Source organism: Cryptomeria japonica, chromosome 6 (assembly GCF_030272615.1).
Source record: "Cryptomeria japonica chromosome 6, Sugi_1.0, whole genome shotgun sequence".
Lineage (NCBI taxonomy): Eukaryota > Viridiplantae > Streptophyta > Pinopsida > Cupressales > Cupressaceae > Cryptomeria > Cryptomeria japonica.
In genome coordinates, this window is record NC_081410.1 from 245,751,047 (window position 1) to 245,823,135 (window position 72,089).

Here is a 72,089-nt window from a genome sequence, read left to right on the forward strand (position 1 = left end):
CACCAGGACTAAGTACTTAATTGTGGTAACGCATTCTCTTATTGAGCTGATCAATTTATCTTGAAACCTCATTTTCTTTGGGACTTTAAAGAGAAAGTATCATCTGATTCTATCTTAGGCCTTGGAAATATCAAGTTTAAGGGTCATACCTAGAAGATGACTCCTATCCATTGAGTGTGTAATTTCATGTGTTGTGATTGTTACATCCAAGATTTGGCACCCTAGGATAAAATCTTTTTGGTTAACATTGATAAGAGATCCAAGCATGGGCTTAATTCTATTAACGAGAGTTTATAGAATATATTGTAGATTGTATTGCATAAACTAATAGGTCTAAAATTTGACAAGCTAGAAGGATCAAGAATCTTAGGAACCAGAGCGAAAAAAGAATTGTTAAGTTTCTTTATGATTTTACCAACACGAAATAAATCTCTAGTCACCATAGTGATGTCATAACCCACAATATCCCAAAATTCCTAAAAGAAGTCTAGGGGGAAGCCATCCAATCCTGAGGCTTTATAGACTCCCATGAAAAAGGTGGCAAGTCTAACTTCGTCATTAGTAATGGGGGATATGAGTTGGGCATTATGCTTCAAGCATATAGCTATAGATAAGTAGTTTAACAATTGTTCCTCCATGTTAGTGTTAGATAGTTCAAATAATCGGAAGACAACTGAAGGGGGGGGGGGTGAATCAGTTGTCACCAAATTACCGGAACCTTAAGCATTTAAAACTTTAATACCGAAACCCAAAAGATCAATACTAGAATGCATAAACCAAATATCAAAATAGCAAATAAACCAATTAAGCATAAACAATAATCAGAGAATAAATCCTATCCACATGACAAAAGGATTTATACATGGAAAACCCAGTAAAGGGAAAAACCACGGTGGGAAGCCTACCCACAGTCAGATAATACTTTTGCAGTAAGTATGTGAATTACAACTGAGGGGCCTACACTTGCAGGAAGGCCAACAACCTAGAGCTCACTGCTTATCACAAAAGGAGTCTCACTGACTACATAGAAATCCATACTACAATCTGGAAGAAGGAATGAACTTCAAAGATAGCATCTCCTATGCCTGAATACAGTTCTGGTTAAGCTCAATACTGGAGGACTAAATCCTCTTACATAAACCCAATTTGATCACCAATGACCGATCAAATCCTCTGCCTAAATGATTATTACATTATTCACTCCTTACATCCCATGATATATCTATGCCATGATCTACAATGAGATCTTACATCATATATATACAAACCCCTAACCATAAACAAGAAGGTCGGCCACCAGACAATAAAACAATTACATAATTACAAAACATTTTGGTCAAAGACCAAACAAATAATATCCAACCCATAAGACATCCTAGAAATACATCGAGAGGTCCAATCCACACGTTACATTAAGTCGGTTCATAGCCTAGACAATACCGAGACCCAATATAGGTCCATACATGCAAAAGCAATAATCCCAATCAACTAAGTCTCGAACATGATCACCATCAGCATCCTGAATCTTCACAAGAAGCCGCACCAACACCACTTATGCATATCATCAAAGATCTTCAACAAAGCTCTGTCGGTGAAACCCTCACCGAAACAACAAACCAAGTTTGCTAGTAAATAGGATAGCATCCGATCACGAGATCAAAACCAACTGACTGAATATGAACATGAACAATCCAATTCCATAACCCAAACATACCAAATCATGATGATCCAATCCAACTAGAAACCAAACAACCTACCAAGACCAGAAGGATACCGGTAAACAACCAAAACAGTTAGTGTTGACATCAATGACAAAACATCAATGCAACACAATCAATTTCTCCAAATGGCCAACAATCTCCCCCTTTGGCATTGATGGAAACACTAAATGTGAAAAACATACGAGTGCCAAGAAATGCCAAAATAAGTCTCCCCCAATGGAAGACAACCAACAATCTCCCATACCAAGATATAGCAATGAAGTTCTGAAACAAAGACCAAACTCCCCCTGTGAATGATATCTCTGTAAAACTCTGTTTATCACATATATCTCTCCCCCTTTGACATCAATGTCAGAAATCTAACATAAATATCAAAGCAAAAACATAAACCATTGAAACACAAGGCTAACTACTCCCCCTGAGCAGTAGCATCCCCACATCAATGCCGAAATGAATGATATATCTGATAATGCATACCACACTGATGTCAAATAATATCAATCAGTTCTATGTCAGAGGGGCAGAAACCCCTAATCTGTCTCTTAGGTACTCAAATAATTCCTTAGGCAGAGGTTTAGTGGAAATATTTGCAATCTACTCTTTAGTGTTCACATAAATCAGTCTAACTTCATTTCCTTCCACCTTCTCCTTCAAAAAGTTATACTTGATAGATATGTGCTTTGACTTAGAGTAAAATACCGGATTCTTTGATATGTCTATAGCAGTAGAGTTACCATAGTGAATAACTACCGATCCAATGCAATGCACTTTAATGTCCTTCAACATTTGCTTCATCCATAAAACCTGTGTACAATTAGTAGCAACAACAACATACTCAGCTTCAGCAGTAGATAAAGAAGTACATGATTGTTTCTTTTTGATCCATGAAACCAACTTCTTTCCAAGAAAGAAAGCTCCATCGGAAGTACTTTTCTGGTCATCAACATCTCCTGCCCAATCTGCATCTGTATATACACATAAAGTAAATTCATCATCCTTAGGGTACCGCAAACCATATTCAGATGTACCTTGTAAGTATCTAAAAATTCTTTTCACCGCACTCTCATGATTTTCTCTAGGATCACTCTGAAATCTAGATGCAATACAAACAGCATTCATTATGTCAGGCCTAGTCTGAGTCAAATATAGCAGACCTCCAATCATAGTTTTGTATCTTGTAGGATTTACCGGTGCTGAAACATCTTTCCTTGTCAATTTATCACTTGTAACCATAGTACTTATTGGTTTAGAATCTACCATACCAAATTTCTTCAACAATTCCCTAGCATACTTATTTTGACAGATGAAAATACCTTTACAGTCTGAGTAATCTGCAAACCTAAGAAAAATTTCATTTCCCCAATCATAGACATTTAAAATTCTTTCTCCATATTTTTAGAAAATTTCATGCACAACTTATCTTCACCTCCAAAAAATATGTCATCAACAAAAAATTCAATAATTAATATCTCATCATCAGTGACTTTATAATATAGATTACTGTCAGCATTACCTTTAGTGAATCTAAGCTTCAAAAGATATTTATCTAACCTTGCATACCAAGCTCTAGGTGTCTGTTTAAATCCATATAAAGCTTTCCTTTATCTGCAAACCATGTTTGTATCATCTGAAAGTGAAAAAACATCAGGTTGCTCAATATAGACTTCCTCATCAAAATCCCCATTCAAAACTGCACACTTGACATCCATCTGATAAACCTTGTAGTTCTTATGTGCAGCATAGGCAAGAAATAATCTTACAGCTTCAATCCTAGCTACAGGTGCAAAAGTTTCACCATAATCAATTCCTTCCTTTTGAGAATATCCTTTACAAACCAATCTAGATTTATTCCTTACAACTTGTCCATCTTCATTCAATTTATTCCTGAAAACCTATTTAGTTCCAATAACATTCTTACTTTTAGGTCGGGGAACTAAATTCCATGTGTTATTTTTCTCAATCTGATCTAATTCTTCTTCCATAGCTTTCATCCAACATTCATCTTTACATGCTTCAATTACTGATACCGGTTCAACTTGAGAAATTAAACATACCTCATTAGATGCCAATCTCCTTCTTGTCATCACTCCATTGTTCTTATCCCCAATGATCTAATCTTTTGATTGATTCAATCTCACATACCTAGGAGTCTTCTGACTCTCTGTTCCTCTTCCCGGTTCTTCAATTAATGTTGAATTTCCAGATACTGCCGGAGTAACTGGTTCAACATTTTGTTCTGGTAAAGGTGTAACCGGTTCATTTGTGATCATTTCCATTGTCATTTCTTGCTCATAAACTCTAATTTGACTTCTATTCAGCTCATCCACCTTGATATTAGCACTCTACACAATTCTCTGCAATCTCTTGTTATAACATCTATATGCTTTGTTTTCATTAGAATAACCAAGAAAAATTCTTTCATCACATCTAGGATCAAATTTGCCAATGATATCATCTCTCCTGATATAACATTTACTGCCAAAGATTCTGAAATACTTAACTGTAGGTGTATTGCCAAACCATAATTCATAAGGTGTCTTATCGGTTTCTCCTTTGATATGTACTATGTTGAATGTATAGACCGTTGTGCTCACTGCTTCTCTCTAGTAGATATAAGGTAGACTAGCTTCCATCAGCATTGTTCTAGCAGCATCCAAGATAGTTATGTTTTTCCTTTCCACAACTCCATTCTGCTGAGGTGTCGAGGGAGCAAAAAATTGCCTCCTTATACCATGCTTCTCACAAAAGTTAGTAAACTCACCGGATGTGAATTCTCCACCATGATCTAACCTTAAACATTTAATCTTCAATCATGTCTTTGTCTCAACTTTAGCTTTAAAGATTTTAAACTTTTCAAAAGCCTCAGATTTCTCCCTTAGAAAAGTAACCCACATCATTCTAGAATAATCATCAATGATTAGCATAAAATATCTCTCAACTTGAAAACTTTTAACTTTGCAGGGCCACACAAATCAGTATGAATAAAATCAAGAACATCATTAGATTTGTCTTGTATACTCTTAAAAGAGGTTCTAACCTGTTTTCCCATTTGACATTCTTTACATACCAGATTATAGGGCTTCACAATCTTAGGTATGTCTCTAACTGCCTTAGTTGAACTGATCTTTATAATGCAATCAAAATTCGCATGACATAGCCTTTTATGCCATAGCCAACTCTCATCAATTTGTGCAATCAAACATGTCTTCTCAACGGAATTCAAATGAAATATATTACCTTTTGTATTTGTACCGGTTGCAATCTCCAAACCAGATCTATTAATGATTTTGCATTTTCCATCCTTGAACTGCAATTGAAATCCCTTATCCACCAATTGTCCTACACTCAAAAGATTATGCCTTAAACCTTCAACATAATAAACATTATTAGTATTGTGCTTACCATCCAATGATATAGTTCCTTTTCCCTTGATCATACATGCTTTGTCATCTCCAAATCTAACCAGACCACCATCAAATTCTTGCAAAGATAGAAACTTCCCTTTATCTCCAGTCATATGATGTGAACACCCACTGTCAATTACCCATTCATCCTTATCTTCAATTTTAGCAGCAAGTGCCTTCTCTTCAGGTACATTCTCTTCCAGTATCGGAACATCTTCCTTGATAGCCAGGAACACTCATTCATTTCCATTGTCAGAACCACTAGCAGAGTCTTGTGTCGGTTCATCATCAGAATCAGTCACACCTTCCTCATCCTCTATGTAGCATGATTTGTCTCTATTTTTCCTGTACTTATACTTGTTCTGATATCCAGGGTTAGGCTTAAAAGATCTTCTAGCTCTCTCTTCAAATCTTGAAATCCTTTCAGGACATCTAGATGCAAAATGACCAATCTTATTACATGCAAAACATTTAAAAGATGTTTTTCCTTCATACTTACTTCCTACCGATCCTTTAGGTACTCTTCTAGCAAATAGGGCTTCAAGTTGCTCAAATTCTTCATCTTCTCTCTTCATATCATCCAATTCCTTTGCAAATAAAGCTTTCCAATCTTGTTTGCCGGTTGATGATGCAAATGCATGAAAAGCAAGTTCAGACTTCACAGCTCCAAAAGGTCCAAATTCTTCAAGCTCAAAAGCAGATAATTTCCCAACCAAAATATCTCTATTGACAGAAGTATTAGCCATTGTTCTCAATTCATTAATTGCAGTAGCCTTCATCTTGTAAGCCGGTGGTAAAGATCTCAGAACTTTAAAAACTATTTCATCTTCACTCAGAGTTTCACCACAACATTCAATTCTCATAACAATCTCATTTACCCTTTCCATGAATGCAGTAATCCTTTCATCTTCTTCCATCTTCAAGTTTTCATATCTCACCCGGTAACCATCAAGTTTATCAATCTTCACAGTAGGGTCACCTTCATTAAGAGTCTCCAACTTGTCCCATATAGCCTTTGCAGATGATTTGTCAATTAATCCTATTATTTGCTAATCAGAAAGTGCACACAAGAGGGCTTCTCTTACTCTACAATCATTCTCAAGATCCTTATCCAAGTTTGTTGGAGGAGGATTGTTAGATGCCAGATTATGAGGTGTAACACCATTCTCTGTGATCTCTCAAATCTTCTTACCAAGACATCTCAGATGAGTCTCCATCTGAGTTTTCCATACTCTATAATTTGTTCCATCAAGCCTAGGAATATCTCTCCGAAAGATAGCTCCAGATGAACTAGATGAACTTGAACTATTAGTCGCCATAGGATCTTCCTCAAGAGGTTAAGCTTCTACAGAGAGGACTAGATCTCTGATACCAATTGTTAGACAATTCAAATAACCATAAGACAACTGAGAGGGGGGTGAATCAGTTGTCACCAGATTACCGGAACCTTAAGCATTTAAAACTTTAATACCAGAACCCAAAAGATCAATACCAAAATGCATAAACCAAATACCGAAATAGCAGATAAACCAATTAAGCATAAACAATAATCAGAGAATAAAAAACCATCCACATGACACCAAGATTTATACGTGGAAAACCCAGTAAAGGGAAAAACCACGATGGGAAGCCTACCCACAGTCAGATAATACTTTTGCAGTAAGTCTATGAATTACAATTGAGGGGCCTGCACTTGCAGGAAGGCCAACATCATAGAGTGCATTGCTCAACACAAAAGGAGTCTCACTGACTACATAGAAATCCATACTACAATCCGGAAGAAGGAATGAACTGCAAAGATAACATCACCTATGCCTGAATACAGTTCCAGTTAAGCTCAATATCGGAGGACTAAATCCTCTTACATAAACCCAATTCGATCACCAATTATCGATCAAATCCTCTGCCTGAATGATTATTACATTATTCGCTTCTTACATCCCATGATATATCTATGCCATGATCTACAATGAGATCTTACATCATATATATACAAACCCTTGACCATAAACAATAAAGTCGGCCACCAAACAATAAAACAATTACATAACTACAAAACATGTCGGCCAGAGACCAAACAAATAATATCCAACCCATAAGACATCTCGGAAATACATCGAGAGGTCCAATCCACACATTACATTAAGTCGGTCCATAACCTAGACAATACCGAGACCCAATATAGGTCCATACACGCCAAAGCAATAATCTCAATCAACGAAGTCTCGAACATGATCACCATCAGCATCTTGAACCTTCACTAGAAACCGCACCAACACCACTTATGCATATCATCAAAGATCTTCAACAAAGCTTTGTCGATGAAACCCTCATCGGAACAACAAACCAAGCTTGCTAGTAAACATGATAGCATTCGATCACCAGATCAAAACCAACTAACTGAATATGAACATGAATAAGCCAATTCCATAACCCAAACATACCGGAGCATATCGGATCATTATGATCCAATCCAACCAAAAACCAAACAAGCTACAGGGAACAGAAGGATATCGATAAACAACCAAAACAGTTAGTGTTGACATCAATGACAACAAATCAATGCAACACATAATCAATTCCTCCAAATGGCCAACAGTTAGGGTCACAAGCTGTAACATTCTCCAAATAGGCCTAGTAAAAGTAATTAGAAGCCATAGTACCCAACTGGGCATCATTCGTAATCATTTGGCCATTTTCATCCGTAAGCAACAAGATGGTGTTCCTTTTTGTATGTTGGAGTGCAGATTGTTTGTTGTTTAAACAATGTCATATTCTTATTTAAAATATAATTTATATATAAACTAAATCATCTCAATACCTTCTAGTAACCATTAGTCTTGTTATTTCTACCCTTTAACAAATGACTCAAAAGTTGAACATAAAATATTGATTATTGTTATAAAACAACACATTTTGATTTAAAATACAATGCATATTCAACTTTAAATGATCATTAAAAAAAAATTTAAAAAGCATTCTTCTACATTTTATGATAAAATACAAAGCCTTTATTATGCTTTACCTTTATTTGTGATAAACAAACGTATAATATTAAGTACTTCAAATGCATATTCATTGCCACCCTAACAGTTGTACATGTAGACACCTAAAAATGTCTCGTCAATCATGTACTAATTAATCGTCCTATGAATTAAATAATTATTTAATTAAGCTAATTTAATCTTATTTCTTTTGAACTGATTCAATCATCACCTTCCACATTGCTAATTATTCAATTTCTATCTTCTTCATCAATTAATCATTTAAGTTTTCTTAAATATTAATTATTTAATTAATTGCGATTTATTCCTTAACTAAATAATCTTTGTTAGTTAATCAAACTAATTTCATCTAATTTCAAATTCCCAAATTTGAATTTCATCAAATTTCAACTAAATGTGCATCTCAATTTCATCATTCGAAAATCAAAATTAAAATTAATATGAAAATGGATTTCAATTTCAAAATCCTACAGCACATGTTGTAAATCATGACTAATCAATCAAATCAGTTAACTTAGTTAATTCTCCAATCTCTCCTTTTCACTCTCAATCACCTTTTTTCTAAAAGATCCATCAATTTAGTCATCTAGCCAATCAACCCAATCAAATATCCAATCAATTGAGTTAACAGATCAATCTATCATGTTAACGGATCAATCAAGAGAGTTCACTAATCAACCAAAATCAATTTAACTATCAGTCAGCACTTAAATTCTATTTCTCACCCCTTCTCACCCAAAAAACTATAAAAACAACCTCATTTCTTCATTTTCATCAATGTGATCTTTGAAATCATTGTGTTTAATCTATACAAGAATCCCAATACGATATCTAAAAGCCACACACAATATTGGAGAAAAACAATGGAAGCTGCATTTTGGATCAATTAAGGGAGTTTTTGATGTGGTCCTTTTATATTCACTTGATTTAATCTCATTTCATTGTTATTTAAGAGTTAGTTTAATTAGATTAGAGCATTCATGATTTACTCTTCTAAGTCTGATTAAATATGACCAATTTTACCCTGAAAACAGTACGCATGAGAATAGCATTTTTCCACATAACAAAACGATTTGTTTAGATGGACACCTTATTTAAAAAGGACATTTTATTTAGATTGTCATGATATTTTATATAAAGCAAAAAGTACTTATTTCACTTGTTAATGAAAAGCATTTATGCTTTTTCAATATAACATTTATAGAATATATGTTTATGTAAAGATCCAGCATGAGAAACATTTGTTCATTTGTTAATTTACATGTGAAATTGACAATATGTAATATAAATATGTTGTCTAACAAATCTTATAACCACGAACGCTATACCAGCAAAAGAACCCCACCCTGACCCCACTCGATATTGACCACTGTCCCCTTGAAGCATACAGTCGTCCTGTACAGGTAAGAGCATACCTTACAACGCATAACAACAGAGTAAAGCCAAACTAAAATTCACTTTTGCACGTCTTATTGCATAATGTCAATCCTCCAATTAAAAAAATGATACAAATATGTGGACTTTGTATCCGTTAACGTGGGGCAGATTTGTTTTTAGACAAAATCAACCAAACACAAATGCATTATATATATGCGTGAAATGACCAACCACTAACTAATTTTATACGATAAAATGATCGCGTAACCAATTTAAAATATCAACAAATACATCGTTTACAGAAATTTTATTTGATAACATAAGAGATTACGCTGCTAATATTAGCCAAGGAAGATTTATGGGCGGTCCTATGAACACATATAGGAAAAGGATCTGCTGTGATCTTCATATCTGCATCAACAAAATCCCAATCAAAATAGTTGACAACGTTTGAAGACAAGTATGGCCATGGCTGTAAATTTAGTTCCAAAGGATATGCGAGGCCCACTGCAAAGGGCACAAGATCAAATTTCTCCGGATCCTTGGAAATATTTGGGATTCTTGTGAGTTAAATGGGCCTTCCAAACAAGCTACCCCTCATTCATCACAAGATTCACAACCATAGCAAAATCAGAATCAGGAAGTTACATTAAATTTTTGGATGTATTCATCTACACTTGGCCAACTAGTCCTGCATACAACATTAGATATAGTCCTGCATCATAAACAGCATTAGATATAGAAATGGATGGAAATGGATGGTAATGGATCCTTTTATAGTTCATGATATTGAATGATCTGTTTTTGGATTGACAGATGGCTTATAGACTTATAGTATATGGGACTATCTGTACTCCATGCAAGAGTCACTTAACTGTGCTACAAATGAAGTGTACATACCCTACCCATACAAAATTCAAGTTTGTGACCTTTTCAAAGTACAAGTTCTCAACAATTAGTGAAATAGAATACCACATTGCCCTCGATCTAGGCATCAATTTTTACCCATATTGTTTCCAATTTTACAATAAGGTGAAGGGCTAAAACATATTGCCTTAAATAGTGATTTGTGCAAACTTTTAGGATTCAAAGACCCTGCTAAATTTTGGTTATTGGTAGCACAAATCTCCTTCGAGACTAGCAAGATACCCGTCACTCTTGTTCCATATAAGACAGAAATTATGACCTTTTCGTCCAAATAGAGTTTGAATAGTTGAAGAGCCTACACCGCCAATTATCTCAATTCCATCCTGATTTCATCAATTTGCTTGCTATTTGATTCAGTTACATATACCAAATTAGCTTGCATTTGCCTTTTCGATGTCTGCATCCTTTAAATTGCTTGATCTGGAGTCCCATGGCAAAGTTTAACCCATAAGAAAGAAGCCTCTTTAATTAGTTATTCCATATAATACCCCAGCATCGGATATCCAAGTTCCCCTTACACAGAATTCTACTTGTACAAAGAGATGGTAATTAGAAATGCAACGAATATGTAGACAAATAATCCCATTTAGACAATTTCATGTGGTGATATACCCTACTGCAATGCGAACTATGAAAATAACTGCCATGTACTTGATAGGGCATTAAGTGAAGTTTGACTACGAAAGGACCAAGTAAGATCCCATTCCAAAGAGATGCGTGATATACCCTACTGCAATGCTATGAAAATAAATGCCATGTACTTGATAAGGCATTAAGTGAAGTTTGACTACGAAAAGACTAAGTAAGATCCCATTCCAAAGAGATGCAGGTGCCATATGTAACTAAGTGGCAACGCAACAAAAATAAAATAAAAAAATGAAACTAAATTCGAAGACATGAATATCATTGCATTGATAGTAAAGCAACCACTCATAACCTACCAATATTAATCATTACTCCAAGCATTGCAACAATACAGTATAATATCACACATTAATAGTTAGTCTAAGTTCTGATAGTTCAAGTGAAAACAGATTGAGTTTGATAAAAAATATAGAAACCGTTTGACATCAACTACAAAAGTATTTCCAGTAAGAAAGATAATAATATAAGATCATCCTCACAGACGTACATAATAGACACCATACACTTTCTACAAGCAATATTAAGATGAAGTATACGACCATTAAATTTAAATGGGTCTTCTAACCTAATTAATTGCTACAATCTAACTAAATACAAAACCGAACGTTCTACCATTTAACCTTCCTTAACCATTGTGCTTCCAATGGCAGACATGGCCTTTACTATTCCTTGTTGGAGATTCAACTAAAAAGTAAAACATTCTAGTAAATTACATACAACAGCCCTTTTGAGTCCCCCTTATGATGGCAACAAGAATCCCCCAAAAATTCATCTGCTAGATTATGAAATCTTCTTATGGAATTCAATTCAATCCATGATTGCTATGCAGAATCCAGATTACTCTGCCAGGCCTTCAGAATTTTGGATTTTTGTGTCCAATACTTCCATAGAAGAGAAATCAGTTCTTTCCACAAAGTGCAATCTGAAGGTGATCCAAGGAAAGCCTCTTGGGTTTTGTTGGAAGGCATTAATAGGAACTTGTGCCCCACATTTTAAACCTCTCCCTACACCACCAAGATGAATGACAGTTCAATTCTAAGGACCAGTTGCTTACTTTTGCTTCTTTCAGATTGCCTCCACTACGAGCAAATTGAAATTCATCTTCAGTCACATTTTTATCATCAAAAAACTACACAACTTCAGGTAATGATGGTTTTGTCATCATTTGTTTCAGATCTACAAACTTTGAACACCAAAACCTTTTAATACGCATAACCATTTGCAAAACATATGCACAACCTGTAAATGCCAAAAACCTGTTAATAAGATTAACAATTTGCAAACCATGTGTACAACATATCAATGCCAAAAGCTGTTATAAAAGTACAACCCTGATAAATGATGCCTAAAACCCCAATAACCATTTACCTTATCTAAAAGGTCAGCCACTAGTCTTTCGAGCACTTCAATGTCTTCCTCCTTTGACTCTATTGGCTCTATGTTATCTTTGACGACTCCAACAGAAGCATACTTGTTTGAAAGCCATTTCAAGCTTGGATGTCTCAAGCTCATCTCTCAGAGTCTGCATAAAAGATGTACATATGCAAACAGCCCTCTGACAATGACTACGAGCTTCATGAGTCTTGGTCTGCATCTGTAGAGCCAAACAAATTTTGAAGCATCTCTTTATAATTTAAGACTGAACATTAAGGCACCAAATTGTAAGAAATAAATACATACACGCATACATATAATATTGATAAATATGAGTTTGACAACGTAGATCCCTATATCTAAAGTATACTATGATTTAATATGCAGGTACATTTTATTTTTACAAAAGGTGAATCCCTATTAAGTACTGCCCGTAGCAATAAAGCAACACTAAGGATACCACTCAGCCATATGATGACTTTGGGATTCATCCACTTGTTCTAATATAGACAAAGCTCTTAGGTAATCCTTTGCAGAAACTGAGAAATCCTCTACAAGCAAGCAAAGACATTTTAAAGCAAGTATATTAATTGTGCTACAACCTTGCAATCAAATGTTTCCCTTCTTGCACTCAAGAAAAAATTCGGATTGCTCACAATGAAATGCAATATTGGTCTATCCCCAAAGCTCTTATCGAGTACTGCTCTTGTCTAAAGCCTCCAAATAGTTAAAACATAGACAAAGATTAAAACAGCATTTTCATTATTGACCAGGCTCCATAGGAATCACAAGGCATGCATCAAGCTGTAAACACAATTTCCAAGAAAACAAAACTTTAATGAGAGAAAATTAATAAAGGCTTCTTAGTTCTTACACAATCCAACAACTAAAAAATGATATGCCATGATTCACAAATATTGCTTACCAAATCACCACTAAAAATAAATGTGGAATCCACCGACAATAAAGGAGAATATTTATGCTTTCAAACAAAACAAAGAAAAGAACAATCAATTTAAGGCATTCAGCTTAAAAATTGCAATTTGTAAAAAACACGAAGCCAGTAGTTACAAAAAAGCAAGACAAATTGATTGTTTAGAAAAAAGTAAGCTACAACCTGAAACACAAAGAGGTTGTATAGCTCAAGTGACAGAGGATGTTATCATGTTGAAGACGGTGATGAGGAGACCCCAGGTTTGAGTTGGAGCCGGTTCATATAAAATTTAAAAAAAACAAGACAAATGATTTGCAGCCTAGTGAATAAATAAAAATACATGCCTCGCCTATAGAGCACAAGACAAAGAATCGACAGCGTAGATGATATATCATTATTTTTCAAAGCAATGCAACCTTTGTCAAAAAGAGCGTCTAATTCATCTGGGGTTTTAGCAGAGGGTTTTGACCCCTTTGCAACATCTTCTTTTACAGATGTTGAGCCATCATGGGCATGCACAGTGCTCACCAATCCCTCCACCAGGGAACTAACAAACCACACACAAGCTGTGCTCTCTGAACCATTTTCAATGCCAACTGCAGCAGAACTTTCTGCTGGAGCCTTTCCCAACTCCAATTGCTGATTTTGAACATTTTCTTCAGCTAGAGTTGAACCCTCGACCTTTGAGGCCTCAGCAAGGGCTATGGAAGAATCCATTACAGAATCAAGTGTTGGAGAATGGAGAGTACCCCTAGGAAAGTTTCTTTTAATAAAGATAAAATGGAATGTTGTTGCATGGCAGGCAGATGGTAGAGGGAAGAAAAAGATTTGAGCTTGCGTATTCTGTGAATGCAGAGAATACCAATACTTATTAAGCACAAGCATTACATCAAAGCCCAAAGAGAGCAAATGTTAATCATTCTGTAATACAGCATACAATGATTAATGAACAGGTAGCAAGCCATAGTTTTTTTGTATGTGAAATAAAAATTGAAGTATTTTGTACTACAAAATTTGGCAGTCAACAATAAAATCTGATATAGAATGGCCTATTGGCTAAATAAAAAATTGATTTGTACGCATGGCTCCAATCAACTACTAGCAACTCCACAACATAAGATACCCTACTTCTTGTGATGTTTTTTCTTCATCTCCAAATTGCATAAAAAGTTTCATTGTGTTAATGAAATTTGGAGTATAACAAGAGGAAATGCATAAAAACATAAAGCACTCAATCTAAATTAGACCACACCTAGGATACAGTGAATGAAGGAACAAAAGAACAAGCAAAAGCAAGACTAGACACGAGCATTATACCTGCATGATGTTTGAGATATGCTCCTTCGTGTGGATGAAGGATGGATAGGTGTAGAATATATGTTGCTCATGAGAGGCCCCAATGTGGCAGCATGTACCCATATCTTTGAAGCACCACCACATATAGAAAATGTCCTTCAAATGGGGGTTTATATAGATTTTTTGCTCATGATATGAATGGTTGAGGTCATGTTTTAGATTGGATTGATGAGATTGATCTGCATGTGAGGAGGAATTAAAATGATGCAAGTGGATGGATAGGATTAGATCAAGTGGATGAAGAGCTAGGATGTTTTTAAATTTCATGGAGAAAGGAGATGCAAGGAAGTGGAGGCTTAAGGAGAATGTAAATGGATGGTCAAGATAGAACTTAAATAGAAGGTCAAGATGCACACATGTGGATGTTTGAGGAGAGTGTAAGTGGGTGATCAACAATAAACTTGAATGGGGAGTGGAGATGTAAAGGTTTGATTTTCTGGATTTCAGTGGATATGATTTATTTTATTTTAAAATGATATGATGAATGTGCACTAGCCTAATTAATTAGATAAACATTTATCTAATTAATTAGTGATGGAAGAAGGTTAAGGTAACTAATTAATAAGTGAAGGGGGGTTAATTTGATTGATTATACACTTGTATTTAATTAATTAGTGAAGATGTGATACAAGATTAAAGATGCATATTGATGGAAGTGTGACAATGTTAAGTTGAAATATGGAAACATTTGAATATCTATATTTGGCCCCTCTTTGAAGTGGTGCCACAACTAAAAGAAGTGATGTCATTTCAAAGAATATAAATATAAACACTCAAATGAAATATAATTGGTGATCTGTGATAGGATGCCCTAGTCATTCAAAAAAAATGATATTAGAAGGTGGGTTATGTTGATGTATAGCTAGTTCGGAGTCTTCTAGGGGCCGACCTAGCACGTTTGATGGCTAAGTGGCATGTCGGCCTTAGCCATAATGATGATATAATTTAATATGTAATCATGGGAGGCAGCATGTAACTTGTGTAACTTGTAAAGCAATTAGGTCTGGCCCTACATGGGCGAACCCCTTGCGCAATAATGTAACTTGTCAACATGTATTGGTCTGGCCCTAATTGAGCGTCATATGTAACTTGTAATTAGGGCCGACCTATATGTAACTTGTAATTAAAGGTCTGATCCTATTCTTGGCGCCAAAACTACAAGGCCGACTATGATCTATTGAAGGCATTAATTCATATATATTCAAGATGATTTGTGATCATTCTACAATCAGCGAATTACCTATCTCTGCAATCAGCGATTTACTTCTGCATGTCAATCATCCTGGACCTGGGAACTATCTCCTTATTGGCGAATTATCTAGGGCTGGCAGACTGATCGAAGTGCAACGAATTCATCAGACAAGGACAGCAAACTTGAATTCAGATTGGCGAACTTCATTTAGATCAGCAATCACCTTCATTCTGGGCTGCCGAATTAATTCACAGTGACAGTGATCTGCCCTTGAAGGATAATTGATCAGATTATTGTATGACAGATAAGTTTGCCCTAGTTTTGGTTATGCCCTAGCAAGGGAATATTGTAAGTCTGCTACTGCATTTTGATCTGATACAATCTGAGATATTTGTTGCTGGGGTTTTCACCTCCAAGAGGGAGGTTTTCCCATGGTACTGCTGTGTTATGTGTGTTGCATTTGTTATTTTCTGTTTACTGTTATCAGTCTGATCCTAAAGTTAACATGGTATCAGAGCTTAGTTTGAATTGATTGTGATCAGATTGATAGTAGTTTGCTTCACTTCTCCTACTTCACGCTACTTACCGCTTCATTCAAGATGGTGAACAGCCTCAGAATTGAAGACAGATTGGATGGGGCATCAAACTTTACATCAGGGAGATTCAGAATCATGCTCGCTTTGAATGAAAGTGAGCTGGCAGAATTTGTAAACAGAGAAGCTTCCAAGCGAAAGGAAGATGAAGAAAAGATTCAATGGAAAAAGAAAGACATCAAGGCACAAAAGATGTTAGTTGACTCCATGAAAGACCACATTGTTCCTATCATCTCCAAGTTGAACACAAATAGAGATGTTTAAAACTTTGGAGGCGATGTACGAAATCAAGAAGACCATTAAGAGCCAACATGGTCAAGTCCTTGCTACACGTATGGAAAGAGGCAAAAGAAGGAAGTGGGATAGAGATAGAGAATCAGATCCTGTCTCTGAATCAAAAAGGAAGAACTTATCTCACATTCAATGCTTTAGGTGTGATAAGTATGGTCACTATGCTCGAGAGTGCAAATTCAAGTCTACTCCTCTAGCTTCTTCTACAGAAGTTGGCATAAAGACACCTCAGGAGGAGCCAAGGTCAAATGTCAACTCAGAAGATTTCTTATTCTAAAAGGAGGAAATGTCATTTCAGCTTCAGAGGGAGCCTGATTTTTAGCTTCAGAGGGAGACTGTCATTTTTCAGCCTCGGAGGGAGCCTGATTTTTTTAGCTTCAAAGGGAGCCTAACATTTCAGCTTCAGAGGGAGCTACATCGTCATGAAGATTTGGTTAAAGCATTTTTCTCTATGATGGAGAAATTTGAGGTGCAATCCCTTGCTAATGAGTTATTCTCTGTGAGGGAGAAGTTCGAGGTGCAATCCCTTGTTAATGCATTCTTCTCTGCAAGAGAAGTTTGAGGTGAAAGCCCTTGTTCCGCCCTCTGCGAGTAGGCATGGTGGAACCACCCTCTGCAAGTAGGCATGGTGGTAATGCACTCTTATCTAGGAGAAATTTGAGGTGAAAGCCCTCGTTCCACCCTCTGCAAGTAGGTATGGTGGATCCACCCTCTGCGAGTAGGCATGGTGGATGTCATGGAAGAAATTCCATGATGTAGCACTTGTGTTTATCCACCCTCTGCGAGTAGCAGAGATTAGAAAATCGCCAAACTCGGCGAGTCCGAGTCCGAGACATGCTCGCCGAGTCTCTGGAACTCGGACTCGGGCTCGGCTGAGTTTGGTGAGCAAACTCGCCAGACTCGCCGAGTTGGCGAGTTTGGCATAAACTCGCCAAACTCGGCGAGTCCAGTGCTTGAAACTCGACTACTGGCTGGGTTAAGTAAAATGACAAAAAAAAACATTTTAAAAAGTTTTTTTTAAATGAATAGTCTCATCTTTGTTCACTACAACCTCTGCCTGAGAATGAGAAAAATTAGGGTTACAACATGTCATCCAATAGAAAAATAACACCCGACGCCTTTATTAAATAATAAGTTTTTTTGGCCTCGCGGGGCGCTGCCCCTCGACCTCACCCTGTAACGCGACAGGGAGCGCACAAGGGGCGCTACCCCTTGACCCCACCTTGGGGGCGCTGCCCCCAAACCCCCATCGAAAAATATGAGGGGAAACTGCGTCGATAGAAGTAGAGAAAATTTAACCTCCGATTTTGACACTGATTGGATCGACCAGATAGATATAGAGGTTGAGACTATAGCCATGGCAGAGGAGGAGCGGAGAGCACAAGCACAGACAGGAGATTCAGAGGCAAATAGTGACACAGATGTTCCTGATGTTGGTGAGCATGGCATGGTGTCACGAGGAGCGGCTATGGCTGTCGAATCATGCAGGACCTACCTTAGACACCTTCGCAGGGGGTCGGGGCCAGGGCCGGAGGGTGCAGGCTCCTCTGAGCCATAGGCTTGTAGTTGTATTTACCTTTGGTATTTGTATGAAACATTTGATGATGACATGGATTTTTTATTCCATGAGTTTTGTAATATTGTATACATTTGACAATATTTATATATCTATGTTTGTTATTTCCTTCAACTACAATTTGCGTTTATGCTTATGTGATTGATGTATACTTGTGTATGTAATCAAATGAGACGAGTTTGATGATGTTATTGTGTCTTTAAGGTGTATTCAATAAAGGGTGCCTGAAACAAGTTTTAAATCTTTAAAAATCTCTAAATTTCTTGAGTTTTTCACTTTCCCGAGTCCAGCCGAGTCTGACTCCGAGTCCCGAGTCCGAGTCTAATTCGGCCTTGTCGAGTCCGAGCCGAGTCCGAGTCCCGTTTCTTTGGCGAGTAGGTATGGTGGACCCACCCTCTGCAAGTAGGCATGGTGGATGTCATTCCATGACTAAGCACTTGTGTTTGTTCACCCTCTGGGAGCAGCTATGGTGAACGTCATGTTGAGATGACGTCATGTTTCCATCCATGGGAGTAGCCATGGTGGTTGAGTTCATGTGTAATTCCATTCATGGGAGTAGCCATGATGGACCCACCCTTTGGGAGTAGCCATGGTGGTTGTGTTCATTTGCATTTTTCATGGGAGTAGCCATGATGGTTGTCACTATGTGACTCGTTTATTGAGGACTCCTCCCTAGCTAAGAGGGAGTGTTGATGTATAGCTAGGTTGAAGTCTTCTAGGGGCCGACCTAGCACGTTTGATGGCTAAGTAGCCTATCGGCCTTAGCCATAATGATGATATAATTTAATATGTAATCATGGGCGGCAGCATGTAACTTGTGTAACTTGTAAAGCAATTAGGTCTGGCCCTAAATGGGCGAACCCCTTGCGCAATAATGCAACTTGTCAACATGTATTGGTCTAGCCTAATTGGGCGTCATATGTAACTTGTAATTAGGGCCGACCTATATGTAACTTGTAATTAAAGGTCTGATCCTATTCTTGGCGCCAAAACTACAAGGCCGACTATGATCTATTGAAGGCATTAATTCATATATATTCAAGATGATTTGTGATCATTCTACAATCAATAAAAACAATCAGCGAATTACCTATCTTCGCAATCAGCGATTTACTTCTGCATGTCAATCATCCTAGACCTGGGAACTATCTCCTTATTGGCGAATTATCTACGGCTGGCAGACTGATCAAAGTGCAGCGAATTCATCAGACAAGGACAGCGAACTTGTATTCAGATTGGCGAACTTCATTTAGATCAGCGATCACCTTCATTCTGGGCTGGCAAATTAATTCACAGTGACAGTGCTCTGCCCTTGAAGGATAATTGATCAGATTATTGTATGACAGATAAGTTTGCCCTAGTTTTGGTTATGCCCTAGCAAGGGAATATCGTAAGTCTGCTACTGTATTTTGATCTAATACAATCTGAGATATTTGTTGCTGGGTTTTTCACCTCCAAGAGGGAGGTTTTCCCAGGGTACTGCTGTGTTATGTGTGTTGCATTTGTTATTTTCTGTTTACTGTTATCAGTCTGATCCTAAAATTAACAGGTTAGGGATCCCCCTTCAAGAGAGTAGGTGGATTGATAAAACCCCGGTGGTTTCTTGAAAGGAGAACCAAGTTGCAACGGATGAGCAATGGAAGGAAGGAATTTGAATAGATAGGAGGGATGGTTAGAAGTAGGAAGCTAGGAATGCATGGAGATTAAGAAATGATTTTGATAAAGGGGATGGGATGCAAAGGGTTATGATATGCATGTATGATGACAAGGATAATGCAAATGATATGATGTGATGATCGGGTATGGTTGAGGGTAGGTATATGCTATAGATTATTTTTTTTTTAAGGGGTCCTTATTATAGTGAGCAACCAAAATTCGTTGGAGCACTAGACATTATGCACCCTTATCATGATAATGTTGTGCCAAGTGTGTGACGCATTGACACCAAAGCAAGCATATGATTAGATGCACCATGATAGGGAAGAACATGATGACCTTGGTAATGAGGTGACTTGGGGATCAACTAACAAAAGAAACAAAGAAGCATGCACAAATGATGAAAAGAGAAGACAAACAAGACTTTGTCCCTAATCAAATTGAAAGCCAATGATTAATTAATTCAATGGTGATGATGATATTTTGTTAGCATGGGAACATTATATCTTGAAAGCCAATGATTAATTAATTCAATGGTGATGATGATAGCATTGTTAATATAGGAAGAGTATATCTTGAGAACAATGCAAGGATTTGGAACAATATATCCTAATAACAATGTAGTGGTTAAATTGAACAAGATTTGGATTTCAACAAGACTGAGGATGAAACTTGTGGATGCTTTCAGATGTGTTGAGCTACTTGGCTAGATTTTGTTTGGAGCTTTCTATGTTGTTGTGCGGAGCTTCAGATTTTGGACTGGCCACGTGGATTGGATACTAGGTATGGGAACACAATCTTCAAGGCTTGGGTATCTAAAATTTAAGATTGTGAATTTGAGTCGAGATTGGGTTTGTTGCATGATGCACTTGGGATTGGTCAGCATTTGAATCATTTAAGGAAAGAACTCATTCTTACAATATAGATGAAGGTGTTGGATGGATGAAAGAGTGGGATTAAGGATAGGGATGAGAGATGGGACTCGTCATGGAAGTGGAGAGGGGAAGCAAGATGTGGTCTCCAAGGACTATGTCACATAGGAATGATATGCCCCACTTTATGATGTGCCATTTATGATGCTATGTTGAAGTGCTTGCTGCAAAAAAATGTACATATCGAGTGATTGCCAAAAACATGTTTCAAGATCTTGTCCAATTCCTTATCAAGGTCAAAAGTGAGAATGAGGATAGATATGATGGTGTGATATGGATGACTAGCTAGTGGTTGCAAAGTGTGAATTGGATGAGTGAGTGGAGGAAACCTGAAGGGTCGTCTGTTAAAAATTAGGGAAATTTTTAAAAATATAGAGAGATTACAAGTATTCATATCATAACATTAATAATGCATTCGTCATAGACATTATAGAACCTTTGTGAGCATGGGTGTGTAAATAGGAATCATGGGTATTACTATTTTACTATTTTTGCTTTATGAAAATGCCATTTCTTGCCAACTATGACTTAAATTGTATTCAGCAGTATAGTGAACATTGAATATAGCATGCCAACATTGTCTATAGAAGTCCTTGTATACTAGACATGTTCTCCACTGTATGAAACAAGATAAACGGAACAAGCATTGAAAGGTTGTAAGTTTTTTTCAAATTACATAAAATTGTGTTTGGGTATGTTAGGCGATGGCTAGCCATCCCCGGGACAAAGAAGGGGTGTTTGGACGTCCCCTGGCTGTCCTAAGGATGGCTAGCTGTCCTGAGGATGGCTAGCCGTCCCCGGGACAAAGGAGGGGTGTTTGGACGTCTCCTAGCTGTCCTGAGGATGGCTAGTCGTCCCATATGTCCCCTGTCAAATTTTTCCAAGTACCAAGGACGGGGAGGGGGGAGGGGACGCTTTAAGGCTGTCTTCTCTTTTGAAGTTCTTGGATTTTGTAGACTAGATTTTGGGACCCAAATGATCAATGAATTCGTGGATATTGGAGTTCAAGATTTTTGGATTTTGAATGGAGGACTTAGAATCATTGGATTTTAAATCCACATAGATCTTTGGGACTTTGGCCTTTCAATTGCTTGGGATTTAGACTTTTCAAGTGTGGAGATTTTAGGTGTTTGGATGGGTTCCTTGGGATATGTTGATGCACTGAATCGATTTCTAAACCTATTTTATGATCCCTAAGGGAAATCTTATTGTGGGGTCCCATGAAGGTGGTGATAGCTTCGCCATTGTGAAATAGGTTAGTTAGTTTGTGAATTTGTTGATTGAAGGTAATGGATGGTTAAGGTTGGTGATAGGGATGGCAAGGTCAACAAAAAGGTTGGTAATAGGGATGACTGAATCGATGAAAGGATTGGGGACAAAGACGACAAGGTCAATGAAAGTGTTGGTGGTGGGGATGATGAGGTTGATTAAAGAGTTGAAGATGGGGATAATGGGGTTGACAAAAAGGTTGGTGATGGGGATGATGGTGTTGATGAAAGGATTGGTGGCAACAAGCTCTTTGTAGCAACGATGAGAGGAACTTGTTTTGATGTTGGGAGAAGTTACCCTAGCACTCTTGGAGTACCACTAACATCCTTATTCTAATTATCAGAAGATTAATATCCAATGCCTTAGGATCCATGGTTTGCATAAAAATGAATGGGTTGAAGGATTCCTTGTTCATGAAGGCCTAATCATTTTCTTCATAGTTCATGATTCTACACATTTGATTTGCAATGGGTTATGTGTTACTTTGGAAACAATATGTGAAATCATCATTAGATAGTTAGGAATTGTTGGAGATTTCAATTTGTTCATCCACAAGAAGACCAACCCAAACAAAGGTAGTTGGGACAAGTTGATGAGATTTTTCTGCTTGGTTAAGATCAATGGGATCAATCTGGGTGCTTTGACCTTGAGTTGGTTGAGGACAAGTTTGATCATGTTTTAGATAAAGATCTTGATATATAACTAATTGTTTACCTTGCAATGTGGGTGCATTTCCACTAAGCTTGATGTCTCTTTCCTCAATTAGATCTTGGATGTAGTTCCTCAATTTTATGCATCAACAAGTGCAGTGTCTCTTGATTTATGAGGCTTATGGATCTTGGATCTTGTAACGTCCTAAAATTGCACCCCTTGCAATTTTGACCGCATCTTGGGCCCTCACCTTACCAGTCTCATCCCCATGCTTGATCGAGACCTATTTATGCCTCCCCTATGCAACCAAACCTCATATTTGCATCTTGCAACCTGCATAGCCCTTTGATCCTGGCCCAAACTGTGGTAGGACCAACGCGCCATGCCCTGGTCCTCCCTAATTGGAACCTATCTTGGCCCCTAGGCCCTATCTCAATTTTGAGTAGGAAATAAATCCCCTATGTCAGCGTCTGTCGGAAAATTAAATATTTGACAATAGGCAAGTATATAAGAAGATCTTCCCCTCTCATTTGGCATAACACACAATCATAAGGTGAGAGCATGAGAAGGTGGAGAAGGCAAGGAGACTACATTCAAGCATAAAGCATTCAAGCATTCATCATCTAGCATTCCTCAAAGCTACATATTCTTCATCTATCCATTGGAGCATCATTACATCATTCATTTGCAAGCATGTGTGTGTGTTAGGGTTTTGCATGTTCATGCCATTTCATACAATGGAATAGAGGACTTGGCTCAAAGTAGAGATGGTGTCAAAGGTTCTCGTGCACTTCAAGAAGGAATAGTCCTTGATGAAAAGGTCCAATCATGCATGAACGAGATGGAAGAAATGATAAGTGGCTTAAGGCAAGACGGAATGTTTGATGATCAATGGGCTGCCGAGATGGAAGCAGAATATGAATGGAATTTGGTTCGGAACTCGATCCAAAGATCACAATCATGGAGGAATTGCTGGATGAAATTGAGAAAAATGGAACGCTACCTGATGAACAAGCAACTATGACAGAGACAGAAAATGAAGAACAATTCGGGTTGGGGCTTGATCCATTGTTAAGGATTCAAAAGGAGCCAGCACATGAAATGTTCCAAATTTCCAAATTTCCCTTTGAATCTAATTCCCGCCACACTCCACCCAATTTGGAATGTGACATTGATCTGCATATGTCAGATGCAAGTGGTATGGTTCACCATCAACTTCGACCTCCTGATGAAGCAATGGATGACGAGCAAGAATTCTTGTTTAGGAATGAAGACCACCAAGTTGTATCTTTCCCTACTGTACACTATAAAGAATATCATTTTGATAATGGAGAGTTAGGAGAGACAACTTGTTTATGGATTAATCATGGTTCGAATGAATTGCCCCAGTTACTAATCTTTCCTGAAGTTTTGCTTAAGTTTCATATTTGTACTTTGAAAAGTATATTTTTCCGAGTTTAAAGATAAGTTTGCAAGGCTTCGCACTGTGACTATTGCTTTGTTGTTGCTACACATCCTGAGAAATCATGCTAGAAGCTGTATATACTTAGGTCTTTTGAGTGTTGTTCGCTTAAAATTTTGGTTTTTGTTTAGAGTAGGTTTTCTTTCATGGTTCGGGTCAGTTTGCTTTGTTTTCTTTAGATTAGTTGTTTTGCTTTCTTAGTTTAGTTTGCTTGTCTGTTTTGTCTTGCTTTCAATAAAAGGGGATCCCATTCGTGAAGGGCATTGTATCTTACGAACTCTAGCGTCTGTGCTAAACTATGTTCAGTCCATTTCTTGGATAATTTTTATGAAGTACTTTTGAATTCGAGGTTGTTCTTTTTCAACTTCATCATTCGGTTAGAACTTGTACTTGACTCGGAAGGGGATCATTTATCGTGTCTTGACACTAATATCCTATGATTACTATATTTTTGCATACTTAAAATTCTCTAAGTCATTGTGGTCTCCTAGGTGAAGTCATGGCTAAACAAAAGAAAAACATCAAAAGTCTTACTTCAGCGCCACTATAATGCTCAAGCCCATGTGAGCTTCATTGCTTACAAACCAAAGTGTGGAAATATGTGAAAAGAAAAGAATATCTAAAGAAAAAGAAGAAAAGAATGAAAAATCAAAACACTTGGCTTTGGGTGTGCGGAAATCTCTATAGGTGTACCCCTCAATAACAAAAACATAAATCGCCGAAAGTAGAGCAATCTTCGTGAGATTATAGAGATAACCTCGTCGGGGCTATGGACGTTCGCTGGCAGCGAAGCTCTATCCAAGGATGCTTTTGGAGTTAAGACAAAAGAACACTTAAACTACATAACTTGCCATGATGGAACCGAAGAGTCATTGTGGTCTTTTGAGACGGAAATGAACATATTTTGCACACACTTGTAATCGGAGATGAGTGTTTTGATCCAATATGAGATTTTGCTTCCTTTTTGAGTATGTTTTCTAGTCATTTGATGGATTGGAAGGAATTTTCCTAAGCTTCTAGGTATAGATTGATTTTATCTTTGAAATGTTTGGGAACATTTATTCAGATTGGCGCTAGATGTTGTGACCTTTTTCACACATCGCCCCATTGCAAATGGGGACCCTCCCTGTATTTGCTTTCAAGGTTTTTGTTAGAGTCTCGCAACCTTCTCGGCACCATTTTTGTCAGTTTTGAATGGTTTGAGTTTTGGAAGTAATAAGTCAGTTTGTGCAAGCCATGGTCAGAACAGAGTCTAGACATCGTCAATGTGCCTAGAAAGTCTGAAGGACGAAGATTGCAATTGATTTGAGTGAATTTGGACAACTTTCTATTTTTGGAAAGTTTTGCTTTTTGCTTTTTCCTATTTTTTAGGAAGTTTTGTTTTTTGGCACTATAAGCACGATCCCCGAAATGGCTATTTTTATGAAGTTTCTCCTATTTTTGGAAAGAGGATCTAGGGTTTGCACTATTGGCTCCGAATTACACTGAAAATTATCGTTAAATTCCTCCAAAATTCAAGTTTTGTTCAAAAAGCCAATTCCCTAAATTTTAGGGATCCAAAGGAATTCAATGGATGAATGATGAGTGGTTTTCAAATTTTAAACAAATCCAAAGAGTATTGCACAAGTTAAGAAGATTTGAAGTTTTGATCTCATGGTGCATGAATTTCACAAAATCCGCCCTCCTTGGTGCCTAAAATGAATGAACTCCGCCCTCCTTGGTGCATGAATCTCCTCAAGTCCGCCTTTGTACAAGATGCATGAAATCAATCAAGTCTGTCCAAGGGATTTGGAAGTGGCATGAGAAAGGTTCCTAAGTCAAGGCAAGTCTGCCTAGCAAACAAGCAATGTGGCATGAAGTTGACAAAGTCCGCCTTGACTTGGTGCAAGGAGATGATATAGTTCACCCTCCTACAAAGACCAAATGCATAAGATGAATGAAGTCTGCCTTGGGATGTATGTGCTAGGGGAATGAAGTTGTTCAAGTCCGCCTTGAAGGAGATTGAACATGGTGCACAACTCTCACCAAGTCCGCCATGTAAGAGGTGCAAAGGTGTGATAAAGTCCGCCTAGCAATGGTAGAAGGCTTTGAAGAGAAGTGAAAGACTCTTGCCAAGTCTGTCATGTGGATGGAGAAGAAAGTCTTCCAAGTCCACCCTCATTGCTCGATAAGATGGAAGACATTTCATGAAGTCCGCCCAAGCTGGAAAACAATAAGGAAAATCTATGACAAAGTCCGCCTTGGCTGGGAAATAATTTGGTTGGCAGCAAGGAAAGAAAGTTTTAAAATTCGAGCTAAGGGAAAGAAGAAAGTTTTAGAAAGTTTCAGAATTTGGAAGAAGAAAAAGATGGAGTTCGATTCATGAACTCAAACTGAAAAATAGAAACTTTCTCAAGGAACTAAACTCAAACTAGAAACAAAATCAGAACTTTCCCAAGTGACTGAGTTCAAATGAAATGAAAATAGAAACTTTCTTAAGAGACTAAACTCAACAAAGAAACAAGACATGTCTAGGTTCGTTGAATGGAAGAAAAATAGAAACAAAACTAGTTCAAGGTTGGAAGGACCAGCTGTGTTTCTAATTGCAAAAATTCGAACTACTTGAAAGTTTATACAAATGGTCATTCATTCATTCATTTCATTCATGATGAAAGTTCAAACTTGAGGAGAATTTTAAGAGTTTTTCTTGGCAGGTTTCAAGAGTTTTCAACAAGTTTTGAGAGTTTTTGTGCAGATTTCAAGAGGCTTTTGAAGGTTTTCTAAGGCATCTTCAGGGCTTCAAGAACAGTTCGAAAATTTTCTAAGGCATTGAGGAGAAGACAAACAAGGGTTTTCATCTATTTCTCAAGGTGACAGGGGTATTCTAGTTTGTTTCCTTACCTTTTGATGAAGATTCAAGGCATTCTCGGTGATTTTCAATCTACTTTTCAAGGTTTTGGAGGAGATTTTCAAAACTTCGTCTGATTTTCGCATATTTTCCAGAATTTAAATCTGATTTTAACATTCATTTCACAGATTTTGGGACTAAGTTATTCATTCTTAGACCAAATTCACTCCCAAAACCTATTAGATCAGAATGAGTCTCTCAGAGTTTTTCTTATTTTTCAGATTTCTAAGTGATTACACTGTTACAGCTTGTTGAAAGCTAAAAGTGTTGAGGAATTGGAGAATCAAAGCACACTCTGCCATCAAACCTTCAAAATGTACACTCAAAGTTAGAACCTTAACTTAATTTTCTTTTAGTTTTGCAGGTCATATATGGCAGCTAAAGGCAGGATCATCGCAGAAAACACAAATGGAGTTTTGAGCCAAAGTCAAAATTGAAGATAGGTCCACGAGCAACGTTCATTCGAGCATAAAGATGGCCAAAATTTGGCAAAGAAATTCCAAATTCCTCCATTATGGCGAAAGCATAAAGGAATTCTTCTCCAAATTCAAGGCACTTGAAAGAATTTCAAGATACCAAGAAAGAAAAGTTCTGAGACTTGGTGAAAATATAGAAAAGAATTTTGGACTTCTTGGGGGATTTCATATACAATCCCAGACCTATGGAAGCAATCAAGACAACTTCTTGAAGGATTTCATCTCCTGAAGAGTCAAAGACAAGCTCCCAATCAGAATCAGATGGTGACAAGAAGGAACAAATTTCCATACTTAGACAATTTCTTCACACAAATTGGAGAATTCAGGGAAGACATCCAACACGTTGAGGTGGCGCCTCGTCATCTTCCAACCAATCAGATTGTTCCAAGTCAACATGTCAAAGTTCAATGAACCTGACTTATCCACAGAAGCTTCTAGAGGGCACACTTCACAATGCAATAACCTTCTATTTTTATTGTTGGTTCATATTTAGCAAGAAGGCCAAGTGTCCCCAAATGTAATTTTCTCATTGGTCGAGGGGTAGTTAGTTTTAGGAAACCCTAATTAAGGTTTTGATCTTTCAATCTGGGCCCTTGATCACTGTTCGATCTCAGCCATTCAAACTTTTTGTGAGCCTATACAAGGTTTCCTCCTCTCATTTGGAGAGTGTGAAGTTTTTGAAACATTGATGCGAGAAGGTCATTTTGGATAACATATTGCTTGTGTGCTTTTTAGGCCTTGTAATCTCTATTATCTGAATGATTGGCAAGGTTTTCAATTTCTTCAACACAATAGTTTAGATTTTATTTCATGTATGTTAGATGAATGTAAGATTTGATAAGTATTGAATCTATTGATTTATAGTGTATCTCCGCTCATACTTTTGATGAACAGATGATTTTTGTTCATTGTGTAAACTTAGTCTGAGCTTTCCTTTGTGTATGATTAACTTCCGATCATAAGCACGTCCCTTGAAGATTGCACCCACTTTGTGTAGTTGTCTTAAGCGAGGCGAAGCAAAGTGTGGTTATTGAGTTCACCTAGTCAATATTATCTCTTGAATTCATAGGAATAGATTAGAACTTCTAAAACCCTTATCTCCTTTTCAGTTTCCATTATCCAAGTCCCAAATGATAGAGCTTCATTGTCTAAACCTTCATTGTGAATTGAACGATCCAAGTGTAAGTCCCTTTGTGTACTACCAGCATATCACAACGCCCATTGAGCTTATCCACATGTCAAGACTTGACAAAAGAAACCTTGGAATCGCCATATGATCTTCTAGCAATCTTAGCGTAAGCAGGGATTTTTCAAGAGAGGATAGAGTGTCTTTGGACATTTTATTCTGAGTTTGGTAGATGATAAAACAAAACACCAACAGACAGCTCATTTGACATGTTGAGTTTATTATTTCTGAAATTTCTCTCTCAGAAAACCCTGCATGGTTTTGGAGATTTGGACTTGGTCCATCTCAACCTTCCTAAAGGATGAAAACCCTCTTGAAGAAAACTAACTCTACAGTAGAGAAAGATCTACTCTGGTAGGTTTTTGTTGGAGAGATCTTACAAGTATTTCATAGTGCATTCACAGTTGGTTTCAACAAATTTGTAAAGTCTCTTTAGAGACAAATTTGTAGATATTTCGGTTAGATTGCAAACTCTTGATGCTAGATGCCTTGCCTAGAGTTTTATTTGGAGTTTGCTAGTGTTTTGAAATTTTGAATGATTTATTTATGTTGGTTGATTTGGAGGTTGAAGTATATATTTAATTGTGGATTAATGGCGTGGAATGGCATGACCATCTTGTGCCCTAGGTGTTGGGGTTTCTAGCTTCAATGTTTGCAGATTTGTGCCTTGGACGTGGAGTTTTCTGAAAGCTTGGATCTTGGTTTTCTTTCTCTAGTTGCTGCTGATTAAATTCTGAGACTTGTACTTAAGCTAAACATATTATTTTAGTGTATGTTGGGCTGCTGCAAACTCAGAGTTTATTGCTTCTGTTCATACATTGGCGATTGGATTTTCTTGTTGGGTATGGCATTCTATAGTGGAAGAATCTACTGAAGGTGCATATTGTGTTAAATTCTGAACAGCTTATTCTGATTTTGTAATATGTTTGTAATCTCTGAGTTCTTTAATGGCAAAATATGGTGTTATTTGCAAATCAGATCAGATCTTTGTATTCCTGTGACTATTAAGAGAATATTTACTTTGGTAATCTTTATTTTAAGTTGCATGTTTAATTTTAAAATTCTGAGCAATACTTGCAAGTCTGATGAAACCAAACATTAAACAATCAAGCAAACTGCTAGTTAAAAGGACATAGTAAAGAATGCAAATCAGTAAGGTTGCCAACTGTTTGACAAAAGAAATTCATAGCTGAGTGGATGAAAGAAGTGCAAAAGAAAATTGGGCAGCAAACAGAGCAGCATACTACAGTTGATGGAGGGTTTGCTGCACGATTTGATGGATTAGGATTCACATGGGTTGATGTATGGCTTAATGGATGAGGGACTATATAGATTGATGGATAGTTTGGTGGATTTAGGATTTAGAAGGGTTAAGGGATGGTTTGATAGGTTGTTTGATGGATGAGATTCTGATGAATGATTTGGAAGGTTTCCCTCATATAAGTTTTCAAGGTTATAATTTGGGGGAAGCTTGGCTCCTATGTTTATAAGGTACCTAACCATGGCATCTTTGTTTTGAAGTAGGAAGTGATCTAGTTGGGTGTAACCTTATTTAGTGTTGGGAAAACCATTAGGGTTATCGGGATATTCATCTTGATCTACAAGCTTCTCATCATTGTGGTATTTGTCTTAATTTACAGGGCTCTAAATGATTTGGAAGGTTTCCCTCATATAAGTTTTCAAGGTTATAATTTGGGGGAAGCTTGGCTCCTATGTTTATAAGGTACCTAACCATGGCAACTTTGTTTTGAAGTAGGAAGTGATCTAGTTGGGTGTAACCTTATTTAGTGTTGGGAAAACCATTAGGGTTATCGAGATATTCATCTTGATCTACAAGATTCTCATCATTGTGGTATTTGTCTTGATTTACAAGGCTCTCATCATCATCATTTTCAAAGGAAATTTTGGACTGGTTAACAAAATCATCAAAAAGGGGGCTCATGATTCTTGCTTTGATTAGGTTAGGCTTCGCCAAGACTTGCTTCAAGTTTTGCATGGATTTAGCACAAACAAGAGAAATAGGACACAAGAATGCCTTAGCTACTCAATTGGAGAGTTTGGCTTGTGAGCCCACCAATAATAATCGAATTTTAGGACCATATCCATAGCCGACTATTCCATTTCGAAAGGAACATGGTGAGTAACTTCCCAGGGCTAATCACTTATCACTGCATCATAAGTACCAAATGGCCAAAAGGTTCTCTATCTTAGGTTTGCATAAGTTCAACTTGGAAGTATTTTATATAAGAAAGTATATGAGGACTAAGTCTTGTGAAACTAGGATGCTATCTAATGGCTTGGCTTGGCCCAAAAGGGTAACTCCCTACTTTTTCTCTTAGGAAACTATAAAATGGATGTCAACTTAGCCTAAAACAACAACTCCTTAGAAATTATATAACTCACTGGCACACAAGGTTCGGGATTTACTCTTGTTGATCAAATCCAAGACAATAAAACCCCCCCTAAAAAAAGAAAAAAGAAAGGGATGGAATTCTTGATTCCCAAAATCACGAATTTATACAAGGGAAGAGCATACATTCAACCTTAGGATTATGCAAGTGAAAGGAACCACATTTGATCTTCAAGATTACCTCGAGGCACAAGAAAAGAGCATACATGGTTTAATTCATGAAGACAAAACACACGCAAAAGAAACAAGCAAAGTTATTTTTGATCCTCAACATCACCCTAAGGTGCAAGAAAAGGGCATACACAATTTTACTTGCATGGACGAGACAAATAAGATACACATACAGATTAATTCCCTTATTAAGATGTGAGGTTAATTTTTTACTTTAAAAAAAAAAATCAACCTTGGACAAGCTATCCTATAAGAGCACGTTAGTAATTTAGGAAGTTTTGGGCTTCAACAATTAAAACCTGCGAACACAACAGAAAAACAAAGATCAAATTGAGATGGTTGGCAAAATTGAAGACAACCTATGAACTAGCAAAAACACTAAAACACGACCCATAGATGGTGAAAACAAAACAAACACTTGCACATAAAGTAGAAACATTAAACCTACAAACAAAGAGTTAACTTAGGCAAAAATTCTGAAATTAACAATGGAAACACTAAAACCAAAGCGGAAGCACCAACACACAAGTTAGAAATACTAAAAAATGCACAAAACAGATACAAAAAGCAAGAATGCCAAAACTGCATTAACACACTGTCCATAAACGGCCAGTGTGTTATGTTCAACTCGCTGATTGTTTATGTGGGTATCTGGATCCCCATGTAAACAGTTTGAACATCAGCTCTTTAAACTCCTCACTGGCACACCTCCATTACACATTTAATAAAATGAATTAAAAAATTAAAAACAAAGAACTGTAGCTAGGGATCCAAAAGTTTGCTAGGAGAGAGTTTAATTTTTTAAACAAAAATGTCACTATCTCTATGTCATGGTTGCAACAACAATTAAAGCTATGGAAGTGGTTTGTGCCTCTGCAAAAAGTTTCAAAACACCTTACGAAGTGAAGAAGATTGGGGCAAGGAACTCACCATATACATGATAGGATAAGCCCATAAATCCACAATCAAGGACAAGCATCCTGTGGAAGGCAGGAGCACATTCTCTGTATGTGTAAGTTTGGTTACTCAGAAAGCACCCTGAAATCTTACCCTTAGTTCCCATGTCTCTGACTTGCATTGGATTGCGTCTATACGAGTTTTTTTTTCTAAGAATATTGTGTCTGCATATTTTACATCAACATTTGGGATCACAATGTGTTCACAGAATTGCTCCATTTACAATTATGCTTCATCACCTACCACAAAGGTATGCACTTTGTTCTTGATTTCAATCCAACTCCATCCAGGTAATTTCTTAATTCCTTTTTCTCTCATCATTTTCCTCACTTTTGCAACATCATTCCACCTACCAGCTGCAGCATAGATATTGGATAGAAGGATATAAGTTGCAGAGTTGTTTGGCTCCAACTGAAAAAGAGCTTCTGCCGCATGTTTTCCCAACTCCGCATGGTCATTTATTCTAGAGATGCCAAGCAATGCTGACCAAAGCCGAGTGTCTGGTTCACATGGCATGTTATTGAGAAAATTCTTCACAAGATCTAGGCATCCAGCCCGCCCTAAAAGGCCAACCATGCACGAATAGTGGTCTATGTTTGGTATGATCCCATGCTTTTCAGTCATTGAAGTAAAATAGGAAAGGCCTATGTCTACTAAACCAGAGTGGCTGCATGCAGAGAGAACATTGAGGAAGGTAATACAATTAGGCTTAATCCCTGCTTGTTCCATCTGTTGAAAGAGCTTTACAGCGTCATAACCACAACCGTGCATGGCATATCCTGAAATGATTGATGTCCATGACACCACATTTTTTAGGGGTAATTTGTCAAACACATTGTGTGCATCTTTGATACTTCCACATTTAGCATACATAGTGACAAGACCATTTCCCACAGGCGTATATGATTCAAAAGCAATTCTCAAAATCCGTGCATGTACTTGTTTACCGTAACCTAAAGCTGCAAGGCTGGCACATATGCTAAAAACACAGGCATACGTAAATTGGTCTGGTTGCGATAAAGATTGTTGCATCTGGCAAAAGAGCTTCAAAGCCTCCTCTGCATCCCCACGTTGAGCATATCCTGAAATCATTGCAGTCCATGAGGCCACACTTCGTTCAACCATGTTGTCAAACAGATAGCGAGCTTCTGAGATGGAACCATATTTTCCATGCCCATCGACCATTACATTCCAAGAAACTATATTTCGTTCTGGCATCTTGTCAAACACTTGATGCGCGTCCTTTATACATCTACATTTAGCGTACATGTCAAGCAGGGCACTGCCCACAAACACATTTGACTCAAACCCAGCCTTGAGAATAAAGGCATGAATTTGCTTTCCCGGTTCTAAACCCTCCAGTCCGGCAATTGCGCTGAGAATGGCTACAAATGTAACAGATTTAGATTTTACTCCTGCCTTCTGCATTTTACAAAATAATTGCAGGGCCTCCTCCCCACACCCCTGCTGAGCATATGCAGCTATCATTGCATTCCAAGAGACCACGTTTCGATCGGGCATTTCGTCAAATATTTGGCGCGCATGGTTTATAAATCCCATTTTGGCATAGCCTGCAAGAATAGTAGTCCATGAAACCACATCCCTTGTTGACATTTTGTCAAACACTTGACGCGCATAATCCAACATCCCACAATTAATATACACATTTACGAGACGGTTTCCCAAGAAAAGTCCTGGTATGAATCCATGCTTGATCATATACAGGTGAACCCGCTTTGCCTCTCGGCCCGATTTCATATCAATACACCCCTGCAAGAGAAGGGAATAAATATCACACTCGCACGAAATTTGTCGCCAATCGGTTGAGAAGAGAAAATGAATCGCCTCCTTCAACCGTCCCTCTTGACAAAGAATGTCTAAAGCATCGTAGACTTTGTCAGTATTTATTTCGTATTCACCGCTTGTTTTTGCAAAAAGATTGGCTTCTGACAGGGAACGGCTCAGATAAATGCTTCTCATCACATTATTCGGTTCAACAGAAATGTTATTAGCATTATAAAGCCAAGACTGAAAATTGAAAAGCTTACGATAACGGTATGCCATGAGAAGATGAAGGCGGAGCTGGTATTGCCTCCATTAACGATTTTGCGAAACTTTTAGAGAGCCAAAATAGGGTATGGAACCATAAAGACATGACATTGTGCAAAACTTTAGAGATAAATCCCCAGTCCCACCACTGGTAAAGTCGAACTCGCCGAGCTGCAACATTTTTTTTTAGGTAGACAAGGTGTAAGAACTTCTTCGTCATAAATCAAAGTAAATCAGTAAATAACATAAAAATTTGGAACTTAGGGCTGGCCCCATGCCGCTTATTTTGGCTAGAGCTGCTTTTCAATTTTTTGTGGTCTTCATGCCCTAGCTGCTTTTGAGACGCATTACTCTGGCTCCAAAACGGCAGTATAGATTGACTAACACTAGTCGCGCGTTTTACACTGTCGATTTTACAATAAACAGTTGCGATTGACTAACACGTCACTGTCACACTGTACAAAAGGTCTGTTTTGGACCCAGAATAGCTTCGCGTCTATTCTGGCTCCAAAATGACAGTACGGATTGACTAACACGTGTGTTAGTCGGGCATTTTACACCGTCGATTTTGTAATTAACGGCTACAATTGACTAACCTGTCGCTAACACGTTGTACGAAAGGTCCGTTTTGGAGCCAAAATAGACGTAGCCACTGCTTTTGGGCGCGTTTATTCTAGCTCCAAAACGACGGTATGGATTGACTAACACGCGTGTTAGTCGCGCGTTTTACACCGACGATTTTGCAATGAACGGCTGCAATTGACTAACCTGTCTCTAACACGTACGAAAGGTCCATTTTGGAGCCAGAATAGACGCAGCCGTTGCTTAAAATTTAGAGGTAAAATTTAAGGCAAATAAATAAAAAAGAAAAATAATGGAAAGAAGTCATGTGGCATTTTTTTCAATAAGCAATTGTTGTTTATTTCCAATCCCTCCTTTTTTTTCAGCTTATTTTCATTTGTTAAGTAGCAGCTCCACAAATGTAAGAAAAGATTCCAAATTACATGGGACACCTTCCTTGCTTAAAAATAAGCAAAACATAGACTTAAGCAGTTGCATGGTGACGTGGGGTTAGGGTAGTTCCTCGTGCTATTGTTTAGCTTATTTTGGCTAGCAACGGCTATTTTAGCTACACTCAACTTTTTGAGGAGCGATTCGAGGAGCACCCGTAATAGTAAAATTGTTGCTTATTTTTATGCAATCCTCTTAAATCATTTTGCGAATGAAATTATTGATAATATAAAGAAGAGCTAAAAAATATGATGAAGTCAATGTCAATTTCTTCAATGAGCAGTTGTTTATTTCTAGCCCCCTTTTTTTCAAAGCTTATTTTTTATTTTCCTCCATTAAAATAGGGGAGGATTCTAATTTATCATTTTCCCCTAATTAAAAGTTTACATGGGAACACTCCAACTCCTCAAATTTAAGCAGAAAATGTTCATAAGTAGCCGCATGGGGACATGAGGTTATTCTAGGTAAAATAATGTTGAGAATTCTGGAATGCGATAGTTAATTTTTTGGGGAGACTTGGCTTTTTTTTTTCTAAGTTTCATTTATAGATGTAGTGCTAATTTAACTGGAAAAAATATAGTATATATGAAATAAATAATAATATTTAGTTGGAATTCTATTATTTATAGGTTGTGATAGGTGCTAAGAAGTAATTTTTTTAAGGTGTAGAAAAGGGGTAAAGTTAAGATGAATGGTGTGGGATTAATTAAATTTGGGTTTATGTTCCAATCTTTTTTCTTTATTGTGTCAAGGGTATCTCCACAACCTGATCTTGTATCCAATGCGTCTTACTTTAGTATTGTTTACTACTAAGTTGGAGCCAAGAAGTGGTGAGGATGCACACAATCACCTGCAGACTAGGTGCATCGAGTAAGTATGGGCCTTAAACTCAAACTCAAAACCAATGGGGAGCAAATTCACGACCTCAGCCAACTCCGCTACCCATGTAGGCTTATCACTACAATCCATTTTAACAAATGTAAATTTAATTATGCATATATGAATTTGTCTTATGTAAGTGTAGAGCTAAGTTAGATGCATATATCTAATTTTTATAAATCTTTGAGTTCTTGTCATAAAAACTTAGTTGTGGTTAGGATTTTATGTGTAGCATGGATGGTACATATGTTTATAACCCTATAAGCATACTATGTTCTCTAAATTTGATTCGCCATGACTATGTGGGAGTCATCAGTGGTAGGCACACTCGCAATTTACTTTGATTGGATAAAGATAACTATTGTGGTTCACAAGGTAATTTTAAGTGCAATGGCGAGGGATTAGGTGGGCTAACTTCTTCATGGAGATGTTAGAAAATGTGATCACAACTACTATCGTGCATTCACATTTTTTTGACAAAGGGTAGCCTGCAGCATTATGAAGCCATTTATCAACCTTACCTCATATTCTGCCTTCCAAAGCTTATCCTATTTTTCATTAATATGTGTAATTTCTCATACCTTGAGTTGTGATCCATATTTGTTGTTTGGCAATAACCCATGTGTTGCCCATGCTCTACAGACCACCGTAGCAGTTCATTACTTCTATATATTAAAATGAGTTGTATGTTCTTACTCACTCTTCAAAGAGTCCATCTCTATAGAGCTATATGAAGTCTAATGTAAGATTGTAGTGAGTTTGTGAATATGAGAAAAAGCTTGACCAAGGTGTTTGTATGAAGAGTTGAAGCTCTGTCAAAAGTTTGTTAGATGTAATGTTATTCTGAGCCATATAAATTATGTTTGTTTTTAGTTATTTCTCCTCCCCTTATTTCCAACAACTAGTATGAAGAGTCCACCTCATTACTTTTATATATTGCAATGAGTTGTATGTTCTTATTCACTCTTCAACGAGTCCAACTTTGTAGAGTTGTATGAAGTCTGATGTAAAGACTGTATTGAGTTTATGAGTATGAGTAGAAGCTCAACCAAGGTGTTTGTATGAAGAGTTGAAGCTCTATCAAAAGCTTGTTAGATGTAATGTTATTCTGAGTAATATTAATTATATTTGTTTTTTTTGGTACCCTATGTAGAATATTGATGTTTTGTTGTGGAGTATGATAGCGATATGGATGTTTGGGGCTACTTGTGGGATGTTGATTTATGTGCATATGGCATTAAGATCTTAGTAAGTATGTTATACAATGATATCAAGACAAGGAGATTTTATATCAAATATAGCTTCGAGGTGCACTAACCCAATGACCAAGTGTGTGATTATTTTATTGTTGGATTTGCTTAGTGGTTTGGACTTGTTCTTCTTCAATGATTCTAAGAGTAGGTGATTTTTTCCTCATCTCTCTCAAGTCGACCTTTATACAATCTTCTTTGACCCCTAGACACAAGTGTGATATGCTAGGTTCACTCAAGAGAGAAAAACATGACGAGATTTCCTTGAAGCTTTTGTTCGAATATTTTTTATTGGTTGTGATTTGCAAATGGTTTTTAATTATTTTTCATTTTTTGGTGTCTTGTTGCTTGATCGTTGAATGCTAAATATGTAATATATGTTTGGAAACCTACTTAGGTCATATGCAAAAGGTCATATAAGTTGAATGTTTTCTTCTCAATATTTGTAAGTGAATGTTATGGCTATTCTAAGTGAAAAAACCACGATATAAATGAATAATTTAATATTAAACTAAATTGAATCCAAAAGCTTTGCACTATAATAAATATGAAAATGAACAATTCTATGAAAAATAATAAAACTTTAACTATTTTTTTAATATTTTGTGTATGTTTTGGATGATATGAAATGAAGGTATGTGTTCTTGTATTTTTATGATTTTATATGTTGCATGCATATGAAAATGAGACTATTTTTGCTACAATGATAAACGTAATATAAATAACAAAAAATTGTATGTTTTCTCTCATTGTTTTAACTGCAATTTGGGCAATAAAGCATGCACGAAGCAAATGTAGTTGATGAACAATAAATCAAATATTTTTTCCTTATTCATTGTAGTTAAATCAATGGTTTTACAAATTTAAGTGAGAGATGAAAGTTATAATTTTTTGTTGTAAATGTTTTTGATTAAGAAAAAACAAGTTTTAAGGGACCCAAAACCCGCTTACAATATGAAAGATGAGCATGAAAGAAACAAGACAAAACAGCTGCAAAAGACCAGCACAAAAACCAGCATCTAGGACAAAAAGACAGCAAGGAGCCAACAAGAAATTGGCATCCAAAACCCAGCATTACATATCAATTGAACACTTTTATAGACTCCTCAGCATTCTGGACCAATAGCATCATCGCTTTGGCCGCTTCCCTCAGATCATTGCTCTCATGTTTCAGCTGGATGTCTTTCGTTTTGGTCTCCATCTCAGTGGTGTTTTGCCTAGTCCTTCGCCTGGAAATTTGATGGGTGGAGCTGGAGGTCGGTGCATCTTCAATGATTACCAAGTTCTTATCCTGATTTTTCCTCTCTAAGTGATCCACCAAGGCATTCATATTTTGTGACGAAACTTTTAGGACCTCAAGACTGTGGTTCATGAAACTTTTTAGAGCCTTCTCAGTACGAGCAACCCAGGTATTGATATTGTCTTTATCCTCCTCGGCCTGTTCTTTCACAATTCTGATAACATCCTCCAGATGTTTCAAATCCCCTTTAATCAGATCTTTTTCCAGCTAGTCCTCCATCTCGATTTCCTCCTCAGTTTCATTGGTTTTCGTCTCCTCATTCTTTTTCCCCGAATTTGTTTCCTTAATCAAATTGTTTATCTTATTTTCCAAATCCCTTTGTTTGCTCTGAATGCTAGTAATGTTGTCAATAACCCATTTATGGAAGTTGAAGGATTCCAGAGTATAGTTACGGGCAATATTCAAAATAGTATTTGCTGAATCCCTACCCTGCTCAATGCCCACAGAATTAGGGTTGTCTTCCTCCTTAGAATTTTGGGTGACATTCCTGCTATCTGAGCCCATAGGGTTAGAGTAAGGGTTTTCAGAGTTACCCCCTTCTTCCTCTTCACCAACCTTCTCATCCTTCTCACTCTCCATTTTTGTCTCACTATCCTTTCCCTTTTCCTCCTCCAAATCACAGTGCACCTCCGTTTCCACATTATTTGTTTTAGCTCTCTATTTTTTATGGGTAGGGGCATTAGGCTAATCCTCATCTGAATCTGAATCTTTACAACTCTCAGAAATATATGCATTAGTGACCAGGGGATCATCTTTGCTAGCCCTAGCTTTCTCCTTCAGGTATTCATAAATGAGCAATATGAGCCCCTGATGGGCTATAGGGTAAGAATTAGGCTTTTTAGCGTGATCAGCCAGACTCTCATTCAAAGAGGATGCTAAGTAATAAGGCAAGGAGATTTTAACCCCATGACGGAAGTGATTAAGGATTGCAAAATGATAGTTATAGATTTTAGTGAATCTACCATCAACATTGAGAAACTCCATTAAAACCCTTAAAACTTTCTGCCAGAAGGACTTTACTTGTTGGGGAATGTAGTAGGAGATGTTGTCTTTCTTGACAAGCTTGACCTTCTCATCCTCTGATTTCGAGAAGTTTTTGAACGCTTTGGCTGCATACTTCCAGTCTCTATAGAATTTAGTACCCTCCTTCTGAAGACCCGTAACCTCCGCAATTAGGTCCTCATCAATTTGCCATATCTCCCCGAACAAGGTGACTCTGTTGTTGTTCCAGCCTCTGGCAAACCCATGTGACACCGAATTTCTACTTCCGTGTAGCTTTTCCATATAGTCAGTAAAGCCATATCTATGAAGCCTTCTCCAAACTTTTCGTTCACTCTTCCAGTTTTTGCAGCCAGGGGGCTCATTCCTCTTTAAATTACCACCCATTTTGAACAAGTAGAAATACCCAAAGATGTATTTCACAGTCCGTAGGAATAACCCCAAGTTCTTGTGTAAAATTCTGGAATAACAGAACGAAGTCTCTTTCTTAGTTTTAAGGCTTATGTTAATGGCCGCACGAAACCAACATTTATTATTATAATCCTCCTCACACACTTGATCATAGAAATGATGCCAAAAGGCAATCATTAACTAACAGTTAATCTGCCCCCAAACCTTGTCTTTGGAATCCGGACCCCAATAGATAATCATGATATTAACTTGATCCATTGATGCGATCAAAAAATAATTGCTCTCTAACATCCCTTTTACAATGGGTCTCTCCAATATATTTAACATCAACCTCTAAATTGACCCCTTCATTAGCTAAGAGGTCCGCAACCTTATTGCCTTCTCTTAGAGTATGAGTTATGATAATACTAACATAGTTATTTAATAATTGTTTAGCACTTTCAACTAAGTTAGTAATATTCCAAGAATTAGAACTAGTACCTTTAATGGCCTGGATGATATTTAGGGAGTCCCCTTCCAGCCAAATTTTTTTAAATTTGAACCCCTGAGCAAGTTGGAGTATTTTTAGCATGTCGAGAGCTTCAACCACATAATTATTTTGGACCCCAAAAGGAGAAGCAAAAGTTGCAATACAGACACCTTGAGCATTTTTTATGACTCCTCCACCACCAGACTTCCCAGGGTTGCCTTTACCTGCCCCATCAAAATTCACCTTTATCCAATCATGATCAGGAAAGTGCCAGACAATATTATCTCTCATATTCTTATTGTCAGATCTACAAAATTTGTGTATTAAGTTCCATTCAGTGAGGATGCCTTTTTCAGTTTCATTCATATTAGTAACAAGCCATTACTTATTATTCCTGTGAGGAATATTTATTTTCTCTTTTATAGCCCTACAAATTTTTTCAAAGACCACCTGAGAGGTGCACTTAGCTTCCCAAAATATTCTATTTTTTCTCTCTTTCCAAATTCCCCAGCAAGTCATGGGGAGGATCATGGACCAAAGGTTCTTGATAAGATGACAATTGGTGGGGAAAGTCCATTGCCAAATAATTTCCTTGAGACTCTTGTTCATGACCCAATCAATTTTCCATTTCTCCCACAACTTACTCCAAATTTCCCAAGTAAATGAGCAGTGGAAAAACAAATGATCAACTGATTCTTCCTCTTTCTGGCAAAGCTCACACCTGTTAGGGAATTTGAAACCTCTTCGGACCAAATTGGCAATAGTCAGGATCCTATTATGAGTAGCAAGCCAAAGGAACATATTGACTTTAGGGATCAAAATTATGTTCCAAATTTTACCCCAAATGGGGTTACTGGTCTGAGAGAAAGTGTTTTTGTAGTCAAAAGCAACCGTAAATTCACCTCTAGGATTACTTTTCTAGAGAAAAACATCTTCATAGTCTTTGTTAATAGAAAAAGACAACAACTCCTTTTGGAGCAGGGAAAATCCAACATGTATAACATCAAGCCTCACCCAATTGTTCTCCTTCCAGTAGTCACACACCATAGGTCCAAACCTCCTTTTACATTCCTCAATAAATTGACTGTTGCCTTGATCAAAGAGAGATTCATTCTTCATCCAAGCATCCTCCCAAAACCTTATTTTGTCACCTTTTCCCAGGACCCATCCAGCTCCAGCTTTGGCCACTTTTATGGATTTGATAATACTATTCCAAATGAAGGATCTGACAGGGATGTCTTCAGAGTTGAGGACATTTGGATAGACTGATTTTGAATATATTTGTCAAACCAGATTCGGTTCCAATCTTTCTTGATGTCATAAACTCTCCATAATTGTTTTGCTAGGAGAGCTTTATTAAAGGTTTTTAGAGTTTTAATCCCAAGCCCTCCTTTGTTCTTTGGTTTACACACTTTGTCCCAAGCAACCAAGGATATCCTCTTTTTTTCTTCAACTCCTAACCATAGAAATCTCTTCCGGATTCTTTCCAATGCTTCAGCAAATTTAGCGGGATACCAAATAAGCTGAGAGCATAAACAGGGAGATTTTAGAGTGTAGCTTGAAGAAGCTGCAACTTCCCAGCCTGAGATAATATGGATCCTTTCCATCCAACAAGTTTTTTGTTGAGTTTGTCAATAAGCATATTCCAAAAGGATTTTGGGGGAACTAAACCCAAGGGAAGACCCAGGTAGGTGGAAGGGAGCATGTCCACCTTGCAACCAATAATTTTAGCAAATCTCTGTTGTCTTATGACCGGAGTGTTCATGAAGTATATAGCCGATTTGTCCCAATTGACTTATTGGCTAGTAGCCAAAGCATAAGAATTAAGAGCAGTTTTGAAGGCATCATCCTCCCCAACAGACAGATATCCCATAAGGATAGTATCATCAACAAATTGTTGGTGAGAACAAAAAACATTAGCAGAGGAAGGTTGAAGGCCTTTGATAATTTTATTCACTTTCAAATTATGGATCAATCTGCTCATGCTCTCTGCCAAGATGGTGAAAAGAATAGGAGATATGGGATCTCCTTGTCTAAGCCCCCTTAACGATTTAAAGAATTTTGTAGGAGATCCATTAATGAGAATAGAAAACCTAGGAGTGGAGATCAGCTCTCTGATAATTTGGATTATCTTCTCATCAAATCCAAAAGCCTCCATAATTTTGAAAAGAACTTTCCAATCCACTCTATCATAAGCTTTCACCAAATCCAACTTTATCAAAAATCCTTCTTTATTAGCAGCATTGAGGGAATGAATATTCTCATGCACAAGAATGATAGAGTCCAAAATCTGCCTACCAGGAACAAAACCTTTCTGCTCCTCAGATATGATGAAGGGGAGGACAGCCAAAATCCTAGTAGTCAAAACTTTGGATATGATCTTATAAAAAGAGTTGCATAGACTTATTGGCCTAAATTTTCCCATTGAATCCACCCCAACAACTTTAGGAATTAATGCAATAAAAGTGGAATTGAATTCCTTAAGGATTCTTTTAGAACCAAAAAAATATTTTACCGCATTGACCGTATCTTCTCCCACAATATGCCATAATTCCTAGAAGAAAAACATAGGGAATCCATCAGGACTCGGTGCTTTATCCCCTTGAAAAGAAAAGACAGCTTTTCTAATTTATCCAGCAGAAGGGATAGCAGAAAGGGCCTTATTCTGAGTAGGAATAATGATCTTGGGAATGATATTAACCAAATCTTGTTGTTGGGTATAATCAATATCCTTGTTCCTGGTGAGGAGCCAAGAGAAGAAACTAATAGCTTCATCCCTGATTTCATCCTTGTTAAGAAGAATTTTGTCCTCGACAATTAATCTGGAGATTATGTTCGCAGCTTTATGTTTCAAAGAAGTCATGTGGAAAAATTTAGTGTTTCTGTCCCCAGCCTCAAACCAAATCGCCCTAGATCTCTGCCTCCAATAGATTTCCTCCCTAGAAATGATGTTGCGAAGTTTGACTAATACATCATCTTCCATAGCTTTGGGATACTTTTTATAGCCCTCTTTCTGTATTGAGTTTTGGATTTGTTCTAGTTCCTCCTTCAACTTTTTCTTTGAATCAAAAATATCACCTAAGACCCTCTTGTTCCATATCTTAATGTTGACTTTGATATTTTTAAGTTTTCTAGCAACTTTATTCATGGCAGTTCCATTCACATCAATATTCCACCAATTGGCAATAGATTTTTCAAGATAAGGGTGAGAAATCCACATCTTCTCAAACTGGAAAGGGAAACTCTGATTATTCTTAAAGTTCTCAGCAACAAAAGAAATAGGATAATGATCCGAACCAATTCTATTGATAACAGATAGGGAGCATCTATGAGAAAGAATCCAATCATTAGTAGCAAGGGATCTATCAAGTCTTACCTGAATGCGGTCTTCACCATCCCTTCGGTTAGACCAAGTGTAGGAAGCTCCATTAAGATCCATATCAATAAGAGCATTGACATTGATAAAGTCCATCAAGTCAGATCTTCTATTCGGTTGAGCTTGAGTTCCCCCAGATTTATCAGTGCCTTGCAGAGGAGTATTGAAGTCTCCCATCAAAACCCAACTGTTCCTAGGGAAAGATCTTTTTTGCTGGATTTTATCCCAAAATTTGCTTCTAGCAGATTTGGAATTAGGGGCATCGATATTGGTAATCACACATTCCTTTCCTTCATAGATGCTTTTAACTTTCATGGATATTATGTTACCATCTTCATCAATCATTTCTCTTGAAATAGTTTTCTTGTTCCAGAATATCGCTACCCCACCAGATGCCCCATTCAAGCTGCTACCACAAACCCCTCCATTTTTAAAGAAGTTTAAATTCTCCACTTTCTCCTTACTCATTTTGGTTTTCTGAACAAGGATAATATCTGATTTTTGGTCTCAAATGAGATTCTGTAATATATCATGTTTATTGAGACCATTTAGGCCTCTGATATTCCATGGTATTACCTTCATTTGGAAACTTGAGGGCAGGATTCCTTTATAGTTCGCTGCCTTCCATCAACTATGTTTTGCTTGCTCTCCTAGTCCCTATGCCATTTCATAGTTTTACGTCCCAGCGGGGATTTTGAGGCACCAAAATCAACCTTGGACCTGGTCCTAGTTTTCACCCCATTAAGGCCTCCTGCCTTCTTGTTTTTTTTCTTTTTTCCATTCCCTGTTATGTCTTCTTCTTGTTCCTCTTTGGGCTCGTCTTGCATATTACTCCCCAGTTCTCCTCTTTTCTGGGATGATGTGGGCATATCAACTCCAATATTCTGGAATAATGCATTTAGATTTACCTGAAGCGATCCAAACTTGTTACTCCTTCCAAGTTTAATTTCATGTCCTTCAAATTCATCTAAGCACTATTCATCTCTTTTTGTTATAGAAACTTGAGGGACCTCATGATGAGAGTTAGTGATATTCTCAATCTCACCATCTTCAAGTATCTCTTCACTGATATCATTCTCCTCCTCCTGAATCTGTAGAGCCTCAAAAGTATTGACTGTTTTGATCTCAAACTCCCTGATTTCATTCTTTTTATCCTCCTTCAAAGGGGGATTCTTAGGAGGGTCATTTCTATCTCCTTCTGATAGTTCTGGTATATTACCAGGACATCCGCTTATTCCTTCCACTTTGTTATCTTCCTTATTATTATTCTTTTCTTTCCAAACCTGTTTGTGGGTGTTTACCGTCACAAGTTTTTTAGGGTTGCTAGGGTAGGCCTTAGCCCAGTGACCAACTTTTTGGCAAGAAAAGCACACAAAGGGGAGTGATTCGAACTCTATTGTCTGTTCCAATACTCCAAGTTTGGAACTTATATCAATAGCACTAGGAAGGTCCATCTTCTGCGAAATATTGACACAAATGCGCGCATAAACCAATCTTTTGCGAGCTGCAGTCATTGGATCTATCACAACAAGCTCCCCAAAGGAGTTAGCAATTCCTAAGAAGACATCCTCCACCCAAAATTCCATCGGTAGGCCTGGCAGCCTTACCTAGACTAGAGCAGATTCAAAGTAAGAGTTTAGGAGACCATTTTCTCATAGATAAAGAGGATTTACCAAACATCCAAGGGCCATCGCTTAATGCTGCTTCCATATCTTCCCCACAAGAGAAGGAGAAAACAAAAAATCCTCTGGATAGGGCAGAAACATCAACCTAACCTTTCATTCTCCATTTTCTCTTTACAAAAGACCTAACATCCTCAATATTGGGTCATGGTCTGACAAACTTCCCCACCAGAGAGAAAGCCATTAAAGAAATGCTATGATCGATAACCAAATCTGGAACCTCAATAGCAATTTTACCTTTTTTTTTATCAGATATATCTTTCACAAAGGGGAAGGACGATTTACCAGTCGGTTTTCCAGTTGCTTTCCTTGCAAAAAGACTACTCCAGGGTTTGGAAGCATGCACCTCCTTGATCTTTTCTGAGTCAGCTATCACAGCCTCAGGACTCGATTTTGGGGAATCTATCATCTTTTTGCGATCAGGAGGAGGGTCCCGTAGCCGTGGGTCCCCATCCTGTCTCCCATCCTCATCATCCATCGCATGTCCTTGAGCTACAGTGGCATCAGAACCAGAGGATCCAGCTTCGTTGTTCCCTCCATTTCCAGTTTTCAAAGTGTTTATTTATTTTGTTTGCTTGTTGTTGATTATTTCGTTGTAAAAGGATAAGTTGATGTGTTGTTTATGTTTAGTTCCATGATTCAAAAGAAGTTTATACTTTTTTTAGGGAAATAAAATTCACAAAGAAATAAATTAATCTAATGTAATATCATCTATTGAAACTAAAGATAATCTAAATCTAAAACTTTCAAATAAATGTTACATTTTCATAGCAACAAACAAACTATTCTAAAAAAATAGTCGCATCAATGCAATCTACTTATCCCTCTATATTCTAATAGCATAATGATTCTCAAATGACATACAAAATAATCTCATCATACTACTATCTTAAGGTACCAATATATAGGAGATATGGATATAAGATACCTTGAATGGTATTATAAAACAAGTGGCACATGCCACTTTCCCCAATTTAGGTGTCTACATCCATCATGTAGAATATCACAACACATCACAAGTGTCAACCAATCTAAATAGTATGTAACTCCTCTTACACCACTTACATGTCATAAACCTCATCATAATAGTCATTCTTTCATTATGGTCACCTTCCTATTCTGAATGCTCCATGGTAAGATTGAAAAAGTATACCATAAAATCTAAGAATAGAAGATCTTCTTATATCTTTCCTTACCCAAACTTGATTGATTTCCAAGATTCTTCATTTTGTAACTACCCATCTTAAATATCATTACATTTACTTATGAGAGAATAAATAATAAATATTTTTTTCGTAACACCTAAGAGGGGTATCCAAGTCTACTTGCTAAATGATCCTTGAAGATAAAACATTATTTTTTGACAACAATGATTAAGTACAATTCAAACATATATGGATATTTGCAAAGTAAATGGAAACTAATTCTAACACTTGCCCACTTGACATTTGCATTGCAATGACATAACCATGAACATAATGAAACAAGATCTAAAAGAAGACAGACTCATAGCCTCCTTGTACCAACTAAAATTCTATATGCTCATTGGCTTAAAGAGAGAATTTTAAATATTCTTTGAAGTGTCCAATTTATGTAAAATGATTCTACCACCATCAACCATTTCTTGAACAAATTGATACTATACATTATTGTGCTCATGCAAGAATGGTATATTGTGTTTTAGCCAAACAAATGACACTCTAATTATCGCATCCAATTTTGACCTATCTACAATGAAAGTTAGTACCTAAATACAACATTTATAACCATATTTCCTCCTTACATACATGTGTTGCAACTATGTACTTTACTTCTATAGTTTACAATATGATTGTATGTTCTCATTTATTCATCCAACTAATTAGACTTGTAAATAAAGCAAATACATAGCCACTTATAGAACTCTTGTAATCTAGACCACCAACCCTTTTAGAATAAAAAATCCTATAAAATATGAAACCCTTCTACTTGCATCATTAATGTCATGATAACAAATTTAACAATTAGAAGTACATATAAAACCCCTTTTAACATAAGTTCATTTTTTTTACCATAGTTTATCATAAATTTGCTTATAACTCCTATGCTCGGGTAATATCAAGTCTTATACAAACCATGGGATATATGAGGCTTCCAATGACCCTAGCATATAGAACCTTATACATCACTTCAAGATCATCCTTTATTGTAAAATATTGTTTCAAAGAGAACCTGGTGTTAACTAGTAAGGGAATGTTGACTAGTTTGTAATCACGCATGAAAATATGCTCCAAAAGATGTTAATGTACTTCTAATTAACAATTTTTTTCAAAATTTTTTATCCTTGTAGATTTTCATACCCATTATATTTTATATCACCTAAATTGTTCATTTCAAAATTAATAGATAACTATTTCTTAAGTCACTTAATCATTCCCTTATCGTTTCCAATAAATAACTTATCATCAACATATAGGACAATGCTTAGCAATCAATCATAATTTAAATTTATAATAAACACAGTGAACTATGTCACTTATAACAAAGTACTGATCGAATGCAAAAGCATTAATTTTTTATACCACATTCTTAGTGATTATTTATAACCATACAAAGATTGCTTTAACTTGCAAACTAAATGGTAATGTTCTTCACCATAAAATCATCAATCTATTTGATAAATATTTCCTCATCAAGATCCACATGTAGAAATACAAATTTTAATCCATTTGATCTAACTCTAAAGGAATCTAATAGTGGTTAGATTAGCTAAATGAGAAAATATCTCACCAAAATTCACTCCCTCAAACTAGGAGTAATCCTTAGCCCCTAAATAGTCCTTGTAACACTCCAACTTACCATCTACTCTAAAATTGTTTTTAAATGCCCATTTATATCCAATGGCTTTCTCTCCTCAGGTAACTCAACTAGATGCCAAGTGCCCAAGTGCCTTTTTTTTTGTGTCACAAGGTGCCTGTTTTCACCAAAGGGACTATTTTTTTCAAGTCTTTTTCTCATTTTATTTTTATTTTTTCAAGATCTTTTAAAGAAATTCTTTAAAATACTCAAGCATAGAACCTGCGAAAGTGAATTTTATTGATTGGATCTTCAAGTGATTCACCCTTGAGAGTAGCTAGCTGATATGCTCCTGATCCATAGGTAGTAGTGATAATATATGGACCAAGCCAGTTATGTTCAATCTTGCCCTTTTTCTCTCTATCTTGTTGATTCTTTAGATTTTCTCTAAGGATAAAATCACCAACCTCAAATTTGCGAGATCTGACTTTGTGGTTGTAACTTCTACACATGCGTTGTTGGTATGCTCTGAGGTGATCAAAAGTAGTTTGTCTTCTTTCATCCAGCAATTCTAAGTCATGCAAGTGGGAGACTCTATAGTCTTCATCATTGATCAGGTTGCACAAAGAGACCCGTAGGGAAGGTATCTTTACCTTAATGGGCAATATAGCTTCACACCATAAACAAGTGAGTATGGAGTGGCGCTTGTGGGAGTGCAGACACTCGTGTAGTAAGTCTACAAGGCGGGGTTCAAATGGATATTCTAATCACAACCAGCTTTTATTGACCATTTTTTTCAAGATTCTAAGGATATTTTTGTTAGAGGCCTCAACCTGGCCATTGCCTTGAGGATAGTATGGTGTGGAGAAATAGTGCTAGATGTGGAATTTCTTGTAGATCTCATGGACATCCTCATTCTTTAAGGGACTACCATTATCAATAATGATGGAAAGGTGGACACCATACCGGTGTATGATGTAGTTCAGGATATATGTGGCAATTTGTTTTCCAGTGACATGGGTAAGAGGAATGACTTCACTATATTTTGTGAAATACTTAGTAGGAGTGATGATAAATTTGTGGCCATTAGATGAGGGTGGATGGATTTTTCCCATGAGGTTGAATCCCCATTGACAGAAGGGCCAAGATGTAATGATCGGTTGTAATTCTTATGTTGGCGCATTTATCAATCCTCCATGTATCTGACATTGCTTGCATTTTTTAAGAAACTGATAAGCGTCCTTCTTCATAGTAGGCCTGTAATAACCAGTACATAAGAGTTTCTTAGCTAGGATCGGACCGCTTGAATGTTCCCCACATATACCTCCATGCACCTCTCGCAAGGCAGTGTTGGCTTCATCACGCTCAAGACATCTAAGTAAGGTACCATCAAGACACTGATGATATAGGGTATCAACTAAAATGGCATAATGGGAGGTTCGACGAATAAAGGTTTTTTGGGGCTTTATTGGATAGATTAGGAAGTAAGGTATTATCATGTAATTAGGCATAAATGTCTCTGTACTACTACAAATTAGGACCGACGATGAGGCATATTGATGGGGATGGGTTCTCAAAGAGAGTCACACCTAGCTCAATAGGTAGTTGAATGATGTTTTAGTGGGATCCTATCACTCTTCACTTGTCCTTTAAAAAGTCAAACTCTCAAACTCTCTTGGAGTGCTCCCTATCAATTTGTGCTCTTTAGTTGCTTCAGGCATGATTGGGATTCACAAGGGTAAATCCAACCATTATGCTATCCAAATCTCCAATATGTACTTGCATGGGTTTTAGGGGGGTGACTTATAGGTGTTTCAATTCCAATCAAATGATTCTTCAACTGGGTTTTCATCATTTTCTCATCGCTCCCTCTTTCTCCTATTTTCTAGGCCTAGTAGCCCTAGAGCCCCAATTAGCCCTACCTTACCGTTTTTTGGGAAATTACTCAAAAAAATATCAAAGAACCTTCCAACACCTTTGGTGATCTGAGTACCCTTTTGGACAAACTTTATGATCCACTAGGTTAGGTAGTTTGTTCTGTCTGTACTGGTATAGATCCCAAAAATGGCATTTTTAGAGGGTTTAGGACTTAGCAGTCTTCTCCAATGGGTTTTGTTTCTCTCTCCACCCTATCACACCTCCACCTTTTCACAGAGGCTCTGCCACACATCACACTTTCAAGCCAAACACTTGGCTTATTCACACCTCTTCTTCCCTGCAAGGAAATACAACGTTTTCAATCATTTTCCTAACCGGTCTATGACTGAGCTTGCCTAGGAAATGATGGAAAGTTGCTTCCAAAAAACTTCCAGGCCATTAAAAAACATATTTACACTTTACAAGGGTTCCATTACTTGAATCCCAAGGGTCATTGAGCAAAACTCAAGGGATTTCAAGTTGGAACCATGACTGGGCTCTTGAACCCTTGCTCAGGCCGAGAGCAATACAAATTTGTAAACACACTTAAAAATTACACTATGGAAAGACAAAAACACCTTCTAAGAAATAAAATATCATACACAAAACCACCATGAAATAACAGTAGCAAGATCAATCCATTATGTATGGACTGTTGCTCCAAAAATGAGAAAATACAAGGTAAAATCTGGAAATTGTCTTCAAAGTCTATTCAAACTTGCTCACAAATGTTCCAACCCATGTATAGTAATTCTAAGAGAATTTTATATTCCATTTTGGTCATAACCAACTCTTCATCGGTTGCCTAACCACCATTTTTATAAAAAATGCAAAGTTGCAAAAAGTTGTCAAGCAACAATGACAACTTTTGCTCAAATGTGCATTTTTGCATTTTATGCCTTTCTACTCAAACTAAACCTCCTAGAATGAATCCATAACATAAAAATGACATGCCTAAATGCCTAATGAGGATTTACAAGATGTTTTACATCATAATGCAAATTTGTGCCATTTTAGGCTTACAAGGGCCCATAGGGCAATTTTGTGAAAACAAACAACCTTGGTGACAATCACCCTTCAAATGACTATCAAACACACATGTGGACCCCTGATTAGTCCATTATTCAAACACCTAATCTAAAATATAGACCATCACAACAAAATATTGAAAATGCACTAAAACTAGGTGCTCCTACACCATACTCCCACAATGAAAAAGAAGTCAAGTGACTCCTTGAGGTAACAAAGAAAGGGGAATTACAAGCTTAGAAAATTATTCTTCAGGTACCTAAGTATCCTTAGATGCTGTAAGGTGTTGCCATTTTACCAAATGCTCCATATAGGCAATGTGTCTTCTCTTCTTGAGAACTCTAGAATCCAATACTTGCTCGGCTTGTGGCATGGTTGCAGGTGGTAAGGGCAGGTCTGAAAGTGATTGAGAGACCTCTGAGACTCTGCTACATTCCTCTGGAAGTGTTCCCTTATACTACACCGAATCTGCAACATTAAATATGGGAGATAAAGCCATACCTTCAGGTAGGTCTAGTTTGTAGGCATTGTTTCCATACTTTGCCAAGACCTTACAAGGTCCAATCCTCCTCATCTGAAGTTTAATAGGGACACCTTTTTGAAGCCTTTCTTTGTTCAAATTAACCATGACCAAGTCCCCAACAACAAATTGTATATCCTTTCTCTTTTCATCTACTTTTTCTTTGATCCTTTGAGAGGTGTCTAGTAGGGTTGTCCTAACCTGCTCATGAATCTCTTGCATGGATTGAAGCATGTTCATATCATGTCCACTCTATTGTCCCATCTTCCCAACATCTCAGAGCTCCAAAACACCTCTGGGATGAAGGCCATATACTATCTCAAAAGGGCTCTTACCGGTTGATCTATTCACACTGTCATTGTAGGCAAACTCAGCTTGATGGATGATCTGATCCCAAGCTTATACATACTCCTTTGTCAAACACCTAAGAAGGTTTCCAAGTGTTCTATTAACCACCTCTATTTGGCCATCCATTTGGGGATGATAGGTTGAACTGAAAGATGAATTAGTACCCAATCTTTGCCATAAAGTCTTTCAAAAATGACCAATAAACTTTGCATCTCTATCTGATGCTATGATGATAGGTAAGCCATGAATCCTAATGACTTCTTTTAAAAACAAATGAGCAATATGTTAGGAATCTCACAGATACTGAGAGGGGGGGGGGGGGGTGAATCAGTATCTAACCAGTGTCTAGATTTTCTTAACTTAAAACATGCAGAACATAATATAACAGTGTACCGGTATGCAAGAAATAATGCAATAAACAAAATCAAGAACATCCACATGAAAATCACACCATAACACAAGGTTTTAACAAGGAAACCCAGTGTGGGAAAAACCTCGGTGAGATTTATGACCCACAATATTCACTTACTGGCCAATAAGAGAATATTACTTACAATAGGGGCCTGCCTATGTAGGAAGGCCAACTGCCTAGAGCTCACTGCTCAATGGGAAGTCTCATTGACTTACAATGAGGATTATACAAATCCAATATCTTGTACTGCTTTACAATAGCATCTTCAATGCCAGATTCAGTACCAGTTCCTGCTCTGTTCTTTACATATACCCCTTAACCTATATTTCGCATAATAGGTCTGCCTAATATTTTCCTTAATCTTACATCTCCTATATCAAATGTCTACAGTGGTCTCTTTTATATATAAGAGTCATTTTATAATTTGCCAAGTTGGCTTACAAAGTTTTATAATAATAAACAAAATGTAATATAACAAAATCATGTCAGCCTCTGTGCCGGTATACTTCCTTTCTTCTGTGCCAGTGTCAGTGTCCTGAGTGCCGGTGTAGAGTGTGATTTGCTGATGCCGGTATAATGCCTTTGCTGGTGCCATAGGATTGCAAGGTTGCCATCAATGACAAAACCTTCAATCACATACAATGTCTCATTGGAGTGTGCATATGCCAACAATCTCCCCCTTTGGCATTGATGGCAACACTCATGAGAAATTTCAAAAGATGTATCCAAAAATGTGAAGTCCAAAAATGTTACCAAAAATGTGTGCTCCCCCTAAGCATATGATTCCTGTGATATTTGAATTTTCTCATCCCACTCTACTGCCCCTTTGGCATCAATGACAAAGGTTGTCAAGATGTCAGTAGAGTTTGTAGTTTCAACCTTGTAACTGGGTGGTTACAATTTGAAAAAGTTCTCCCAAAATCAAGTTTATACTATCCATAAACTTTTTGCTATCCTTTATTGTTGTCTCTGTTCTCTTCACTGTACCGGTGAGATGCTGCAAATGCTCTGCCAGTGTTTTCTTTCCCTGTATTAGTGCCTTAGATACTTCCTTCTGTAGTGATGCTAGATAGTCCAATCTTGGACTTAGTTTTGATCTCAAATGTTTTGCCTTATTCACTATTCTTTCTTTCTCTCTTTCCAATTTAAGTAATTCTTCTTCAAAATTTGTTATCTTCTCCTCAAAAACTGATAGTGTATCAGGTGAGTTGACAAAACTATTTGCAAGTTTATTTATCTCATCCTGTACCTTGCTCATTTTCTTATCTATATCTACAGTCAAAAAGTTTGTTTTACAGGTATCTTTGTACAGATTTTTGTACTCTTTCAATAAATTGCATAATTCTGGTAGAAGTGTGTCAAAGTCTCTGTTACACTTCTTTATTTGCTCATCAAAGAATTTCTGTTTTTCAATTTCTACCTTATCCTTCCATGACTCTTCATTTATTTTGTCAATGTTTTTTGTGATATATTTACACAGTGTATCAAGTTGTCCTAAAGAATCTTTATTGTCTATATTACAGTTAGGAGCAATTACCTTCAAAATTGGTATGGTATCATCAATTGCCTTGTAAGCTTGTGAGCTGCAGTCGGTTATTTTCTTGATTGAATCTAATAGTACCTAAATCACATTAGTTTATTTGTATCCTAATGATGAACCAACAATCTGAGTACTAGTGGAAGTAACCAAGCTTGTATTGACTATTTGTGTCTGCATTTCTTTAAGCAATGGTTTTTCTACTTCACTAGTTGTCGGTGGCACTGTTTCCTTATGTACCTGTTCCTGTTGTTGTTCCGAATCTTTTTGCTCTGATTGTTTCTCTGTATGTTGCATTGCCTCAGTTTGAGTCTAAGTCTCTACCTTTTTCTCTTTATCTTCTGTCCGTTTCTCCTGTGTGTTATCAGTTTCCTCAGCTACCGGAGGCTCACTAGCCATATCAGTCTTATCTGTTGTATCTTTGTCTACCACTATGTTGATCTTTTGAGTATCAACATCTACAGTAGATAAGACTTCAGGATTAGGATTATTATCCTCTACATCCATACTCTTAGCTACCGGTTGATCTTTTGTAGCTTTTGTTTTTGCTGGTGGAGTAATTAAAGGAGGTGGGGGTAAGTTGTCTCTAACCTTGATACTAGGTGGTCCACCAACTTTACCTTTACCCTTGTCTCTATCATTCTGATAAACTTTTATAGGTTTGGGGTTCCTGTATTCTTCTTTTTTTTCTTTCTCAACTAGGAATATATCCCATCCATTTTCTGTCTCCTCAGTCACCTCATTAATTCTTCCAACCATTAAAGCAATGTGCCAGTGTGCAGTAGAAAATACTATCCAGTTGGCTTGAGCAATTAGGTCATCAATTTCTTTGGGTGAGTTTACCGGATATACAGCAAGTAGTTTTTCAATCTTTATTTTCTTATCTAGTTCTATTACTGCTTGTCTTCTTGCTTCTAGTCTTTTAAATAGCTCATCTCGAATTTCATTGACTACTTCCATCAAAAACTTCTTGTACATATCCATATGCAATATAACACTATTTTCAACTTGCTCTTTTTCATCAGCTATTAAGGTGTCATATATTTTCTCTATGTTCTTCAATTTACCTTCCTCTGTGATTTCATTCAACAGTATAACAAGAGGGGCCAAGTCTTTGTTTGTCCTCTTCTTCTTCTTGGGTGTCAATTTCTTCTTTGGTGTGGCCTTTCTTACCAGAGATCTCACTGCTTGTTGTTTTTGTCTTGTCCTCCTGGGTGAGGGTGTGGTTTTCGGTGAGGGATCTCTTTTTCTTACAACTCTTTTGAAAGTTGCAGGCATGTCACTCCCCGAAGAAGTACCTACCGGTGATAGGTGAGTTTCAGGTTGTGGAGTTGCTAACTCATCCTTTGTTATACTGGTTTTCTTCAATACATCTTATTTGATGGCTTTTGCTTGTCTGGGACCTTTCCTTACAACTGCCTCAACCTTTTTCACTCTTTTCTTTGACTGTATTTGGCTTTCAATGGTTTTTGCACTACCAAATATTTCTTCCTTAGGTTCTCTGGGGGCTTCCAAAAGTGCTTTAGCATATGTTTCAATTATGTGATCATCTGTTTCATAGCCCATCTCGGTTACCCAAACTGTCATTGGGATGACTGCTTCCATCCAAATTTCATCTTTCTTAATTACAAAGCATATTTCATCTTTGTATTTGTCAACAATCTTTTGTGATAGCCTAATTCTTTTCTTCATTTTGGCCTTTAATGCTTGAAAGAAGTCATGAATATTGTTTTTCTTGTCTTCTCCCATGTTATTGAATAGTTATGTTAATTGTTTGCCTACTGGTATATCATATCCAAGTTCTTTGTAGCCTATATCAGGAACCTATTTTGTTATATGTAGCATCAGACATATTAATAGATTTCCAAACCTAAAAGGTCCTTTCTTGTCCTTCTTAATCTTTCCAAGGTTGTCAATTAATTCATCCTTTAACCATTCACATATATCAATTTTTGCATTATCTGTGACCATATCATAAGCACTCTTAATGCATAAACTTGAAACTAAATTGAGTCTATTTGCATGAGTAGATTTATACCCTAATATCATGTTGATAATTTCACATTAATGTCTGTTACATCATTAACTCTTAGGGACCTCTTGTCGAATGTTGCACCAGTTAGGTTTGTAACTAGGTCATTGGATACCTTCTTGGTTTTATCTGGCCTTTTACCGGTGGTCGGTAACCCTATGACAGCTTGCACAGCTTCCTTAGTGATTTTGTGTACTGCATCTAACCAGAAAAATTCACCATGTACCCTGCTTAAGACTATCCTAATCACATCCTTGGGGAATTCAGGAATGCTAAGGATCTCTGTAAATCCTAGGGTCTCAATGATCTTGTGTTCATCTTTTACATTGCCGGTTTTATCACATATTACCATTTTAAACATGGTTTTAATTTCTTCATCTCCTAGTTCCTCAATGTTGCAGTGGATGTACATTCTGGGGTCTTCAACATAAACAACTCCCTTAGGAATTTGAGAAAAAGCACCTAAGGTATCATCTTTCTTTGCTACCTCGAGAAGTAACTGAAATACGGGCCTAGGTCTTTTTATCACTTCAACAATAGTAGGGTTTGCTATATATTCAATTGCAAAGGTGGATGCCATGTTAAATACCTTTTACTGCCTTTAGGATGGATGATTGCTTGGAGTGTTCTTGCTTCTTGCTCGAAATGCCTTAGCTCAGAATCTTTGCGCTCTTCATAAATTTGAAATCTCGGTGAAATGAAATGGAGCCAAAACCTTGATTTTATAGTGTCTTTTCACCATCTACCACATTAATTGCATGCCGGTTATGTATTCACTTAACATTGTTTGCTGGTAATAAGTAATTTCCAACTTCTTATCTCTAACCGAGGGAATAATAGCACATGTGTCAATAGATTGCCAAACGCTATGAAGAAAATTCCTGCCAGTGGAGCATTGCTCTATCCTTCTGGTGAAGCATCACTTTGTCCTGTCAGTGAAGCATTGGTTTGTTCTACCGGTGGAGGAGTATTCCCAATATTTAGATCAGCTTTTCTAATCCATTGTTTTGAGAATTCTTGCTTAACCTCTTCAACTTTTTCTTTACCTTTCAAGCTAGAACTTTTGTTGTCTACCGGTGTTCCGTTACTTCTACAGAATTTAGCAATATGCCCAATCTTGTTACATGCATAATAAGCTACATTATTTTTCTGAATAGCTTTCCCATAACCTATGTCGGTTTGTGTTCTGCATTGATTAGATAAATGTCCAAATCTTCCACAAACATAACGTCTCACATTCATTTTGTAGTTTTCAGAGTTGTGACCTACTTTGTTGCATTTAGAACATTGACCGGTGGGTGTGTTGATATTCTAATAATTTCTAGATCTACATTCATTTTCTCTATGACCATACTTATTACAGTTAAAGCATTTTCCATTGAATTTATAAGCATTAGGTTATCTTACCGATTTGTTGTGATCTTGAGTATTTGTAGTACCGGAGCTTTCACCAACTTCAAAGCCAATTCCAGAAGTGTCACCTTTAGGTTTTTTATTCTTTAGCAAGGTGCCAAGTTCCTCTGAGCTTTTCTCGAATTTTTCTTTGTGTTGATTTGCAGTTTCTAGTTCTCTTTCTAAGACTTCTTTTGGTCTCATCAGTTCATTTGAGTCATTCTGAGTATGCATCAGATCTGTCTTCAACATGTCATTTTCATAGCTAAGTTTTGTGTTCTCATTTGCTGCATCACTTAGTCTTCTGGTCAATTCTTCTTCAATCTTCTTCCTATCTTCAATCTCTTTGCAAAATCTCATAGTCATATCCTGCATCTCATTCTTTGTTGTCATGTTCTCTTGTTTCAACTTGCTTATCATATCATCAAGTGATTCTTTTTCATCATTCTCATTTTGCAATTTTTCACAAAGTTCTCTTCTCTTATTTCTTGCAACAATAAAATTTTCTTGAAGTGCCTGAATGATATCCTGAGCTGCCCTTAAATAATCTTCTAGTTTGATGTTTTTTAATTTCTCTGCATCATAGTCTGTAAGAGCTCCTTCAAGTTGCTTCATCAGTTTTTCCATCTTTACCGGTGTCAAGATCTTCCTCAAGCTGTTAGGCTTCTGAAAATACAGGACCAGGCTCTGATACCAATTGTTAGGAATCTCACAGATACTGAGAGGGGGGGGTGAATTAGTATCTAACCGGTGTCTAGATTTTCTTTACTTAAAACATGCATAACATAATATAACAGTGTACCAGTATGCAAGAAATAATGCAATAAATAGAATCAAGAACATCCACATGAAAAGAACACCATAACACAAGGTTTTAACGAGGAAACCTGGTGTGGGAAAAACCTCGGTGGGATTTATGACCCACAATATTCACTTACTGGCCAATAAGAGAATATTACTTACAATAGGGGCCTGCACATGCAAGAAGGCCAACTGCCTAGACCTCATTGCTCAATGGGAAGTCTCACTGACTTACAATGAGGATTATACAAATCCAATATCTTGTACTGCTTTACAATAGCATCTTCAATGCCAGATTCAGTACCGGTTCCTGCTTTGTTCTTTACATATACCCCTTAACCTATATTTCGCATAATAGGTCTGCCTAATATTTTCCTTAATCTTACATCTCCTATATCAAATGTCTACAATGATCTCTTTTATATATAAGAGTCATTTTACAATTTGCCAAGTCGGCTTACAAAGTTTTACAATAATAAACAAAATGTAATATAACAAAATCTTGTCGGCCTTTGTGCCGGCATACTTCCTTTCTTCTATGTCGGTGCTGGTGTCCTAAGTGTCAGTGTAGAGTGTGATATGCTGATGCCGGTATAATGCCTTTGTCGGTGCCATAGGATTGCAAGGTTGCCATCAATGACAAAACCTTCAATCACATACAATGTCTCATTGGAGTGTGCATATGCCAACACAATATGACTAGCATCATGATTCACCTTACATGGAATAAAATGGGCCATTTTTCTAGATCTATCTACCACAACATAGATACTATCAAAACCTGATTTGGTCTTGGGCAAACCAACCACAAAATCCATACTTAAACACTCCCACGGCTAGTTTGGGATAGGTAAAAGCTGATAAAGACCAACATTATAAGAAGTACCCTTGGCTCTTTGGCAAACAGTAGAATCTTTGGACAAGTTCCAAAGTCTTATTCAATCCAAAGTGTCCATTTAAGCAACCATTATGCGTCTCTTGCATCAAATTTTCTGATGTCCCTTTGCATCTTTGCATCTTTGCATCAAATTTTCTCCACATATCTTCTGATGTCCCTTTGCATCTTTGGCCAATAGTAGAATCTTTGGACAAGTTCCAAAGTCTTATTCAATCCAAAGTGTCCATTTAAGCAACCATTATGCGTCTCTTGCATCAAATTTTCTCCCATGGACCCTCTAGGTACACAAAGTTGTCCTCCTTTAAACAAAAGACCATCTTGTAAGGTAAAATATGCATATTCACCATGAAAATGATTCCTAAACTCTTGACAAACCTTGTAGATGGCAGCAAAGTCTTCATCATCTTGGTATAAACCCTTGAAACTATCCACTCCAATGCTCTTGAGTTGCACTTCTTGAACTGTTAGCAACCTTCTACTTAATGCATCGACAACTCTATTAAATTGTCCTTTTTTATGCTTAATGGTAAAAGTATAGGACTGCAGATACTCTACCCATTTGATATGCCTATGATTCAACTTTTCTTGAGAATTGAGAAAGCTAAGAGCTTAATTATCAGTATAAACCACAAATTCTTTAGGCAACAAATAATGCCTCCATTTCCTAAGTGATTGAACAAGTGCATATAACTCCAAATCATAAGAAGAATACCTTTTCTTGGCATCATTGAGATTCTCACTAAAAAATGCAACCGATCTATTGTCTTGACTTAAGACTACTCCAACTGCTATATTGCTTGCATCACATTCAATGGTGAAGAGCTTGTCAAAGTTTCGAAGAACTAGTACTGGTTGAGTAGCCACCTTTGTCTTCAAGAGATCAAATCCTCTTTGTGCTTCTTTGGTCCATTGGAACTTAGTCTTCACACCTCCTTTGATTGTATCAAGCATAGGTTCACATATCTCACTGAATCCTCTGATGAACTTCCTATAAAATTGTGCCAAGCCATGAAAACTCCTCACTTCACTTGTTGTCCTAGGTGTGGGCAAACTATTATGGCTTCCACCTTAGAGGTATCTATCTTCAAATCACCAATTGAGATTACAAACCCAAGACATACCAATTCTTGTTTCATGAACTCGCATTTCTCCAAATTGATGGTTAGTTGCTCATCACATAGTTTCTTCAATACAATCTCTATATGCTTAAGATGTTCATCTTTAAACTTGCTAAAAATCAAGATGTCATCTAAGTAAACAACAACAAATTTACCAATATAATCCTTGAGTACTTCATTCATGAGTCTCATGAATGTGCTAGGGGCATTTGTGAGTCCAAATAGCATAACAAGCCATTCATAAAGTCCTTCTGTGGTCTTGAATGTTGTCTTCCATTCATCTCCCTCCTTGATTTTGATTTGGTGATAACCACTCTTGAGGTCTATCTTGGTGAAGTATTCAGTACCTCCTAAACAATCCATCAAATCTTTAATTCTTGGAATGGGAAATCTATACCTGATTGTAATCCGATTTATGGCTCTAGAATCAGTGCAAAGTCTCCAAGTACCTCCCTTCTTTGGAGCCAAAATGGTGGGAACTGTACATGGGTTGATGATATTCCTTATGAGACCATTGTCCAAGAGTTCTTGTATTTTATTAGCTATCTCTTTGTTATGCTCTAGTGTCATTTTATAGGCTCCCTTATTAGGAAATGAGGCTCTGGGTATGAAATCAATTTGGTGACTTATGGCACATTGAGGAGGCAAGGTTGCTGGTGTTCCATCATTGATAATGTCCTTAAACTGATTTAGGATTTGCTGCACTTCATTGAGAATGCATACTTTCTTCTCCTTGCTTTCTTCTTTTGGTTTTACTACAAGTGCAAACCCCACTCCTTCTCCTCCTTGAGAGTGTTAATGAACTCCTTCTCACCAACTAGCAACACATTGGGACCTTTTAATCTACCCTCTTCTTGGTCTCCTATGGACTCAATTTTATAGGTGATCCCATCTTTTTGAAAAGTATAGGCATTCTTCTCCCCATGGTGTATTGCTTTTCTGTCAAAGTGCCAAGGCCTACCTAGGAGTAGGTGGAAAGCATCCATTGGCAAGATGTCACACAAGATTATGTCCTTTTAGCCTCCAATAGTGAACTCCACCCAAGTTTGTTCATTCACTAGAACATGCTGCCCCTTGTTGAGCTAAGTAACCCTATAAGGATCACTATGTGGGATTCTTTGTAGGTTGAGATTACTCACTCCTTCATCTAACACTATGTTATTAGTGGATCCTGAATCCACCACCACTTTACATACTTTACCCATAATCTTGCATTTTATCCTAAACAAGGATCTTCTTTGGCTAGGTTCCCCCTTAACCGGTTCTTTAATCAAGACTCTTCTTATCATGAGATTATCTCCAACCTCTGAATCTAAACTCACTTTTGATGCCTTCATGTTTGCTGCATCTTCTTGAATATAACTTACTCTCCTCTCACCTCCTTGGGATGAAGAAGACTTCTCAGGACATCTATAGGCTGAGTGTCCAAGTTGATGGCAATTGTAGCACTTCATTGTGGTGAAATAGGATCCTCTTCCTGATCCACTAGACCTCCCTCTACTAGAGTTGTAGATCCCCTTCCTCTATAGTTGCTCTTGCTATTGGAATCCTCACTTTACTCTACCAACTTGGATTCTCCTTGGGATATTTGGTCTATACTTCTTCCACCATAGCTACCTCTATGACCTCTACCATCTCTTCCCCTACCTCTACCTCTGTTGCTTTGATTGTGTTTCTTTTTGCTCTTCTCTTCCACCTTAAGTGCCAATTGATAGCACTTATGAACAGTAGTAGGCAAAAACAAACTCAACTCTTCTTGAATATTTCATCTCAAGCCATTCAAGTACCTAGCTACCTTGATACTTTCATCTTCCACCACCTTGGATCTCAAACACAACTTCTCAAATGCCTTAGTGTAGCTGCTCACATCTAGTTCTCGTTGTCTCAAGTTTTGTCTCCTCTTATGCAAGTGAATTTCATAGTCTTCAGGGATATAGGCTTCTTTCACCTTGGCTAGCATTCTTTTCCAAGTGGCTATTGGGTTCTTACTCTCCTTTTGCCTCTCCTCTTGGATGAACTTCCACCAAGTCAAGGTTGCTCCTCTCAATATAGATTTGGCTACCTTCACCTTTTGTGCCTCACTAACCCCATCACATTCAAAGCGATTCTCCAATCCTTCAATCCATTCCATGACTACTTTTGGTTCCATCTTTCCACAAAAAGGTGGCACTCCTTCTAGGGATTTACCTCCTAAGGCTTTTATGGCTCTAAGGAAAGGTTCTTCAAGTAGAATAAGATCTGGTTTAGGTGTGCTATCCTCTTCTACTACTTCCTTACCCTTCCCTTCATTAATTTGGATTGTTACTTTCTCATTCTTATCTTCAACTACGTCTAGTTTTCTCTCCAACTGTTGCAGTCTTATCCTGAGGAGTATATTATCTTCCTGTTGATCTTCTACCTTCTTGGCTAACTCTGCATTGGTCACCATCCTAAGGCTATTTTCTCCTACTGACTCAGTCTCTGACATGAACTGGCTTCCTCCCAAATCTTAGCTTGCTCTGATACCACTTTGATGGGGAGGGGTTCTCAAAGAGAGTCACACTTGGCTCAATAGGTAGTTGAATGATGTTTTAGTGGGCTCCTATCACTCTTCACTTGTCCTTTAACAAGTCAAACTCTCTTGGAGTTCTCCCTATCAATTTGTGCTCTTTAGTTGCTTCAAGCATGATTGAGATTCACAAGGGTAAATCCAACCATTATGCTATCCAACTCTCTAACATGTACTTGCAGGGGTTTTAGGGGGGTGTCTTATAGGTGTTTCAATTCCAATCAAATTATTCTTCAACTAGTTTTTCATCATTTTCTCATCGCTCCCTCTTTCTCCTATTTTCTAGGCCTAGTAGCCCTAGAGCCCCAATTAACCCTACCTTACCGGTTTTGGGGGAATTACTCAAAAATCTCTCAAAGAACCTTCCAACACCTTTGGTGATCTAATTACCCTTTTGGACATAATTTATGATCCGCTAGGTTAGGTAGTCTGGTTTGTCTGTACTGGTACAGATCCCAAAAATGGCATTTTTAGAGGGTTTAGGACTTAACAGTCTTCTCCAATGGGTTTTGTTGCTCTCTCCACCCTGTCACACCTCCACCTTTTCACAAAGGCTCTGCCACACATCACACTTTCAAGCCAAACACTTGGCTTATTCATAACTCTTCTTCTCTACAAGCAAATACAACATTTTCAATCATTTTCCTAACCGGGCTACGACTGAGCTTGCTTAGGAAATGATGGCAAGTTGCTTCCAAACAACTTCTAGGCCATTAAAAAACATATTTACACTATACAAGGGTTCCATGACTTGAATCCCAAGGTTCATTGAGAAAAAATCAAGGGATTTCAAGTTGGAACCATGACTGGGCTCTTGAACCCTTGCTCAGGCCGAGAGCAATGCAAATTTGATCACTAACTAAGAGTCACCAAGAACACGCAACTCTAAGATTTTCCATTGTACAGTCATACAGAGTCTAGAAATTAATGCTTTGTATTCCACAATATTTTTGGTACATGGAAACTGTATTTTACAAGCCTTAGGTATGCAATCCCCTTGCAGTGTAACAAAGAGAATGCTAGCACCAAAACCACCATGTGCGAAGGAGCCATCAAAATATAAAATCCAAAGTTGTGAAGATTCCCTGTTGAAGATTGACTCACCAGGTAATTTTGTGATAAGTAGATGATCAGCTATGATAGCAGCATCAACGAGTTGATATGCTATAGCTTTTCCTTTCATTGCTTTTCTTTTGACATATTCAATGTTAAACTCACTGAGAATCATGACCCATTTAGCTAGTCGTCTTGTAAGAGCTTTTTTGCTCAGAAGATATTTAAGTGGATCGATTTTTGCAATGAGCTTTGTTTTGTGTGTAAGCATGTAATGTCACATTTTCTGCGAGGTAAAAACTACAGCAAGACATTCTCTCTCAATAGGACTATAATTGAGCTCATATCCCACTAAAGTACAACTATTGTAATATATTGCACGTTCTTTTCCTTCAAAGCCATGTTGCGCCAAAAGTTTCCCCAGTGTTGTGGTGGTTGTGGATATATACAGTAGTAAAGGCTTGTCATCTACAGGAGGTACTAACAATGGTGGTGATATCAAGTATTCTTTGATCTGTTGACAAGATTGTTCACATTTTTCATCCCATCTGAATAAAACATTCTTATGTAGCAGGTGCTGAAATCGTTGACACTTATCCGCTAGTTGTGCTATAAAGTGACAGATAGACTGAAGTTTTCCTTGTAAATATCTCAACTGACGGATATTCCTTGGTGTTGGCATCTCAAGTATGGCTTTTACTTTTTCAGGATTAGCTTCAATTCCTTTAGATGAGATAATGTATCCAAGGAGTTTCTTGGAGGTTACCCCAAAGATACATTTCTTTGGATTCAACTGGGCTTTATATTTTACCAACCTTGTAAAGATTTTATCCATGATTTCTAAATGTCCTTTCCTAGTGTAAGATTTTCCAAGCAAGTCATCTACATAATCTTCCAGATATATATACACCATGTCATGAAAATAGTGGTCATTGCACATTGATAAGTACCTTCGATATTCTTCAATTCGAAGGGCATGACGTTCTAACAAAAGGTTCCCTAAGGACACATGAATGTTGTTTTGATTTGATCCTCAGAAGCAATTTTTATTTGATTGTAGCTTGAAAACCCATCCATGAGGGATAACATCTCATGTCCTATTGTGGAATCCACTATCATGTCAATATTTGGAAGTGGGAAGTCATCTTTAGGAGAAGCTTTATTTTAATCTTTGAAATCGGTGCAAACACAGACATTCCCATCAAGTTTTGAAATTGGTACCAAATTTGAAATCGGGTTGGCATAATCAATAGGCCTTATAAATCCAACATCTAGAAACTTTTGTAGTTTCATCATTACCAATAGTGCTCAAGGCAATGAATAGGATCGACTATGAATTGGCTCAAGGGTACATATAGAATCATAGTCGTATATATCAATGAAATTGTCAGAGTCATCGATGACACCTTCCTCGTCCGTCTGTGTTGCATTAGAAGACTCTCCTACCTTACTCAAGTCACCCTTAGTACTCAAGGTCTTATCTTTCTGTGTATCATGCCCTAGACCAGGAACCTTATGTCCACCATTAGGTTTGATTGGTTCAGGTATACCTTTTTTGTGTAAACCAAGAGGAATGTGACCATCATAGCCATATCTTTTCATTATCTTCAATCCCTTTCCATATTGCTCAATTGGTATTTTGACTTCAGGTTTGGTAATTTGTTCTTTCTTTGTATCCTCATCTTTGTATAACCATCTCAAGAGATCCTCTTCTTCCAATTTATCATACAAAGCTACCCATTTTTAAAAAATAGTAGGTTTGCAGACTATAGTAGTGGTGGTCAATGTGGTTTCAATCATTTGTGGTTTTCCATAAGTGTGAGGGGACAAATGTAGCTTTCTAATGCAGAGAGTATGACTCATATAATATTCCCCAACTCCATGGTCTTTTACTTTTATTTTGATCTCAACTTCATTGTATTTGGAAGTGGACGCTTTTAAGGAATCAAGATCAATGTATAGTTGGGAAGGAGGTGCTCCACAATTTCTAGGAATGATGGGTTCAATCTTAGAACTCAGGTTGTTGCAATACATAAAAGGGTTTGGATCTCTTGGTATAGTTATTTTAGCACCATTGTGTCCAAATTTCATACATTGATGGTAGGTAGAAGGTACAACTTGCATTGCATGGATCTAGGGCCTTCCGAGGAGAATGTTATAGGTCAAGGGGAGATCTACGAATTAAAAAACCACATCCTTCACCACAAGTCCCACTTTAATAGGCAATGTAACTGATCCCTTAGATGGGTGTTCCTCTTCATCATATGCCTTTATTTTAATCTTTTTATTTGGACTAACTGCACTTTCATCAGACCTAGGCTCTCTAACTAGTTTCAGAGTACAAATATTTAGACCTACTCCTCCGTCTATCGGAACTTGCTTGATCTTAACTCTATAGACAAGGACTTCAATGTATAAGGGTGCATTATGCGGTTGCTGCATGTATAAATCATCATTATTGGTGAAAATGAGGTATGAAGGGAGGTGATATGTCCCACCATAGCTTGGAGTTGATATACATGTAGGTATGTAGGCACTGTGGCACTAGCGAGCACTTTATCAAGGGTAGCTTTATGTTCAGGAGATAAGCATAGCAACTCAATTATAGAAATCTACGCGGGCATTTTCCCTAAATGCTCTATAAGGTTGTATTGCAAAGTTGGTGCAATAGGTTTAGAATTAGGGCCTCTAAGGATAAATGTGCCTCTGCGGGTGAACATTACAATCAATTTCTTTGCCCTTTATGATGAAGGTATTCACATGATTATCAGCTTCACTGATGTTATCATGGTGTAATCATATTTAACATTGGTATAGTTCACACCATCACCAGATTTGGGGGGCCTTTCCTTTATCTTTGTCATGCTTAGGGAAAGGATTCTTGAATATCTCGCGATCAGAGTTATCGGAAGGAGTATGTCCATCAACCGAAATCTTTCCCTCATCAAGAAGGTCTTGTATCACATGTTGAAGTTTATTGCAATTGTTATTCTTGTGACCCTTGTGTCTATGATAGTTGCAAAAGTGATCATCATTCCACCATGGGGGTTTGACATCTGGATTGTATTCTCTTATCTCAGGTAATGTTATAAGATTATCTTCAAGGAGTTTCTTCAATGCTGACTCAAGTAGTTGTCCAAATGGTGTAAAATTCAATTTAGGGAAGCTTCTTTGTTTCTCTTTTCCTTTGTCTAAGGATGAACCCTTAAGGTTGTAAATAGGCGATGATGTCTTAGCATTTTTCGCATCAACTACTTCGTCATTAACCACATTCTTGTTCTTATCCCAAAAAGGTGTTTTGTGGTTTGAACTCAATCCTTTGTTATCTTTATCATTGTTTATCTTTATAGTACCATTGTTGATAAGGGTTTGTTCGATTCAAAATCCCATGTCGATGACTTCATCAAAAGTGTCCAAACACTTGAGGCAAAGTTCTCTTATATTTTCCTTGTTTAAATTATGACAAAAGAGGTCAACAAGTTGCTTATCAGGAATGCCATATAAGGTGTTCTTTTTGTCAAATTTCTCCATCTTTGCAAAAATGATACGAAGGATTCTCCTTGTTTTATTTTTGTGTTGAAGAGGTCCATTAGGGTCACCTCATGTTCATAGTTGTAATCATAGTGTGAGACAAACTTATCAGCCAATTCTTGTAAATATTTGATAGTCGGAGGTAATCAAGAGAACCATTCCATAACACTTCCTCCAAGACTGCAAGAAAATAGTCTCATAAGGTATGTTTCATCCACTGCACATTCTAAGGTGGCAACGCAAAATTCTCTCAAGTGATATTTAGAGTCCCCTTTTCCTCTATACTTATCCAGTTTTGGTATTTCCCAATGACTAGGAAAATGTGGCATCAAAATGCTCGAATCAAAAGGATAGGGACATATATACTCAATGGAAAGTTTGTGTGGTGATGCCTTCTTATTCTCGAGAGTGTCTAATTCTTGTCTCAATGCTCTTAATTCATTCAAAACAGGATCATTGGTAGTTGTATGTTATGTTGTTTTCATAGATCTCTCGCATCCTGGTTGCAAGTAGAAAGGAATGTGATCTTTTATCCTCTCCTCATTGTTTGTCCTTCTAGGTTTAGATTCACTAGCCCTTGGCTTGTCCTTAACTATGAGCAATGTTGTATCAAAATAAAGTGGCAATTTAATTCCCTCATCAGCAAGGGCTTTGAAGTATGCTCATGGATCACATTTAACCACCTCATTAGTAACTTTAGTAAATATATGATCATGAAATGCTTCGTCAATGGTAGATTGAGTTATTTCTTCATCGCTTGTTTCATTGGTTTCACTAGTCACAATGCTAATGTCTTCTTCAGAATCAAAATCAATAAGTTTGTCTCCATCTTGAAATAGATGATTTTGAAACATTTTGATTCTTAATTTAGGAGACATAAGCGATTGTCTTGATCTTTGACCTAAGGTTTATGGATATGATGATGAATGAGACTCAAGGTGTGATGAAAACCCTAAAGTACAAAGGGGGAACTATACGATATGAGTGAGATGAGGATGTAACTAAGGATCAATGAACATATTAAGGTGCAAACTATGTGACAGGAAGGTGAGATTGGGATATGATATGGATCAATGCAAAAATGCAATCTATGTGATATGATTGAGATGGGAATGTGCTAAAGGATTGATGCAAAATGTGATCTATATGATAGGAAAGTGATGTGTAGCTAAACCCTAAATGGGATATGAGGATGAATGATGTTTTATGCATGAATTAAGGATACTCTAGGTCTGAAAATATTTGCAATGTGAGGTTTGACTTGTGCTATGATGGATAGACACAAGGATAAGTGATAAAAAAGAGGGCATGCTATGATAGCAGATGATTAACTCCAAGAAAAATACCAACCCAAAGACACTGATATGTTCCCTAACTCAAAGAAGATGCACCTGAAGTGATAAGGGTGATTGATGATCGAAAGTTGATGTTAGACCTAAGATGAGAAATCCTAAGTGCAAGCTAGAATGATGTGACTATGCAAGGACCTAAAAAGATCAAAAATACAAAATGATGTCTCTATAAGCTTACTGGTGTTGGGAGATAAGACGATCGAATATATTGTCCGTTGTTATGTGCTTGTGATAAGGCTCTTCTAAAAAATAAAGCTTGTGATCTCAAGGGTTTCGGTTCAAACTCTGTTGTAAGACCATTTCGTAAATCTCGATAACAATGTAAAAATGTGTGGTGTTTCAATAAAAGTTTACAATTTTTGTATAAGAATTGTCTCCTCTTCTGAATGACCTTTGGGTTGGGCTACTTTTTCCTAGAGTGACGGTATATGGACTTCTTCACAAACTTGTGGGGCATAGGTGTGCTACTAGATAGACCAATGAAAATGCAAGTTCAATGTTTCAGTTTCAACTATGGTGTTGATTTGTTGATGTGTTCTTGGTTGATTTGAAATCACATAGAAAGAACAAAAGACAAAATGTTTGTTTGATTTTGAAATAAAAACACATTCAAGCACAATCCTAAGGTTGGCCAGGATAATACTTGTTGAATCCCCTTGCAATAAAATACCACATTCAACTCGATAGATAGAAGCTTGGTAGCACTGGATCCCCCTTACATGACACTCACTTCTCGAGCATATCAAGCTTCAAATTTCTAAAGCCCCGAAGATCTTGAAAATTTTTATCTCAAGTTGAAGGGCACATGAGGGGTTTCTTTGGCATGCACGTATCACAACGCCCGAGTCAACAAGTAGAAGGTTTTTGGGTACTAAAACAATGAATTTCTAATAACAACATTCATTCAGGTGGCCATTCATGAAGCGTTTCACTCAAATTAATGAGGCCTCCTAGCCCTTGCGGGTTTTTACTCATCACATGGATGCTAAGGGAGACATATGTCAGAATGACACATCAACACCTATTGCCTGCAAGTTTCCTTACAGACACATTTATTTATAGTGGCTTGGATGGGATTGGCCTTAGCCTCGTTACCACTTGGGTCATTCCCTCTCACCCGACCTTAAGGGCTTCTTTGGAGGCAGGCCCTCTAAAAGGTAAAACACAAGGATCCTATTTCTAAAGACACAAAAGACACTAGTTAATTCTAAAGCACCAATTGAAGTGTTTGCTATACTAAAAGACAATCGGTTTCAAAATCAAGTCTTCATCAAATGTCCTGCACCAAATGTCATTAGTAGTTTCAAGATATGTCCTCGACAAGCGAGAATGTATGCCTAGTACAAGATGAAATTCAAAAGATTAGCATCCAAGTTTTTTTTTGATAAGTCACAACTGAATACATTCTCAATAGAGTACCTGCAAAATGCACACAATGCAAACCAAAATCTAAATTAAAAACACACATGCATGCTATAAAAACTAATCCATTGCACTTCTATCACCCAAGATTTTGTGTTAAAAAATGATGCTCTCAGAAGCACATGCACAAGAAGCTATGGTGAATGAAGATTTGAAATATGATGGATACAAAATAAGAATGCTAGAATGCAAAAAGTTGCAAAAAGTATGCTCTAATGCTAGATTGCTAGATTGCTAGATTGTTAGATTGCTTATTAGGATTGATAAGAATGAGGAAATCCTCTTATATATTGAACACCTTAGAAAATGAAGTGATAGGATTAATAGGTGAAAGAATAAATGCCTGGCTAGGATTAAAGAGTGGGTAGGAAAATGATAAAATAAGAAGAGGGTAGTTAGGAAAAATAATAAAATAATGAAGGGGGTAGGTAGAGGAAAATTAAGAGATAAATGACATGTGTCATAGAGTGAAAAAGCTAATGAATTAATTAAACAAATAAATATTTATTTAATTAATAGAGGAAGTGAGACCAATTAAAAAAAAAAAATTAATTTAGGGAAAGATTATTTAAATAAATAAAAATATTTATTTATATAGAGAAAGGCTAGAAGAGGATAAATGAATTAATTAAATAAATAAAAATTTATTTAATTATTAGAAGACTTAGGATAAAATAATTACATAAATAAAATATTTATTTAATTAGGCTAGATAATTTTAGGTGTCTATAGAGTGTAACTAAGATTCCTCCTTATCTAAAGATAAAGCACAATTTTATTCTTAGTACATGATAAAGCAAACACACAACTATACTCAAAAGGATTGTATCTTTCAACTAGATTATATTATCTAATGGACCTTTTGAGAGCTGTAACAAGAGGCTCACATTGGTCTTTATCAAAATTTAAATTTGAACCTTCTCCTTCCTTGTTTTGCCCATCTTTTTGTTCCATAAATGCATATTCCACTGTCATTCTTAAAATTAAAAGGCAATATATTGTTAGGCTTTTCATGGGGTTGTTCAAAATTTATATATACCCTAATCTCCTTAAAATAAAATCCTTAAAATACTGTTAGTGTGAATGGTGTATTTATTTATCTAGTTGTCTTTTATCTAGTTCCTACACCTAGTAGTCTTATTCACACTAGCTTAAGTTCACTTACTTGGTTAGTTGTCTCACTACATAGATACTTAACGTATGCCTTCACACTTGAGACACCTTCACATTTGTCTCAAGTGTTTTAAATTTGTCACACTTCTTGGAGGATTAATCAATCTTTCTATTTCACACTAATACATTTGGTCTAGAATTCCGACGGAGAAGTTATATTGTGACCAAATTTGATTTTTTTTTGAAAAATGCCCGAATTCATCGGAATTCTGATGATAATTTCACATTTGGTTTCAATGAAGAAGGCATTAGCAATGAATTTTTTATTTTTTTAAAAAGTGCCTGTGTTCGTTGAAGTTTCGACAACAACGAGCATTAGTTAAAAAAAAAAAAGAGGGCAAGTCATTTGCGCA

At 37.0% G+C, this 72,089-nt stretch overlaps 1 protein-coding gene across 4 annotated transcripts; it reads right to left on the reverse strand.

Annotated features, from left to right (window-relative positions):
* Positions 1–11,497: 11,497 nt before the first annotated feature.
* On the reverse strand, positions 11,498–34,806 carry LOC131079759 (pentatricopeptide repeat-containing protein At4g02750). 4 transcript variants are annotated; one of them, XM_058017798.2, is made up of 4 exons: positions 34,501–34,806; positions 32,426–34,222; positions 12,448–12,673; positions 11,498–12,318 (listed from the first exon to the last, which is right to left on the reverse strand). In XM_058017798.2, the coding sequence occupies exon 2, from the start codon at positions 34,208–34,210 to the stop codon at positions 32,678–32,680; it is 1,533 nt and encodes a 510-aa protein (XP_057873781.2). In that variant the 5' UTR covers positions 34,211–34,222; positions 34,501–34,806; the 3' UTR covers positions 11,498–12,318; positions 12,448–12,673; positions 32,426–32,677. The 4 variants fall into 4 exon arrangements, with proteins under 4 accessions (XP_057873781.2, XP_057873780.2, XP_057873779.2 ...); XM_058017797.2 differs by adding an exon at positions 13,110–13,257 and having other exon boundaries at positions 32,426–34,806; XM_058017796.2 differs by adding an exon at positions 13,056–13,257 and having other exon boundaries at positions 32,426–34,806.
* Between the last annotated feature and the right edge of the window lie 37,283 nt (positions 34,807–72,089).

Bases quoted from the DNA above. Each gene is read 5' to 3' on its own strand.
- LOC131079759 (XM_058017795.2), bottom strand. From the start codon at position 34,516: ATGGCATACCGTTATCGTAAGCTTTTCAATTTTCAGTCTTGGCTTTAT.